Source organism: Tiliqua scincoides, chromosome 3 (genome assembly GCF_035046505.1).
Source record: "Tiliqua scincoides isolate rTilSci1 chromosome 3, rTilSci1.hap2, whole genome shotgun sequence".
NCBI lineage: Eukaryota > Metazoa > Chordata > Lepidosauria > Squamata > Scincidae > Tiliqua > Tiliqua scincoides.
In genome coordinates, this window is record NC_089823.1 from 60,020,014 (window position 1) to 60,092,102 (window position 72,089).

General features: G+C 43.8%; 1 protein-coding gene across 2 annotated transcripts; it reads right to left on the bottom strand.

The window, feature by feature from the left end:
• Window positions 1-5,707: 5,707 nt before the first annotated feature.
• EPCIP (exosomal polycystin 1 interacting protein) lies at window positions 5,708-14,677 on the bottom strand. 2 transcript variants are annotated; one of them, XM_066622188.1, is made up of 2 exons: window positions 14,651-14,677; window positions 5,708-6,469 (listed from the first exon to the last, which is right to left on the bottom strand). In XM_066622188.1, exon 2 carries the CDS (start codon window positions 6,408-6,410, stop codon window positions 5,730-5,732), a length of 681 nt encoding a protein of 226 aa, XP_066478285.1. In that variant the 5' UTR covers window positions 6,411-6,469; window positions 14,651-14,677; the 3' UTR covers window positions 5,708-5,729. The 2 variants fall into 2 exon arrangements, with proteins under 2 accessions (XP_066478285.1, XP_066478284.1); XM_066622187.1 differs by lacking the exon at window positions 14,651-14,677 and adding an exon at window positions 8,992-9,662.
• Between the last annotated feature and the right edge of the window lie 57,412 nt (window positions 14,678-72,089).

The window sequence follows — 72,089 nt, forward strand, 5'->3', positions numbered from 1 at the left end:
CGCAGACATTTCAGCTGGACTTTGGACTTTGCTCTCAGTCTGGAGAGGTTGAAGAGCTTTCCGTCAGATCTGGTCCGGAGATAGATGCCTTCTGTTGCAGTTCCAAAGGCCTGCTTCAGCATGACAGCGAAGAAAATCCCAAACAAGGTTGGTGCAAGAACACAGCCCTGCTTCACGCCACTTCGGATGTCAAAGGATTCTGATGTGGAGCCATTGAAGACAACAGTGCCCTTCATGTCCTTGTGGAAGGATCTGATGATGCTGAGGAGCCTGGGTGGACATCCGATCTTGGGGAGAATCTTGAAGAGGCCGTCCCTGCTGACAAGGTCGAAAGCCTTCGTGAGATCTATGAAGGCTATAAAGAGTGGCTGTCGTTGTTCCCTGCATTTTTCCTGCAGTTGTCTAAGGGAGAATACCATATCAGTGGTGGACCTGTTAGCTCGGAATCCGCACTGCGATTCTGGGTAGACGCTCTCTGCAAGTACCTGGAGCCTCTTTAGTGCAACTCAGGCAAACAACTTTCCTACAACGCTAAGGAGAGAGATGCCACGGTAGTTGTTGCAGTCACCCCTGTCACCTTTGTTCTTGTACAGCGTGATGATGTTTGCATCCCTCATGTCTCGAGGTACTCCACCTTCTCTACAGCAGAGACAGAGGATTTCATGCAGCTCAGTGACGATGATCTCTTTGCAGCACTTTAGGACTTCAGCAGGGATGCTGTCTTTTCCCGGTGCCTTGCCAAAGGCAAGGGAGTCCAGGGCAACGTGAAGTTCTTCTAGGGTTGGTTCACTGTCAAGCTCCTCCAACACAGGCAGACACTCAATGTTGTTCAGTGCTTCTTCGGTGACTACATTATCTCTGGAATATAGCTCAGAGTAGTGCTGCACCCAGCGTTCCATCTGCTGCGCCCGATCCTGGATGACCTTGCCTGTGGCAGACTTCAGAGGGGCAATTTTCTTCTGTGTTGGACCTAGGGCCTGCTTGATACCATCATACATCCCCTTGATGTTGCCCGTGTCAGCTGCTATCTGTATCTCGGAACAGAGCTGGAGCCAGTAATCATTAGCACATCTCCTGGCAGCCTGCTGGACTTTGCTGCGAGCAGCTCAGAGGACCTGCAGGTTGCACTCACTGGGACAGGCCTTGTATGCTGCTTGAGCTCTCCTCTTTTCCTCAAGAGTAAGGAAAAGCCTGTAGTAAGCCTATGACAAAACAAAATGTCAGCAGCAGCAGCACTACTGCAACCCTCCTGATGTTGGGTTGCCACCCACTTTTTAGTCATGACTTTTGCAATTTACAGCCCATCCCTAATGAAACTGCCCGCACTGTGATGCAGTGGTTCCAAAACGGCCATCACTGTATCCAGCACAGGAAATGAGGCTGCTGAAGGTGTCACTGAGCTAAGGGGACATTTGTCCCCTTGCCCAGGGAAAAATCCAACAGCCACTATGGGGCTTCATGGGCCTGCACCAACAAAATCGCTGGCACAGGCCAAGAAGCCTTGTGTTGGCAGATCAGGGCCAGGAGGGGGATAGGATCTGGGAGGAGCCTCTGTTGCCATCCTTGTCCCATTTCCCTCCCTGCCTTTGTTCCTCCCTGCCTCCACCCAGTGCGTAGCTAGAGGGAGTGCAAAGCACTAAGTTTTGCAGGGAACCTCCATTTTGCTCCCACTGCCTGGAATGGCTCTAAAAGGGAAGGGACTGCTTTCACACTAAGGTGAGGCTCCCTGCAAAATTTAACACTTTGCACCCCCTCTAGCTATGCCACTGCCTCCACTAGCCCACAGTGAGCCTACCTGCTCTGATGGGCACTGGTCTCCAACTGGCAACAGCACGCTATTGCAGCCATGTCCGCCGGTGCCACAATTCTCTGTGCTGCTACAATGTGCCTCATGGTGCGTTTGCTACAGTGCATGCCAGCACTGTCCTGCCAGCACTGGCCGGCTTAGGTTTAGGCCATTAGTGAATGGAGATGAGTAGGACTGCTGTATCCTGTATCAAAAGCACAAAGCAGGGCTGAAGGCATAATAAACACAAGCAGCTAAAATATCCTCAAGATGTACGTAAGACAGTAAATAGTATGTTTTACTTTGCTTTGAGGTTGTTAAATCATTTACCCAAAATCCTACATGCCATTAATTACTAATAAAACAATATTTTACCCATAAGCCAAAGAAAAACATTAGTTTGGGTACATGTTAAATCAAAAAAGCATTTTTTTTTTTCAAGCATCAAGATTTTCTTCATAACTATAATTCTTAGAATCTTGTTCTTTAAAAACCCCTGCAGTCAAGATTCAAACAAGAACATGTAAGTCATACATATTTGACAGCCATGGTGGGATGGGTCAGGCCGTCTTATTGTGTAAATCACTATAACATTGCTAGTACTTCAAACCCTATATTTAAAATAATCTGTAAAACTGGAAGTGACCATTGTTGGAGATACACCATTACAACCATTACAATTTGGTTGTAATCTGTAGTAACAATACTCTTATTAAAAATAATGGTAAAATCAATCCATATTAGCAAAGCAATATCCAGAGTATGTAGCCCCTATGGATGCAAATCAGAGTTTTGCTTGGATGTTTTAAAGGCTTTGTCCAGGACTAGAATAATTACTAGTCTTGAGTATTGAGTCTATCAGTTTCTAAAAAAAAACAAACACATAGTTCACAGCAGAGAAAACATTTGGGAGGAGTAAGTTAGCTTATGTAGTCTATGAAGCAGATATGGGGCACAATTTTAACCAACTTTTTAGCACTGACATAGCTGTGCCAATGTGGCGTGCACTGCATCCTACAGTGGGGAGGCAGTCAAGGTAAGGCCATGTTTGTTACCTTACCTTGGGGCTGCATTGTGGCTAGGCCAGTGCTGGAAAGTTGGTTAGGATTGTGCCCCTGGTCATATTGGCTTGGTTCAAATGTAATGGTAAACCAGAGTTATGCATATGATGCTAAATAGAAGAGTATCATTGTGTCTGAACCAAGCCATGCACAAGTTTCTTAGAGTCAGAAAAGGTGGAGAGGTATTTCAAATGGATATTCTTCATTACTGAAATAGAAGCTCACTGAAACAGAAATACAGAAACATGTTAAATGGAGTTCCATTCATATTTTGATATTTTAAATAAAGGAATGGCAGGAGCTCTGCTTCATCGCTGATGACAGCTCATGACTGCCTTGTTGATATTGTATTGGCAACCTTCAGTCTCAAAAGACTATGGTATCGCGCTCTGAAAGGTGGTTCTGGCACAGCGTCTAGTGTGGCTGAAAAGGCCAATCCGGGAGTGACAATCCCTTCCACACCGGGAGCAAGTGCAGTCTGTCCCTGGTCTGTCTCCCTGGCTATGGGCCTTCCTTCTTTGCCTCTTAGCCTCAGACTGTTGGCAAAGTGTCTCTTCAAACTGGGAAAGGCCATGCTGCACAGCCTGCCTCCAAGCGGGCCGCTCAGAGGCCAGGGTTTCCCACTTGTTGAGGTCCATCCCTAAGGCCTTCAGATCCCTCTTGCAGATGTCCTTGTATCGCAGCTGTGGTCTACCTGTAGGGCGCTTTCCTTGCACGAGTTCTCCATAGAGGAGATCCTTTGGGATCCGGCCATCATCCATTCTCACGACATGACCAAGCCAACGCAGGCGTCTCTGTTTCAGCAGTGAATACATGCTAGGGATTCCAGCACGTTCCAGGACTGTGTTGTTTGGAACTTTGTCCTGCCAGGTGATACCGAGGATGCGTCGGAGGCAGCGCATGTGGAAAGCGCTCAGTTTCCTCTCCTGTTGTGAGCGAAGAGTCCATGACTCGCTGCAGTACAGAAGTGTACTCAGGACGCAAGCTCTGTAGACCTGGATCTTGGTATGTTCCGTCAGCTTCTTGTTGGACCAGACTCTCTTTGTGAGTCTGGAAAACGTGGTAGCTGCTTTACCGATGCGCTTGTTTAGCTCGGTATCGAGAGAATGTGTGTCGGAGATCGTTGAGCCAAGGTACACAAAGTCATGGACAACCTCCAGTTCATGCTCAGAGATTGTAATGCAGGGAGGTGAGTCCACATCCTGAACCATGACCTGTGTTTTCTTCAGGCTGATTGTCAGTCCAAAATCTTGGCAGGCCTTGCTAAAACGATCCATGAGCTGCTGGAGATCTTTGGCAGAGTGGGTAGTGACAGCTGCATCGTCGGCAAAGAGGAAGTCACGCAGACATTTCAGCTGGACTTTGGATTTTGCTCTCAGTCTGGAGAGGTTGAAGAGCTTTCCGTCTGATCTGGTCCGGAGATAGATGCCTTCTGTTGCAGTTCCAAAGGCCTGCTTCAGCAGGACAGCGAAGAAAATCCCAAACAAGGTTGGTGCAAGAACACAGCCCTGCTTCACTCCGCTTCGGATGTCAAAAGGGTCTGATGTGGAGCCATCGAAGACAACAGTGCCCTTCATGTCCTTGTGGAAAGATCTGATGATGCTGAGGAGCCTGGGTGGACATCCAATCTTGGGGAGAATCTTGAAGAGGCCGTCTCTGCTGACCAGGTCGAAAGCCTTTGTGAGATCTATGAAGGCTATAAAGAGTGGCTGTCGTTGTTCCCTGCATTTCTCCTGCAGTTGTCTAAGGGAGAATACCATATCAGTGGTGGACCTGTTGGCTCGGAATCCACACTGCGATTCTGGATAGACGCTCTCTGCAAGTACCTGGAGCCTCTTTAGTACAACTCGGGCAAACAGCTTTCCTACAACGCTAAGGAGAGAGATGCCGCGGTAGTTGTTGCAGTCACCCCTGTCACCTTTGTTCTTGTACAGCGTGATGATGTTTGCATCCCTCATGTCTTGAGGTACTCCACCTTCTCTCCAGCAGAGACAGAGGATTTCATGCAGCTCAGTGACGATGATCTCTTTGCAGCATTTTAGGACTTCAGCAGGGATGCTGTCTTTTCCAGGTGCCTTGCCAAAGGCAAGGGAGTCCAGGGCCACGTGAAGTTCTTCTAGGGTTGGTTCACTGTCAAGCTCTTCCAGCACAGGCAGGCACTCAATGTTGTTCAGTGCTTCTTCGGTGACTACATTTTCTCTGGAATATAGCTCAGAGTAGTGCTGCACCCAGCGTTCCATCTGCTGCGCCCGATCCTGGATGACCTCGCCTGTGGCAGACTTCAGAGGGGCAATTTTCTTCTGTGTTGGACCTAGGGCCTGCTTGATACCATCATACATCCCCTTGATGTTGCCCGTGTCAGCTGCTATCTGTATCTCGGAACAGAGCTGGAGCCAGTAGTCGTTAGCACATCTCCTGGCAGTCTGTTGGACTTTGCTGCGAGCAGTTCGGAGGAGGTTGCGCTCACTGGGACAGGAAGTTTTTAAAATGGTTATTCCTCAGCCGTTCTGCTCAAACACTCTTTGGGTACACCTCAAGAGTTCCCTGAAACAACATGGATTATAGTGCGTCAGAATTCTACCCCAGGGCAAAACTAGATGTTACACTAAATGCATGGTTGTCCTCCCCACAACCTCTTTGACATTGTGCTCTTCTGTTTCCCCCTCTGCTGTTGTTGGCTGTGGCCAGTGATGTGCAGCAGGAGTGGGGAAAGGAGAAGGAGAAGAAAGATCTTAATACAGGGTTGTCTTTGTGGTGAAGGTGGCAGTGTCTGCTTTGGCACTGATCCTACAGGTTTCTGGGCAGCTTTCATATTTTAAACATCATCCTAAGTATGAAAGTAAAATACAGTATACTTGTTGATATAACCAAAGTACATTGACTCAGTAAATGAATGTTATAGTACAGGTTTTGTTATTTGTGCTGAAGAAAGTCTCTGAATGTGGCAGATGTGGAAAGTGGCCTGTAATATTGGAAATATTTTCCACACTGTATGATTTCAGTGGGGAGTAGCTGTTGAAAAGTGATGTATCCAATACAGCCACATGAGTGATCATGTGCCTGCCTTCACACGGTGTCTTGAATTTGTCATGAGCATCATGGTCACGGTTGCTGTAGATAGTTAAACTTTGTTCCTGCAACTGACCACTGAGTCCACTTTTTATCTGTAGTCTTTGCAGTCCCCAAATTGTCAGGTATTCTCCTGACAGAGGAACAGTGCCACAGAGTGAGAGCTTCAGGTCATATACTGCTGTGAAGTTCAACAGCATTCCCAGCATCAATGTTTCTGTGAACCAGATTGTCAGGTGGTGGTAGAATGTGTTGTCTATCGTATAGGGCAAGACAGTCTTGCAGTTGCAGATCAGGTTTGCCAGATTGTAATTACAGTCATTGTCACCAATATCATCGGGACACGAACAATTACGAAATGTGTTTTCCTTGGTGAAAATTAGCGTGTTATTCTTTTGTCCTTCTACCAAACTATCTGCACAGAAGCCAAAGAAGCCAACTAAAAAAAGACAGTGCTTGTAGGCTAATATTGCCGCCATTATTATAGGGTTCATATCTCCAGGAATCTTGCTTCTTTAAATCCGCGAATATTATCCACCATGTTGATTGCCACCTATAGACAATAAAAGTAGCATTGTTACCATAAAGTATACATTTTCAAAGCTGCTTTTCCCCCCCGCACATGTTCTACCTAATCTATTTTGAATTAGATTGCTTCTCTTCTAAGTAGGACCATATTAAGATTGGCGAGATTTGGTCCATATTTTAAGCCATTTCCACCCAATGTTGCACATATGCAACAGGAATCAAATGTGTACACCTGTGGGCTGGACAGAAATGGGTTTTTAAGCTGTGCTTTTGCCTCTACCAAATGAGTTCATAAACTCATACTATACTTTATGTTACCATAAAGTATACATTTTCAAAGCTGTTTTTTCCCCCCGCACATGTTCTACCTAATCTATTTTGAATTAGATTGCATCTCTTCTAAGTAGGACCATATTAAGATTGGCGAGATTTGGTCCATATTTTAAGCCATTTCCACCCAATGTTGCATATATGCAACAGGAATCAAATGTGTACACCTGCGGGCTGGACAGAAATGGGTTTTTAAGCTGTGCTTTTGCCTCTACCAAATGAGTTCAGCCCTCAGAGCAGCTGCGCGCCTATTCATACTGCCTCTCCCTGACAATCATTCAGTTCACAGCCTCCTATGCAGTTCATTCCTCTGCTGCACAGAGAATGCTCCACTCAACATACTGGCCAGGGTCCCAAGATTTAGATGGAACCATGGCCATTTATCAAGCCTTACCTTGTGAGGATGGAACCACGTACTGTGTTTGAAAGAATATTAAGAAACATTCAAGAGAAGGATTCCCACTGAGTGTATTCAGATAAGTACATCACAGCAGGGATCATTCTTTGGCCAGGAGTCTGTCCTGCAGCATGTTTAGCAGAACAATTAATCCAGTTCTGTTTAATTCTGGTTTGAATTATCAGAACAACAACAACAAAACAAAACAAAAATACTGGAGGAAGAGGAGAAAATGTTGTCCTAAAGCTGTCTCCTGTGAACCAGCACCTAGTGAAGTCTCATAAACTCTTTTGTTAAATTTAAAAGCAAGACAGATGTTTACTTCTTTTAAAACCTAATACTTAATTCACTTCATGAACATTTCTTCAACAACATACCAGAGATGCCAGCAGAAAGTGCAGTTAATCATAAACTTCAAAGATCACATTTGTCTCGACTATAACTCTCTTGAGGTCAATGAAGTTCCCTCATTAATAAATTGGGTCAAAAATCGGGTTTTAAGAGCCCAATCGCGTATTAATGAGCAGATCTAATTACTGTCCCATAACTTTTTTCCCTCTGTTTCATTTTAAGTTTTGTTTCTAGGCTCTAAATCAACATGAGCAAAACATATACAGTATTACAATTGTGCTATAAATAGACTAATATTTCACTCACACATTGCTAGGCATAGAACTTTTTTTATTTCCCAACTAACAGGCTGCATCCAGCGTTCCCAGATAAGGCTTTCAGAATGGCAGCAGGACCTGTGTAACACCAATTTTTAAATAAAAGGAACAATGGGCATTTCTGGTGGGGAATACAGGAGTCTATATTTCCTCAACAAAGTTTGTGACATGGAGAACTCAGGGCCCAATCCTAAGGAGTGTTAGCCAGCTTACTGCGGGCGCACGCTGTCGCAAACATGCTATAAGGTGGGGGTGTGGAGGGAGACAGGGAGGAGGAGTTCCAGGGTGGAGGGAGGGTGGGGAGGAGGCGTTCCAGGAGGAGGGAGTGGGGCAGGAGGGAGGTGGGAGTGTCCGTGTCAGGCTGGCCACCCAACAAGGAGGCTCTTGATTTTACGCCAACCTTCGGGTTGCTGTGGAATCAGGTAGCCCCACTGCGAGGTTACCCAATTTACCCGGGGTAAGGGGATGAAAGTCCCTTCTCCTGAGGAGGAGGCAGCAGCTGCTTGGAGTGTGCAGGATGCAGCAGTACCCATTTTCTGTGCTGCTGCAACCCCGTGCACCAGGCAGCTCAGGATTGGGCTGCCCATTTTCACTCATGTCTCATTATACATTACTCCCACTCACCTGGAAGAACAACTCTTACAGCAGGGCCAGTCCAAGACGTTTTGGTGCCTGGGCCAGAAAATGAAAATAGAGTACTGGCACTGAAGGCCTATAGGATTGGGCCCTGAGTCTGCTTAATGATTGGACCAGCCTTGCTAGTCAAGCAACAGGAATAAGACAAGGAAACATGCAGCTTTAGTTGTTACGGCACCCTCCTATAGAACAAGTGGCTAAAGAAACGTGAGGATAAAACCAGCTCCCATTTCTCCTTCTGCCTGTGACTAGCCTCTGAACGGAGTCAGGGAGATGGCAATAGGCAGCAGAGGAGCTGCTGTGACTGCCATGGCTAGGGGGTATAGTTTTTCTATTCTGGACTGGGGCTGTTGTGGTGCCACTAAAAAGCAGTCTGTGTTTGAGAAATCATACTTCTTTATACATCAGAATAGGTGATTTTTCTCCCTCCTTTAGGCAATGTCTAAATAGTAAAATCATACTGCAACAGAATTATTAAATACAATATAAAGTCTTATATTTATTTCCGGTACTCACCTGAGCTTTGCTTTGTTGTTAGCACATCTGCAGTGTCAATGCTGCTTCACGTATGACTTGGTTTTCAGTGCTTGAGCTGACTTATTCCGCAGCACTCTACTATATACTGCAGGATGAGTAACTTTCAGAAACGCTGGCTACTTGTATAGTTGTCTCTGCAATACAAATTAAGAGCCCTGTTCTTTGGTGTTCTAGCAAGTGACCTTCTAGAAGCGTTCTATTATAAGGTGCACACTCATCTCTGATACCACCTACACTGCAGAGATACTTGATCCATCAGTTATCTACATGGATATGTGTGTTACAAGAATCCTGCTCAGACTACTGGTTGCATCATTTGACATTTTTGAAAATAGTTTTCCTGTAGCAGCAGGCAAACTGTTCTTTGTAAGGGCAGAAAATGTATTTGACAACAACAATGAAATCTGTTATGATCAATCACAGGCTCTCTTATTCTTTCATGCTACTTGTGAATCATTATTAGGTGGGGGAATGAGAGAGCTCAGCCACATAGAAAACAATTATATGAACTTCAAAGCCATTCATCATTTTCTGTACTGTAATGTGTGCCTTTTTTGAGAGATGTAGCCTGTTCATCGCCTGTTAGGCTGCATTCTGATGTACACTCTCCTAGGAGTAAGCCCAGGGTGTCCAGATACAATGGAAGACATAGTGCCTATACCTTTAACAACTGTATAGACAAGGGAATTTTGACGGTAGCTTTTTAAACCCTTCCATGCTGAGTTGCACCTGCCAAGATCCCCTCTTCTATAGAAGGGTTAAAGGTATAGGCATTCTGTCCTCCATTGTATCTAGTCACCCTGAGTAAGCTCCATCGAGCAAAATGAAACTTACTTCTGAGTATACATGCCTAGGTTTGCACTGTTGCAGAACAATCCTATGCATGTCTACTCAGAAGTAAGCCCCATTGTGTTGAAAGGGGCTTACTCCCTGGAAGGTGTGTATAGGATTGCAGCATTAGAGAATTAAAATAGAATGCAGAGGCTGGGGAGGGCAGAAACCTGGGCAAGCTGCCACCAGAGCAACATCCATCACGGGAGGAGGGCAACTGCTGCAACTTCAGCATAGGATTGCATTGTTAAAGTGTACAAGGACCCAGTCCTCTCCAACTTTCCAGTGCTGCTGCTGTGCCACTGGGACATGTGCTGCATTGGGGGGGGGGAGCAGCCATAGAGGCTTCCTCAAGGTAAGAGAATGCTTGTTCCCTTACTTCAGGGCTGCACTGCAACTGATTAAACTGGAAAGTTTAATAGGATTTGACTCCAAGGCTTGTACATAATATTCATCCTCATGGGTGGTAAGAAACATGAAGCTGAATCTTCTGTATAGGATGGGATTCACATGGGAACTTGCTTTGTTTATCTACACTACAATAGCATAGTAGCATGTACACTGTTTATCTATAATAAATAACATTCCAACAGAAATAGATAGTAGCTCACGGATCCTTCAAAACAAAACAATAAACACTAAGAAGGCGGCTTGTTTTCTGTAAATAAATAAGTTCCTAGAATGTACTCTCAGGAGTTGCAAAAGCCTGCAATTACATCACAATGAGTTGGTACAGATGTTTCATCTCGCTTTTACTTCATCACACCAGCAAATGTGTTAAAAAACATAAATCTGAAAGGGCTTAATTTCAGAGCAAATAAGCTTGGCGTACACTTGGCATAACAGAGATCTTTCGGGCCTGTATTTACAAGGTACTGTATGCATCAGCTTGGTTCAGATATAATACCAAACCACAGTTTGATGCTACTTGAATGAGCTTGGAACAAGCCTGCCTCACCCTTCTTCCTCCCTTTGTCACCACAGTTACCTCTCTGCCTCCCTCCCTGGTTTGTGGCAAAACCATGGTTTGCTGTTAAAACTGGACATTTATGGTTTTCCATTGCTCTGCCAACCAACATTAAAATCAAAACCAAACCCTGGGTATAGGGCCTGTCCAAGATCTCCTGGTGCCTGAGGTGGCATGCCAGATGCCACCCGTCTTATCTAGCGGTGCGTCAACCTTAAGTTCTAGCCCACCACCCACTAGTTTCCTTCTCATGCCTACTCTATTCGCCAGTTCTCCTTTGAATCAAGGCAGTAGGCAGAGGAAGAGCAGCAGAGGTGGCTGGGTGGAGGCAGGCAGCAAGCTCTCTGCCAACCTCCTGCCTGAGATGCCCTTTTCACTCACCCTCATGAATAGCTCAGCCTTAGCAGGACAAGCATAAATTATATTTTGTCAGTTCAGGTACAAGGGCAAACTATGGTTTGCTGCAAAGCAGGATGATAGGCAGGGATGGCAGTGCAGAATGGGAGGAGATGGAGGAGAAAGCCTGTGAGCTTGAGACTCATTCCAGACTTGTTCACATAGTGCCAAACAGTGGTTTGGCTTTGCATCTCAACTAAGCCATCAAGGGAAAATCTTGATAGTTTGTAGAGAAAGCATTCTTGTTCTGCAATGTCATATCTGTGGATTTTCTTATTAAATGAAGTTAAAGTCAAATCAGACATCCAGGAAGGAAAATATTACAACCTTCAATAGCCTATAGCAGGGGTGTCCACAGTTTTTGGCAGGAGGGCCACATCATTTCTCTGACACTTTCAGAGGCCCGGGGGGAGGGGGAGGGGAGAATTAATTTACATTTAAAATTTGAATAAATTTACATAAGTTTACATAACTGAATATATTAAAGATGAACTTATATGCATGAATGAAGGTCTTGCAATAGCTCAAGGCCTATAAAAGGCCTTGTACAAAACAAGGCTGGCCTTTCCTTTGCTGCTGCCGCCACTACATCACAGACGTGAAACAGCAAGCAGTGGAGGGAGCCCTCATCCTACAGCTCACATGAGAGGTCAAACAGTTGCCCTCACGCTGAGAGCAGTTGCAATGGACCAGTGTGGGCTCCAGCAAGTCTCCAGAGGGCCAGAGGCTCATTGGAGACTGGGGGCTCCCTGAGGGCTGCATTGGGAGTCCTTAAGGTCTGCAAGTGGCCCTAGGGCCGGGGTTTGGGCACTCCTGGCCTATAGTATTAGAGCAGTGTTTCTTAAACTGTGAGTCAGGACCCACCAGGTGGGCTGTGAGCCAGTTTCAGGTGGGTTCCCATTAATTTCAATGTGTTTTTTAATTAATATATTAGTCTCGATGCTACCATGCTATGTGACTGCAGTTGGGGAAATGTTACAGATCTGTATTTTTAACAGGCTACTATGTATATATTTTTAATAATGATAGTCAATGGGGCTTACTCCTGAGTAACTGTGGATAGAATTGCAGCCTTTGGAATGTTTGGGAATTGTTTTTAAACAGATCTGCAACAGATACTGCTTGGGAGGTTAGGAGGGTTCCTCTGTATTCTAAATAAATTTTTAAATAAATAAATTTTTAAATTTTTTAACTAACGGTAAACTTTTAATTTGCATAGTTACGTAATTAATCAATTTGATTTGATTTTGTCACATGGGGTGTTAAAAAATTTTTCTGATGGATAATGTCACTTACTTCTGGCCATGACATCATTCCCAGGTTAATGAAATCACTTTGTGGACAAATTGTCATTCTGAAAAGTTGGTCTCCTGCTAAGTTTGAGAACCACTGCACAAGAGAATTCAAATGGTGATTGCTTGTTTGATGAATTGTTCCGTGCCCCCATGTAAAAAAATCTCCCGGTAAGCACATGATTTGTGCACTTGGCTCCTCGCTGGTGACAAATCCCAGTGATCTGAGCAAATCCAATAAAATAGTGTTTAAATACTGTATAAGTAAATGGACTCATGCTGATCCTGTAATAGGCAGTCTGTAAATCTATGCAAGTATTTTTAATTATACATTTCAGTATTGCCAGCTGAACTATTAAAATGAGAAAAGCTCTAGAGGAGGAACTTAACAAAAATTCCAAACCTCACAGGTCTCAGCTCCTGGAATTAGTTTCCTTTTAGATAAACTTGCAAATGCCAGTGGAATGATTGCATTGCCAATGTTTGTTTTATCCAAGCATGTGGTATCATAGCAGCCTGTCACTCCCACTAAATGTTCCTACTGATACTGGGAGAAAGCATTCTCCATAAGACTCAAAAAACATAGGAATTCAAAACGAACAGCAGGCAAATTAACATTAAAGCCAAGTATACAAGGCGAAGAATTCTTTCCAAAACAAATGGAAATGACAATATTTGCCAAACTGACCATTCATTTTCAGATTCTTACATGCTAAAGGAGCATGATTTACAAGAGTGCATCTTCAGTTAGTTCTTTAAATCTGTCTTTAAAAATTTGTTTTTAACTAGCTCATACAAACTGAAAGATATAAAATATAGTATATCTGAAAGCTTTACACAATATACCCTACGGTGCTGAATACAAAAGCACCCCCCCCCCTCGTTTTCAAATTACTGTATAACGTTTGTTCAGAAGCAATGTTTTCAATACCACCCTGAGCTCTGAGTCTCCACTCCATGTCTAAACTGCATTTCTTGTAGCTTTATCTAAATAAAGCATTATAGAAACCACATCTTTGGGTATTCTAAATGTTGTGATGTTCCATGGCCTGAACTCTGGATATCTCTGGCAATACTTGCTCCCTGATATTTAAGATCTGCCTGGCCGGAGGGGTGTGTGTGTGGTTCTATCGAGTTCCATCCTTTTCAGGGGTCTCTAAAGAAGCAGGACCTTCTCAGTCGCTGCTCAGGAATTTTGATATCTCCTTGTCTCTGCCTCTTAGGTATTCCACAGACAGATAAAAACTTTTTTTAATATATAAACTTGGTTTTGAGAGTTAGTCCTTACTGGTTTTTTGCTGTTTTTGATTGTCAGTTTATATGGATTGTGTGTGTTTTTTTAAAGAAAGTTTTGCTGTCACCTTGTTTTAATTCCTTTATATTTCTGTTATCTTAAATCAGGTCATGTTTTGTTCATAGAATTGGTGAAAATTTTATAAACTTTTTATAATACACAGGATCCTGTTACTTTAACTTTGGTCATACTTTTAACATTCCCATCCATATTAGATGTATGCAGAGTGATAAAACCGAAGGTTATGAAAATGATAATATTTAAAGCTCTATTATAACATTATTTTATTTTAATGAAGGCTATAGCATTCCAGAGCCCTATGGCTACATGATAATTACACTTGTGGTTGTATACCACAAACTACAATGAACTCTGTTTTACAAATGAAGCACACTCATACTGATTTTCTAAAAGCAGACTTAACAATAAAACAAAATACTGTCTTTCTTTGTCTTTTCTCCTGTTACATCAACACAGCCTCAGATAACTAGTCTGATTAACTTAAGGAAGGATTTGTAAGAACAGATGGAGATGCTTTTTTAATAAAATCATTGCCAAATTTGTACATTTTTCACAAAATAACTTTCTTTAAAGAGCTGTACAAACCCTGTGTACAGCATTCTGCGTGGAAAGAAGTCTCTGTCCTGAGGAGTTTACAAACTTATACCACTAGCAACACAGTATCCAAAAGACATTTGAGAGTCAAAAATGCATTTCCACTAGGGAAAGAAACTCAGTGACAGAGAAATGATGATGGTCTGGAAAACTGCTTGTGTCTCGGTCATGAGGAATTAAGTCCTGGTCTTTCTAAAACAGCAGTGTGCAACCATTTGTTTAGAAATAGAGAAGAGTACTTACACTTATAGCCTCCGAGCTGTTTTGTTGCCTTGCTCTTCAGTGAGCCAATTTTATCTCCCTACTTAGGGATGCTTTGCTTTCATTTGACAGCCTGGTTAATCAACAAGGCAGGAAGGAATGTGTGGTCTTGCACTTGCTGTTCTTGTGTGTTTCCTAGAGCCTAGCAGCCCAAGTTACCGTGACAACCAGGAGAGCCGGTTGAGGCCCACACCACTTCATTAATAACTTATTAGTTCCCCCTGCACCCCAGTTTGGTGGCTGCTGTTTGAAGATTTTGTGTTGGAGATAAGAGAAATTGTATAGGAATACAGGCATACCCATAGCTGTGAAATAGAACAGCGACGCTCTCTTAGGTGACTGCAGAGCCTGTGAGAGGGGGTGTAAAGGGGGTAATTTGTACCCGAGCCCAGGGTCAGAAAGGGGGCCCAGGAGCCAAAGGAGGGAGCCCAGAAATTTTCTGGGATCTTATATTTTCCTATCTCATCCGGACTCGCTGCTCACGAAGGATACTGAGTATGCAGCTGCTGCTACAGAAAGCCACATGTGCAGGCCAAGGAATGCATACATGATCTTCCTTGACACAGTGTCACATCTGGGAGGAAACTGGTCTGCTTTGGTGTGTAGATCCACTAACCACAAAGGAGTGTCTAGGAGCTCAGGGTCACAGCTGATGGGCTACAATCGCTGCAGAAGTTGGTTTTGGTGCACACAGGACTCTTTCCATCCTTGTGTGAGCCTAAATATGATGATGCTAATTTCCTGTAATTATTATATTTAAAATATTTCAGAGAGACTTAAGACTGGAGCTTGGTTTTCCATACTACTGCATCTAGCTGCCAACATTGCACAGGCAGGTAGACCTGAGCTCTGCATCAGAAAGCCCAGTAGACCTGGGCTCCACAGACCATTCCAGCCATCACCACCCTCCCCCTGCCCTGTGCGGCCACCTCCCCACCCTGCTCTACCCACCCTTGTCACCACCCTCCCCCGTTTCATCCCCTCCCCTATCCCCCTTTGGGAAGGGGCCCAAAGAAGCTTTGCACCTCCTGACAAAATGCTTCTCGGAGGCCCTGGGTGACTGCATAAGTGGAAAAGGATGTGGAGAGTTTCTTCTTTGTGTTGATACTTCTTCACATACGGAACAGCAGCAAGCAGGAGACAGATAACATCCAGCATGGGACATTGGGCATGGTGTAGCAATGGACAGGAAACATGTTTGCACCTGTGGCACATACCCTCCAGTGGCATGGATTTGCCAAGTACCATTATGACTTTTTGGTACCTGTACCTGCAAAATACGTCATTTTTGTGAAAATGATTCAATTACTTGCTTTCTATTTTTGTTGTCAAATATAGATGGTGAATAAAAGTTATTTCAAGTACATGACATTTATTTGCTCATTCTAAGGCTGGTGGGGTGGTTTTGCAGGACCAGTTCAACAATATTTAATGTAAGTCAGTGTAACAGCCCAATCCTGAGCTGCCTGGGGCATGCAGCTGTGGCAGCGCCAAAAATAGCTGCCGCCACATCCTGTGCACTTTGGGCAGCTGCCAACAGCTCCTTGGGAGAAGGGGACTTTTGTCCCCTTCCCCCGGGTAAAGCGAGTAGCCCTGGCTACTCAATTCACCGCCAACCAAATGTCAGCGATGAATCAAGAGCCTCTGTGTAGGGCTACGAACCCAGCATGGAGGCTCTGGATTTGGTGGAGCATCGCTCCACCGGTCCTGACTCCCTCTCTCCCCGCTCCCTCCCCTGGGACACCTCCTCCCCACCCTCTCCCTGCCTCCCGCCTCCCCCGTGACTCCTCCTCCTCCATCTCTGCCCACCTGCTCCCTTCCTAGAACATTTCCTCCCTGCTTCCCCCCACACCCCCGCTTACCTCTTTGCTGCTTAGTGGTCCACACAACTGCTGAGTGGCGGCAGTCAGGTGCCCACAGTGCGCACTGGCAGTGAGCCAGCGTGCCGAGCCCAGGATTGGGGTCTGAGACAGGGCCTCTAAAGATGCTTATTTCTTTTGCATATGTTAGGTACAATTTCTTCAATTTATTTGAATCTACTTTGAATTCATCCAAGGTTGTTAAGAAAATAAGATGCAATGTAAATGGGATGCTGAGTTTCAGTTAAGACAGTGCTATTCAAACTGGGGCGTCGTGATGCCCCAGCCTGAGGGCCCTGGTCTCTGCCTCCTTTAAGGGGCAGGGGCAGCCTAGAGGCGGGGGGAAGGCAGCGGCGCTCAGGGGGCTGCAGGGGCTTGGGTGCACTTACCCAAGCCTCCTGCAGCCTCCCTGGGGTGCGGGGAGCCCGGCGCGACTTCTGGCAGGGCTCCCCGCAGCAGGGGAAGTGGATGTGGAGCAATCGCGCTGCCCTTCCGCTTTAGCTTTTCTGCTTTTTCCACTTCCTTCCTAACCTAAAGTAGGTTAGGACTGCAGCCCCCTGCCTTCCCCCCGCTGCCTCCTCCCCCCGCCCCTGCAAAGATTTACTGGCTCTCAAACTCTCCCAGCGAGTTTCAGAACCACTGAGTTAAGACCATAACATTCTTCAGATTGAAGTAGAAAATAGCAGTGACTTCTTTCCTTTTCTATACTATACTGTTGTTTGTTTCAACAAACGAGTACAGCATAGGCATAATTAGAACAGGTATCCCTCGCTTTTTGACTGTTTTCTGATGATCCGCTCTTTCAACACATTTCAATTATACCCGTAAGTCATTCATTCAACACGTGTTCTGCTCTTTCAACCTCTCTCTGCTGTTCTAAAGGCTAAAATTGCCCTCCCCCATGTTGATCTGCATAATTTTAAAAAGTCAAAAAGTTTTCTTTTTCAACAATTGTCGTAAAATGCCACATTCACTTCTTTATTAAGTGGGAACTAATGACCTCATATTATTTATTTAACAACAAAATCCTAACCAGCTTTCCAGAACTGGCATAGCTGTGCCAAAGGGACTTGTGCTGCACCCTGCAGTTGTGTGGCACTCATGGAGGACTCCTCAAAGTAAGGGAATGTTTGTCCCTTACTTCAGAGCTTCATTGCCCTTATGTTGGTGATGGAAAGTAGGTTAGGATTGCGCCCTAAGATATTTATATCTCACTTTTGCATCCACAGCAGCTAACAATATTCATGATAAGAAATGTGGAAACAGCAACATCCCAAGACCGTTTTCACTGAAGTTGGTCATTACTATCGGACAACAATATGAAGGCTGGAGAGAGTGCCTTGGTATTAGCTATAGCTGGAGCTATCATGCCACCTAGTGCCTCAATACTGTTATAATAAAGTGAAATGTGTGGCGACAAGGTGCACCCTATCAGTGTTTCCACACCACTAGTTATATGTACATTATACTCTTTTGGCCAGATCAGCAGCCTGCTCTTGGAAAACAGCTCAGGAATGAAACAAAACCACAACCTCTTTTCTCACAGGTTTCCTACTCTTTTAACAACTGTGCATCAGGCAAAGTTCACCCAGTGAGGCTTCTCTTCTCAATGAGCTAAGAAAAGCCTCCACTTTGGAATGCTTGCCTTTGGGGCAGTTCTTACTGTCACAGAAACAACGTATCACAGTCTGGCCTGGTCTGCAACAGAATGGTGTCAGCAAAGCAAAAGGTGGCAACCCTACATAAAATCTTATTCTGTCTTTTTATGCTCTGAATTTTCATTTTGTTTAGTGAAGGGTTCTGTGAAACATAAAACCTTGTGCCTTCTTGCACTAGATACTCCTACAGAAAAGTCATTCCAGGGATTCTGCCACTCTTTCTTGAAGTGACCCAGAGGGCATAGTTCCATGAACAGTATTGGTGCCAGGTTGCTGGGGCCTTGCAGCAGTCACAGATTTTTCTGCAAAGCTCACCAAATAGGGCCTTCTCCCATTTGCCTGGTAGTACGTTAGGCACTGCCACAGATATTGAGGCTCAGGTTTTGGGCCAGGCAGGTAGGTCCTCTAATGGGCATGTCATTGGCCTTTGGAGCCTGGGGCCTCCAGCTGACAGCTATTGGGCTTAGCAGCTCCTTCATTGAAGGGTTGGGCCCCACACATTCTGGAAGTTGCTGACACCACAAGCAGCTGTTCATCAGACTCCCTGTCAGCCTCCAGCAATGTGCCAACCTCCCACAGTGGCTGCTGAGCTACCACAGTTCCTGCACTGGATCACCCATCTCACACTCTCACAGGCTGCTGCAACATCAAGAGGCAGGTTTTCCCCAAGTCTGGGAGACTTCAGATCTGCTCAACAAATGTCCAGAAGCCCAGTGGCGTAGCTAAGAGAGTCCAGGGGGTAGCAGTTGCACCGGGCATCAAGTTTTAGAGGGGCAACAAGTTGACCTTGACACTAGTGACCAAAATGGTGAAAATCGTGGCATGTATGAATGATACAATCATGTTATATATCATTGGAAAGGTAATTTAATACAGAATGCAATGAAACAAACTGCATTGCAATATCTTTATTCTATCAAAAGTTATGGCCAATTAACCAGAAAATGAAACACAACTGCCTTATGGAACATAAAGTGGATTTGCTTAACTTCAAACTGACCTATGAGACTGATTGTTCTGAGCGCCAATGAGATGTTACTATGATACAGCATGGAACCAATAACTTTTTACTTATTTACTTAATTAAATTTGATTTTGTCATGTGGGGGGGGGGCTACAAAATCTTCTTTGACCCCAGGTAGTAGATAGATGCCTTAGCTATGCCACTGACTGGGGGGAGGCAGCAGAGCAAGTGGGTGTTGAGCTGCTGGGGGGAGGAGGTGGGCTCCTCCCAATTTTCACTTTTTAAAAAGCCCGGGTGTGATGTCACTTCTGGTTGTGACATCACTTCCGAGACAACATTTTGAGCTTGGCACTGGGCTACATGATCATTAGTTACACCACTGCAGAAGCCATAGGCCAATAAAAGCTCCCCAACTCCCACCAGAGGAGAATAGGGTGGAACTATAAGGTATGTGTCTGGATCCACTCAGACTCTGTGTTAAGACCTCATCCAAAAGAGGAGGAGCAGCCTACTGTGAACCTGCGAAGCATTTTGCCCCTTTCCTGCTCATTTCATAGAAGGAGCTCCACATGACATACTAAGGGGAAATGAGGCATAAAGAGACCAGGAGGTCCAGAATTGATGTTAATATAGGGTTTTATTCAGGGGATATTTGCAGAAAGGAGGAAAGGGATCTTGCTTGCACCCAGGGCAGCTCTTTTTCTTTGCCATGGGACCAGAGATCAATTCCTCTGTCTGGATTCAAAGGGTGCTTCTCTTCTTATAGTTACAGGAGAATAAAAATCTAACAGAAACTAAAAGGTTGGAGGAATAAAAGGTCTTCATTGCCTACTGAAAAGTCATTCAAAGAGGGCCAGGTTAGCCTCATAAGGGAGAGAATTCCACAGTCTGGACACTGTAACAGAGAAGGTCCTACATGTCCTGTCCTACATGTCAACCATCCTAATCTCTGATGATTACAGCACACAAAGCAAGAATAAATACAGTGGGCTGGCAAGCTCATGTCGAAGGAGGTGGTCTTTCAAATACCCTCAGGTCCCAGCCCATTAGGTGTTGAGGGTTGATCTGTTTTGTCATCTAAATGTCCTAGCACAGGAAGCAAGAGAAGCTGGTTTGTGCTACATTATTGATAGCACTGTCTATTTAAGAAGAGAACATCTTGACTTACAGTGCTTTCAGCTGGAATTTTTCCTTTTACACTATGCTGCCATTTTGGGGGGTAGTTTTATTATCCTGGTTTCCCATGTTTTGAGGAAGAAATGAGTATTAAAGAATCCATTTACACTTGGAAAATGATGCTAGTAATGATATTATAGATACGGAGGTGCTAGTTAATATGGACTAAACACAACAAGCTGCCAAATATGCAAAGTAACCAAGCAGGGAAAAGAAAGGAAAATTTATATTCTTCTCTAATCCTTTCCAGGTACAGAGCCCCTCATTTATATCAGCTCTGTTTAATCCAGACAGCTGTTGAATCCACCCCAAATCCAGGAATCATTTCTTCACTTGTTTACTTCAATTAAAAAGATTTTGGATAAACAAAATTGAATGCAATCATGTATTATGGACAGAATTAATTGCTCAGTTAGAAAAATATTACCTTCCTGCCTCAGCTCTCCAAAACCTTCCCTTCCACATTGATAAAGTAGTTCAGGAAAAGGCAGGCAAACAGGCAGACTCACATTATCCTTTTGTTTTTAAGGGAGAAGAAAGGGCTAGGCAGAACAGGCAATTGTTTCAATTGTGTAACCAGCCCTCATATTAGAAACCAGCTATAGGCAAGCAATAAGGGACTGCCTCCTTCCATACAATCCAACCCATCCTCTCAGGTCATCAGCAGGGGTCCTAACTGTAGGCCCTAACTGTGGGCCCATCAGAGGGGGCTTCTAACTGTGCCACCACCAGTGGAGGTGAGGGGAATGGTGACAAGAAAGAGAGCCTTCTCGGTGGTGGTTCCTCGTCTGTGGAATTCCCTCCCCCTAGAATTGAGACCAGCTCCCTCTTTAGAGTCCTTTCAGGTTCTTAAGACCTTTTTATTCAGGGAAACCTTTTTATGCTGACACTGGGGGGTATGGCGCTTGTTAATGAACATATTTTAATCGGGATCCAAGTTTTATTGTGTTTCCTTGTTTTTAAATGTCTTATTGTGTAAATATATTTCAATGTTTTTAGTGTGGTTTCATTGTAAGCTAACTTGAGTGCCCTTTGTTGGGATAGAAAGGTGGATATAAATTCTACAAATAAATATTTAAGTGAAAGCTGGCAGGGAGAAAGTCCTAGAACTAAACTAGTTAATACATTGATATGAAACATGATCAGTCACACTAGAATTCCACCTTCCTATTAGTCCTAGACCTTTTATGTAAAAAATCAAGAAAGATTATATGGATGTGACTGATAGATCACATCTGACTGAATATGAGCTTACTGAAAATGCAAGGCAACCAATAAAATAATAAATCCATTTACAGTCCAGTCCAATGCAAATCCCCACGCAGCGATGCAGCAGCACCAGTGCGGTCTACGCTGCATTGGATTTTTGGCTGCTGGAGGCGTCCTCGGGATAAGGGAACATTTGTCCCTGTGAGACATCCTAAATGTCTGTTAGTGTTTCTCAGTTAGTCAGTCAGGGCGCAATCCTAACCCCTTATGTCAGTGCTTTCCAGCACTGGAGTAGCGGTACTAATGGGACATGTGCTGCATCCTGCAGTTGGGTGTCACTCATGGAGGCCTCCTCAAAGTAAGGAAATGTTTGTTCCCTTACCTCGGAGCTGCATTGCCCTTGTGTCAGTGCTGGAAAGCACTGACATAAGGGGTTAGGATTGCGCCCTCAGTCAGACAGACTCAACCAGGGATCTGGAAGTACATTTGAGACATCTGGACACCTGCTGCCTGGTAATGAGACCAGCAATGCGATGTGACAAACAGCGGTGGGAGGCTTGGCTCTGTGGGCAGAGCTCCAAAGCAAGCTTTTCTGCACTCGAAAAAGCCCTCCCATCCACCCTGAGCTTCTTAACTGGTGTTTGTTGCATCACATCTGGCCTCCCAACCTGGAAGTAATAGGCAATGATGTCATCATCAGGTACTTCCAGTGGTACTTCCAATAGGTGGACCTTGCAAAACGGTACAGCAGAGGACAAACTTTGAGAAACGCTGTTCTAGATTACTGGGAGTTACTTGTTACTGTGTGCACCTTTCCAATATTTTGCCACTAGGTGGCAGAAGTTCTCTCAAAATCTAGTTCACATTTTTGGCCCTTCTTCTATAATTTGTAGCAAGCTTGATTCCATTCAGTAAGGATGACCAGTTATATTAATATGCATATAGAATTATATTACAACAAGTTCAAGGTATACTATGTTGTTCAATAAAAGTAAAATGGGAGACATAAAATCATGTACTAACTTATAGGAGAGTATTTGTTATTACATATATCTTCCTACTGTTCTGTTACAATTCAGAAATCACACCATCTTCTCTCTATGCACAGAGGCATAAACATTACTACATAAGTGCAGTCTGCTATTCTATAGATGCCTGTTAAAAGATTGGGGGCCCAAAATCCTATCCAACTTTCCACCACCAATGCAGCTGCAAAGCATTGTTCCCATACTTTGAGGAGGCCTCTGTGGCTACCTCCTCAAGCGTGTATACCCCATAGGCACAGCAGCACCAGCACTGGAAAACTGGATAGGATTGGGCCCACAGTCACGCCCCTCCCAATATCTGCAGGGGATATATTCCTGCTGCTATCACAGAGAGCAGTGAACCCAATATTCACTGTTGCTCCACAGCAGCCCTCTAAACTGCTTTCTGTTCACATTTGCTTGTTAGCACTTGCACCTCATTGCACTAAGTGCTAACCAGCAAGCACAAACAGGAAGACCTTTGGAGGGCGGCAAATACTATCCCCTCCAGAGTCCAGCAGCAGAAATGGCAGAAGTGACTGAAGCAGGAAGCAGACAGCGACAGCAGGGCAAACAAAACAAAAACAGATGAGTCATGAGTACGATGGGAATTTGTGAACAGCGAATAACTGAAATCATGGAAAACGAGTCTGTGGGTACTACGGGCAGCTGTAATCAAAACTAATTAACATTGCTTTTTGGTCTTCTTCATTCACATATTCTGTTAGATCCATAGAGTCATTTCTTCCGACAGAAGACTCCTTTCTCCAGAAGAAGGGGTCTTGTAGATCCAATCCTCTGGGTGCAATTCAGCTCTTAAATAAAATACTGTAATGGCAAAACTCCCAGTACCATAATGATGCTTTGTTTGTTGTTTGTTTGTTTGTATCTCACCTTTCTTCTGAAGAAAGCAATCAAGGTGGCTTATTGTAGGCATTTCAAGAAACAATTAGCATTGATTTATTTGTATTTGTTTATTAATAACATTTTCTGATTACCACAAAAATGGCTGTAATGACCAAATATCATCTCTAGAGGGCACCATTTCACTTGCTTTGCTTTCTTCAAACTTGGCTATTGCAGCTACAGCAGCCTGAAGCGCCATTTTGTTAACTTTTCCTGAGAAAACTGAAAGTTCGAAAAATACTTTAATTTTAAGAAAGCCACACACATATCAGAAGCTAATCTAGGTCAATTGTTACATGCAGGAGATTAAAACGTAGATCTGATACAATATTTTTCATATATAAACACGTGGCAAGGCATTGAGTTAACCATAATTTTGGGAGGGTATTGTAGAATTAGTCTGGAGATATAGTTAGAAAAAGTGTATCCGCTTTTTTAAAATGGCTCTAAGAAGTCAGCGTCACATAAGAATGCAAGGAAAATTGCAACAACAACACTTTAGGAGGAATGTTTAGGAGGAACGTTGCTAAAATATCTGTTTTCAAAATATTTAGGCAATATGAATATGTGGCATTTGAGCCATGTTAATTTAATATTTTATCTGGAAGAAGAAAAAGGCATCTATTTGGAAACCTGCTGTATTTTTTTCTGTATAATAAAAGTAAAAACCATTGACCATCACTCAGCTGAAAAACAAACCCCAAGCGCTGCTTTATAGTGAACAAAGTGAAGGTAATTCTACAGTTTAAAAATTCAGTTACATCTGATTAGCTCTCGAGGGGAAAAGGTTGGTAAAAAAGTCACCAACTTGCCTTCAACACAGGAAAAGAGGAGAATATTATCCCATGTACAGTATCATTCAGTCAGCACTTCTACAGATATGCAGCTTCATGCAGTTATGCAACTGGCAACCCAATCCTAAACTGCATTGGTGCAGTGGGGTCACATGGCCCACACTGCATCTAATGTAGCTCAGGAGGCAGCTGGAGTTCTCCTTGGGATAAGGGGCTTTATTTCTCCTTAACCCATTAAAGCCTGCTCTGGTGGAGGCCTGCTCTGCAGATCACACCTTCTCCTGGGCCCATTCCATTCTGTCCTCCCTCACCAAAAAACGCCCCCTTTCCACCTCCAAAAGGCCCTTCTACCACCCTTCTGCCCTTCTGCCACCCTTTTCCACCTCCTGTTCCAACCTTACCTGTGCCATCTGATGCTGTGCCTGGATGCAGCACTAGCAGTCCAATGCAATTCAAACAAAACTGAGTTAATGCTCCAGCCTGCCCAGTGGGCTAGTTGGATCTGATATTTAGCTGGCAGATGTCCAAGCAGCCTGAACAGACTCATAAGGCTGCTAGGCCTGGGAGGGAGAATAGGATATGGCGGAGTCCTCCTCCGCCAATCCCGCCTCCCCCTGACATGATCTGCCCCCATTCCACCCTCTTCTCATCAAGAAACACCCCTTCCCACATTTGTTCCACCCTCCTTCCATCCCTCCATCATCCAGTGCTTCTCTTACCTCTGCTGAGGACCAGCCTTCTGGCTGCTACATTGGATGCATGGTCCCCGCCAGCTTTGCTCGTGTGTCACAACATGCTTTACAGCAAGTTTTCTACACCCTCAGCTGGTGCAGGGACCACAGTGCTGGCAGATCTGCAGGTTGGGATTGTGCTCTGAGTCTCTCAGAACTATTTTTAAAGTCAAGAATCTAAAAACACAGTATGATCACTGAATTGCTTTAATGTGTAAAGCAGAGTATACTGCTCAGTCTTAAGACTTGCAATGACGGCAAATAAAATGAATGTGTAGAAAGGGATCTTATTGGAAGTACCAATACAATGACTCGACATATGACATTACACTGATTTCAGGAAGAAATTATAATGAAAATACTTTGAAAGAGCACTTTAGAAATCTTCAGTGCATTTAAGCAAGTGTAATTCTTGTCATTTCTTTTAAAGCTAGCATTTGCCAGAGTTTAAAAAAATATGGAACATGGTTGGAAAAGAAGCTTTTCTATTATTGTCCTCATTTTTCCTGTTTTTAAAACCCTATAGGGGTAATTTCATTTAACAAATAGCAGCAAATTGTCTTACAGCTCATCAGCCAAACACTTGCCTGACAGAGGCACTGAAATCGATAGAAGTCACTTGTCAATAAAAATATTTTTTTAGGAAAATCAATGGTGTTAATATCTTATTGTTTCCCCCCATGTTTTCAAGCAAAAAAAGAGTAGCAAAGGTGGCATAGAGAAGCAGTAAGAAGCAATCACTCCTTCATTATTGCCATTAACAGAAGTTACAAAATAGACAATGACAGAAATTAAGTTTTTAATTTTTGTCTCTTTCTCAGCAATGTGAGAAACTCATAAAGTTTACCAGTAAATTTAAAAATGAAAGAGGAGACTAGAGAAAGATCAATGAACTGATATGAAATCAACATTAATCACAGATGCATCTCAATGTTGTGCTCATGGCAATACTATCATCCATTTGACTTGCTTCAGCAATGGCTTTTTCAAACATTTACTTACATTCTAAAGCTTTCTTAGAAGCTATCTGTAAAGTTAAAATTGAATGGGTTTTGAGACCAAGGCTCATTAAAAGCTCACATACTTGATGTTTCACCCATACCTGTGATGGGGATTCTCAAAGAGTAAGTTGATCTCTTACACTTGATCTTAAACCCCAGATAATTTTGATTTTAAAAATAACTTTTTCTTAACTTGCATTTCTTATTCAAGACAAATTTTTTAAAATTAATATCTTAACATTAACACTACAAATGTAATTGGTGTGGCACAATATGTAGTAGATATAATCTGTTCCATGCCCAGCAGTTAATTGAGTAACAGTCGATCCTATGTGTGTCAGACATAAGGCCCACTGTGTAAAATGAGGCTTGCTTCCATTAGGCTTACTCCCAACATTCTCCCAACATTACTCCCAGGTCAATATGTAATGGGTTTGCACCCTAAAATCCTTTAAATTGGTTGGCATCTTGAAGACAAAATGTCATTTTCATGTAGCCTCTAACTTTTCTGTTTTACAAACTTTTGTTACTTGCGTACTAGTAGAATATTCTTTATCTTGCAACATTTTATTGTTTTCTACTGGGCAGTACCTGGAAAAGGGTCACAAGTGGGTAGAAATGGATTTGTTATAATTCCATATTTATGCATTAAAAAACTGTGTAGGGAAACAGCAAGTAAATAGCATGTGTTGCATGTGTGTGTGATGTTGGAACAGTTCTATCTTAATGTGAGATGTGGGAACTGCAGTTGATTTCATACAGCACTGTCCAGGTGTTCCATCACGGGAACATATTTTTGACCCAATCCTATCTCCTAAAATTTTCTATCATGCAGCCATGACAATAGAGTGCAGGCTGCATGCAGTGGTGGGTGGTATCAGTGAGAGGAAAGTACAAATATCTTTTACTTTCCCCCCAGCAGACTGCCTGATTGCCACTGGATCTCCTTGAACCCACACCTGCTATTTTGCTGGCGTAAGTCTAAGGAGAGGAAGAGGGTGGGTCTGGCCTGGGAAAGAGGGAAAGGATCCAGTGTGAACAATTACTGCCATGATCCTGCCCCTCCCATGATCCTCCCTGCTTTCCCCTGAACTGCCCATGACCTGCCCCCTCTATCACCTTTCTTTCTCTGACCCAGGCCAGGTCCATTGGTGTTGGGCACATGGAGCTACCAGTCATTTGCGCCAGTGGTTCCAATGCGCTCCGCAGCAAAGCACCACTTGTGGTACTTCTAGTAGTAGTAGTAGTAGTAGTAGTAGTAGTAGTAGTAGTAGTAGTAACTTTATTGTCATTGTGCTACAGGACAATGAAATTTATGCACCTTTGAGATACAAGTATAAATATATACTACAATTCCAACAATCACACTCTACACACTCACCCATACATTCTATACGACAGACATCATAATATAAAAACAGTATAACAGACCATAATGCCCAGGAGCATGGTAACAACTATATTGCCTTATTCAATGTAATTATGACTGTGGGATAAAAACTGTTCAGGAATTGTGTGGTGCATGCTCTAATAGTTCTGTGTCATCTACCCGAAGGCAACTGTCAGCCTTTATGACAGCAGATCACAAGGAGGTAGGAGAAACCCAATAAGATTGGGCCATATGTTAAATCACCATGTGGTAAAGAAATAAACAACCCAGGAAGTAAGAATTTAAAAAGGAGATTCAAGGTACAATCCTATCATCACGATACATTGGCATTTCTCCATGTACACTGGTGCAACAATACCCCCCTGACCAGCCATGAGCAGACATGCCAGAGATGACTGTGTAATGTTAGAAAAATGTTGTGCTGTCATAACTCAGACATATCTCAGAAGCCGGTACAGTTTTGCCAGTGGAGAGTTCAAAAAGAGAGGCCATCAGAAGGAGATTTGATTGTGACATGGGAGGGATTTAGGAGGGATTGATTTATGCCATTTCCTACTCACTCTTCAGATGATGGACACTCCTCTGATGCTGGAAAAATGCTACACCAATGACAGAGCTGGTGTAGATAGGAGCAACCCCAAAAAGAACAATGGGGAAGGGAAAAATAGCAGATATTTGCACTTCTTGCCACCTCCTTGTCCTGCTCATGATTGCCATCCAATGCAACTGTTTTGAAGATAAAAGGAGATGCTTCTGGTTGGAAGCATACTTGTGGAGTGTGTGTTCCTGCACTTTGTAGCTTGGCCCTGGAATTGTCTTTGTAATCACCAGGAAATCCACTAACAGACAAAAGTCCAGAGATGTTTCAAATGAGACCCACGACCACTCTTTCTCTGACCACAAGGACACAGAAACTGTGAAATTGTATTTTTTAGTGTGTTAACTGTTGATGAGTGCCCAGCATTTATATCATTGATGGTAGCCAGGTCATGACACTCAGAAGTACTGTCAGACTTGCGTCATAGTCCTGTCACCCGAGGCAGCATGTCAGATGCTGCTCCTTAACTCAATGATGTGCCAGCCTCTGCTCCTTCCACTCTCCAATATTCTAGCTCAGCATCCTCCAGTAACCCTACACTTCTGCTCCCTCTCCCTCTTCCTTTTCCAATCCAGGTAGCAGAAGGAGAAAGAGGCATAGTGGAGGCCACTACAGGATGGGCACCCCCTGCCACAACCCCCCCCCCGATCTGCTGCCTAAGGTGACCATTTTAGTGGCCTCATGGATGAGCTGGCCCTGCTCCTAGTTCCATGGTTTTTTCCAATATCTCAGGACAGAAATCTCTGAAAGTTTTCTGAGCCCATTTATACCAACGTTTACAAAGCATGAATACAACAAAGTTGAGAAATGGCCCAAAGGTTGTCAGACTGTCAGAATATGCAAGAAAGTGTCTCCATTTGTGTATATAAGAACTGTTAACCTCTAGTGCAACTAAAGAGACTATTGCTGCTTAATGAGGCCATGAACATAGAATTCTTTCATTGATCAGTTGGAAGTCAGGAATGGGCAAATCCAGTGTGGCTTGACTCAAGTCAAGTCATGAGTCTCTACTCCCAGTGACTCAACTCCAAAACTAGTCATAACGGGGGTATTTTCCCAGTTGCCCAGAGCATTTTCGCAACTCGAAAAGAATCTCGAGTCATTCCCTTTAAAAACTCAGCCATGGGGAAAAAACAGGGCTACTGCTAGGGTGTGTGTATGTGTGGGGGAGTTCTCCTTAAACACTCCTCTGATATCCCCCTTCCATCTGTAAACAAGGCAGGAGGGAGTGGGATGGACTGCATGAGAGCGGGACAGAAGCGGCAAGAGGGAGGAGTGTCCTGCGCAGCAGCTGCAAGGCTGACCAGTATGACTCAATCCTTTGCAGCTCTACTCAGAGGTAGTTCCATTTTTGCCAATTGTTCAATGAAGCTCCCTCCTCCCAAATAACAACAGAGGCATGCATTTGGTAAGTGTACATAGGGACACAGGATAAATATTTCAAATACAACTAAAATCACTTCTCTCTTCTGAATCTGGTAATGGCTATCTGAAATACCTCAAAACTATCCTCTGCTATCTTGATAGAATCTTTAAATTCCTATTTAAAAAAAAATGTGGAATCTCTTATTTTAATTTAATTGAACACCTGAAGTGAACACCTTATGTTTAAAATAGCAATAGCATGAAATAGTTATGAAAAAAACCTCTCAAAAGAGCTCTACAAAAAGATAATGAAACAGAATAGCATACAGTCTGCTATTTTTGAATTTGAAAAAGATTCCGAAATTTGCAATGGTATGCGGTTTTGAAATGTTAAGTATGAGAAATAAATGCCTTGTCCTCTTCCTTTCCAGTACTAGATTTGAATTTATAATGGTTTGTTGCCATGGCGAAATCTATAATCCATTACTTCTTTGATGCAAATGTGTCCTTAAAAGAATATAAGGGAGAAAAATTTATACAGCGGTATTCATTTGTTGTGCTTTGATGCCTCTAGCTGAACAAGTGCTCTAGAAAATAAAATGGGTGTATTCACTGAAGGTACATAGTCACAAAGACATGTGAGAGGAGTGTCAGCTTTGGCCATGGAGGCTGAGGCCTAGAGTTGCAGATCCCAGCATTCTGACTGTTTCATCTCAATGACACTTGTGAAGTGAACCTTATGTGGAGTACGCTGAGGTGGAATATCCTTGTGAGGCTGACAAAAGAGGGCTGGATATGTCAAATGGAATCAAGCTTAAAGAGGCTGGAGACGCTGCTTATTGTCTTCAGCTCGTGCTATCAAATGTGGGATTAAAGAGGAAACGGCCTCCTGGCTCATTGGGCTCATTCAGAAGGAGCTTGTTCCGAAAATTATTGACAGGGGTGGCTTCTATTCAGAGCCACAGCTGACATCACCAGCCACACAAAGGGACTTTAGAGGGTTAATTAAAACCAGGTAATGGAAGGAATCAACAAGTACTGACACTGCGCAAATGCCACCGAGGATCGAAGGCAAGAAAAAAGACATATGGTGGGAAGGCCAACCTCCCTGCTGCCAGCTCCTCTGTTTCATTCAACTTGCAATTGTTATTTGGTTATTTTTCTATGCAAGTTCTGAACACCAGCAGTTGGTTTCCTGTTTGCTGTTGTCAAACATTAATATGGTTGATGATGAATGAGTACACAGCCTTCTTAGGCTGTCTGATCTCAGTACAAAATGTGAAAGTAAATCCTGACTTTCTGAAGCAGATTTAGCAGGGGTGGGGTGGCTGAAGTGGGAAAGGATGTCTCAGAAACTCTAGAGCACACAGGCGGAAGCTATCCTGTGTGGACAAAAGCTATGCCTATTACTCTTTGGATCCCTCAACCAAGGTAGGTAAACTCACACATAAAGGCTCCAAACAACAAGGGGTCTATAAGTTGAGTTTGACTCACAGACACGACAGGAACCCAGAAGGAAACCTAGACATGGTGTGGGACCTCTGTTTTTGGGACTCTCAACATGTTTCACCTTATAAAATTAGAACTAGGGTCCTCAATCCAGGTCAGGATCATAATGCACAGTAACACTTTCTCCCTGTACTGTTTTTCCACCGAAAAGCAACCCCAAAACTGCTGTTTACTTTGTTTGGAAAAAATCAGGGATACAGCTTGCAAATACATAACCTTCAGGACTGATTGGATACAACTGTGAGTAGTTCTGGGTTATGGCCAAGAGTCCTACAATGCAATCCTGTGGTTTTTCCACCATTGCATGCAACCATGTCAGAATGTGCTGTGTTGCATGCTATGGTGGGGGGATCAGGAGGCTTGAAAGAAGCAAGGGAAAATATCTCCTCTTACCTTCCCTCCCGATTGCCTCTGGGTCTCCTGCACTAGTTCTTTAGCTGGTGCGGGTCTGAGGAGAGAAAGGGGACATGTTGGAAGGTGAGGGAGGGGATAGCATCCAATGCAAGTCACCCATGCTGGGAGTCACCCCTCCTGCTTCTGACATGCCTCACACCCTCTCCCACTGCAACCTTGCCCCTTCCCCCTTTATGCTCCTGTGTCTGACTCACCATTGTCAACAGGTGCTCCTTTGTCCGCTGTCGTGCTCTGGGTCTCTGCAGCCTCTCTGGTGGTGGCCTGTAAGCGTACAGCTACACATACCCCTGATCGCCTTTTATGATGGCCAGAAAGTTAATTCTGCCATTGGAACATAAGTTCTGATAGCAAAGCCTATCAATAGGATTGATTGGCCACTAATAACTAAGAAAGTGATTGAAAAATCGGAAGTGGAGCGCAATCACTGCACTTTCACTTTTCAAGACCTGGGGAGCCCTGCAGACTCTCACGCAGGGTTCCCCGCACCCCAGGAAGGCTGCTGCAGGGACTGGTGAGTGCATCCCAGTCCCTGTAGCAGCCTGAGTGACGCGATCCTGGGGATCAGGTCGCTGCCTTAAGGGGAAAGTGGCCAGGGCTCACAGGCTGGGGCGTCACAACACCCCAGTTTGAAAAGCCCTGCTTAGTGTATTTCAGGCTGCAATCCTGTCCACACTTTCCTGGGAATAAATCTCAATGAACACAATGGGACTTACTTCTGAGTAGACATTCATAGGATTGGTCGGTCTCTCTCTCTCTCTCTCTCTCTCTCTCTCTCTCTCTCTCTCTCTCAATTTCATGGATAGCCAGTATAGTGTAGTCCAGAGGTTTTCAGACTGGGGTGTTGCGACGCCCCAGCCTTAGGGCCCTGGCCTCTTTGCCCTTAAGTGGAGGGGGCAACCAGGAGGCAGGGAGGAGGCAGAGACACTATTCCCAGGATCCCACTGCTCAGGGGGCTGTAGGAGCTTGGCTGCACTTACCACAGCCTCCTGCAGCCTCCTGGGGGTGCGGGGAGCCCTGCACGGCTGTCCACAGGGCTCCCGGAGTCTTCCAAAGTGAAAGTGGGGTGATCGCGCTCCACCTCCGCTAAACCGGAAGCGGAGTGCAATCGCTTCACTTTCACTTCTGACAGGACTGCAGGGACTGGGGTGCACTCACTAGTCCTTGCAGCAGCCGTCCCTGGGTGTGGGGAGCCCTGCGCAAGCCTCTGCAGGGCTCCCCAGGTCAGCAGTAATGAAAGTGAGTGATTGCGCTCCACTTCTGGTTTTGCGCACCCAGGGGCAGCTGCTGCAGGAACTGGTGAGTGCACCCCAGTCCCTATAGCCCCCTGAGCAGCGCTCCCCAGGCGGATCCCCTGGGGATCATGTCGCTGCCTCCCCCCTGCCCTCGCATGGACTTACTGTGGGTTTCAAACTCCAGGAGAGTTTGAAAACTGCAGGTGTAGTCATTAGAACCAGAACCAGGAGACCCAAGTTCAAATTCTTCCTTGGCCAGTAAGCTTGCTGAGTGACCCTGGGCCTATTGGCCCATTTGTGAGCCTAAGCTTAACTGCACAGAATTGTTGTAAGGATAAAATAGGGAGAAAGGGAGAGAAAAGAGCTACCTGCCCTTTCTATAGGATAAGATCAGGTTTTCATCTTAAAATATGCTTCTCTTCAGCCACCCAAATTTGTAGCTAGGAGAGTTTAAAAATTCTAAAAATCTGGGATTAAGGCAAGAGACCTATGGGTGTAATAGTTTTCTGGTCTTATGGTTCTGGAAAGCATCATTGTTGCTCATGTGGTTACAGGGGACCTTCCACTGGTGAAGGGGGAGGGACAGAAATGATGTCCTATGGACATAATCTCAGGTCACAGGAGGTTATTTTGACTGAAAGGAGAACCTAAAGCTGCTGGCATTAATTTTATAGATGATCACAGTTCTTCTACATGATTTCATATTTTGGGGACCCACAGCCCAATCCTATCCACACTTTCCTGGGAATAAGCCCCATTGACTCTACTGGGACTTACTTCTGAGTAGACATGCTTAGGATTGGGCTCTCAGACTCTTAATTTTTTTATTTTTTATTTTACTGACATTACTTAGGTAAAGTGGTGATTGGCAGTTCTGCATCTCCATAAAACACTGAGAAGATGAGAGGTCCAAGTTAGCCTGTTCAGCCAGTCCTTCAGCCTTGCCTTTTTCTTCATAGTGCTCCTTCTATTAACAGGCTGGTCTTTTTTTCTGCTTAATTTGTGAAATTGCAACATTAACTAAAGCAGTGAACCATTTGTTATGGATACACCTTTTTGTTGCTTCTGTCAGCAGGTAATTAGAAGCAAAGAGATATCTCTCTCCTATGTGTGCAGCATGAGTCAAATCAAAGACTCTGATGTTGTTCATTTAAAGAGGATTAGTCACAGTTCCAGGGAGATGTGGTAAAGACTAACGAAGTGAGTTCATATGGTTTCATGCATCTGCTAACAGTCAGTGGTTAAGAACCCTTCCCTGTTGTAAAAAGGGCATTTTATTCATTGGTTGCTATTAAATAGCCATTGCTTTAATCAGCCCTTCTTGGTGTTAAGACCTTCATCTTCGAAGAAGATGTTTCATTATTATCTTGATGGCTCATCCTGATACAAACATTCTTATGAACTAATCAGCAAAATATGATTTTACATCATTAACAATTTCTTTTTGAAAGAGCAAAACTATATCATGTAGGTTCTAGGCTCTGCTCGTCTCTATCTAAAATATACAAATTGAAATGAGTGTTATTTTCTGAAATGAATATACATATTATTTCTATTCCCAGGTGGTCTCCCATCCAAATAGTAATCAGAGCTGACCTTACTTAGCTTCCAAGATTGGGCATGTGCAGGGTAACAGTCTATGTCCCCTAGGGGCTGGGGGTAAGAATAGGCTCTCAGTTTGGCTGTACTTGTCCTAAGAGGCGACTAAACAGCCACCGGGTAGATGGGACTTGTTAGCCTGGGAAGGCAGCTCATCTGAGAGAAGGAAAACTCTGATCCTAAACCTCCACTGCCTTGTGGCTACATCCAGTTATGGATAAGGCTTCAGGAGTCAACCTCGAGGCAAAATCTGGAGCCAGAGTCCCTGAGGCAGTTCATGGCTGAACACAGTCACGTTCTGGCAACTCCTGCAACGCTGCTGGAACCAACCGTATTGGCCTCTGCCTTTCCATTGGACCATTCCAGCGATGTGGAGGGGGGGATTTGCTGCATGGGAAACAGTCTATCTTCCATATCTACTTTACCCAGGCTTCATGCACTGGAGCGGACACTCTGTTCCAGAACCACCATTCAGAGCGTGATACCATAGTCTTCCAAGACTGAAGGATGCCAACAACAATTAGTTCTATATTTTTATGCATTCTTGCAATATAGCTGGACACCTAGGGATGAATTCTGTGTGCCCTGGATAATCCCATTGGAGAGCAGGATTAAGGGGCTGTAAGGAACATCTGAGTACATGGAATGATTATTATGTAAAACATCATTCTACTGTGATTGCCTTGACAGCACAATTCTGTAGTATACGTACTGCTCAAGCAAAGCACTGTAGGAGAGAGTGTGAGTCCCACCAAAATAACTGAGATCTGCGCAAGAGTGCTCTGCAGTGTGGCTTGTTCTTCAAGGAGGCTTTACAATGGATTTTGCCTGATTCTTTTTTTAGAAAACAGATTATCTTTATTGTTAATCTACACCGCATTACCGGATGTTGATTAGCTGTCTGGAAAGTTTGCAAAGTACAAAATACAGTGCTGTGTCATCTTGGAAAAAGCTATATCCCTGAAATAAAGTCACTACCTTAGGGGAGATGTGTCAACTCTACACTCCACATAATAAACAAAAGCAGTTTTATTTCATAGAACCAAATCATGCATTAAGACTTCATGTGTGCTCACTCATACACTGAGGGTACAATCCTATGCATGTCTACTCAGAAGTAAGTCCCACTGTATTCATTGGGGCTTGCTCCCAGGAAAGTATGTATAGGATTGCAGCCTGAGTCACAGACACACTGGTCACTGATACACTACAAGTGACCTCATCAGGAGTGTGCTGGGGTCCAATTCCTATGCCAATCCTTTGGTGAGCCCCTGATACCCCCACCTCTCTTATTACCTTCCTATTTCCGGAACATTTCCCTGACTGCTAATCCTGTGGCAGTAGTGGAATGGAGGAAGATCTAATATGGGGTGCTTTCCCCATTTTACTGACATCTGTCAGCAATTTTAATGCAAGCTAAAAAAGAACTTTCAGGACAATGATGTTCACCTCATATTTGAGGTCAACTGCTGAGGTTTGTATTTCTGAGACAAGAAATATCTTTTCATAACATCACTCACCAGTGCTCACCAGTGTTCCTAGTAACAGGTCTGCACCACTGTACAGACCCCTTCCCTGGTTGCAAGGTAATGCAACAGCATCTCCAGATGCTGAGTGATGATGTCATATATCGTTACTGGAACACCAAGACAGCCATGTGGCCACATGGCTTGGAGGAAACACGGGTACTCACAGAAATAGCTTTGTGTATGCTGTCCCAAACAGGACTTTTACCCAAAAGACTGGATAGCTTAGAACCATTTTCTCTCTACTTTTCTCTTCCTTGCATATAAAAAAGGAAGAGCTTGGAAAGCTTGCAAAGCTTGGAAATCAAATGGAACAGGCAAAAAAAGAAATTAAGAATTTGAGGCCACAAAATAAAAAAAGAATAATTAGGGTTTCTGTAAAAACACTGATTTATCCAGGATCTGTTGCATGGACTATCGCAATCTAGATGCCTTACTGACAGTACTAAAAGGAAGTAGAAATTTCATGCTATCAGATATGAAGCATTATAATCTGAACTAGCTAGAAAGCCTAACATGTTACTGTAAGGGCACAATCCTAACCTTGGCCTAGGCACTCCTCAGGAGTCAGCTGGGCAGGCGCAGGGACATGCGCAGGGCCACAGAGGTTGCATCCAGCCTCCCCACTGACTTGGAGAGGAAGGGTTGCATCAGCCAAGCTTGGCCAATGCAGGGGTCTGGCGAGGGTGGGGAGGAGGTGGGAGGGAGTCGTTCCAGGGAGGGGGGAGGGCAGACGGAAGGCAGTCCTGGGAGTGGGCAGGCAGGGAGCAGGAGGTGGAGCTGGGACCTGGCTGTTATGCTGGATCCCAACCCCATTCCCCGAGCAGTGTGGAGTGGCTTGAAGTCGCTTTGTTCTCCTTGGACTTGTGCCACCTCCTGAGATGGTGCAAGTCTGAGGAGACCCATTGGGCTGTAGTGGCTTACCCAGGGGTAAGGGGAAGAGTTTCCCAATTTTGGCCCCAATCTTGCACTGGATACAGTGCAGGTATCCTGGCCTGCCTGTTCCAGGGCAAAATAAGATTACACTGTTTGTTATTAGTATCATACCAACTTTGAGGTACTTACTTATTTCATTGTATTGTGCTTGAATTCTCAGCATGTAGCAAAGCCAAGTCCTTTCTATTATCTCATATTTTCTAGAAGCATTATTATAAATTTTATTACAAAATTATAGGCTGCTATCTCAGGCAATGCCAGGACATCGAAGATCTGTTGCAACAATAGAGGAAAGATATCCTGTCACTCATCCTCCTGGCTTTAGTTCAGTGTGTGTAGATCTGCTCCTCATAGCAGGGGGAAGCTGGGGAATGATGGAAGGTCTGATTTCACAGAGAGATGAGAAAAGACCAGCCAATATAAAAGGAATCCTAGCAGAAACAGTGGACAAGAAAAAAGGTATGGCGGGCATAGGTACACAGCAGCAGCTTGTCAGATAGAGAGGACTAAGCTCACTGAAAGCAGGAGAGAGTTGGAATCCCATCAGTGGGCTGCTGCGTGAGAATGATATTGTGCTGTGATACTTTGTACTTGTTTATAAAGCTTTATAAGCTGCCTCGGACATTTGCTTCAGCCTAGGAAAGGCAGGATATAAATCTCTGAAAACAAAAAATAAAAAAATAAAATGCTTTATGAACAATGATGTTTGCAGAGGAAAGTATTTTTATCTGGAAGCTGATAGACTGTGAAACTGTGCAATGTGTGATGACCCAATGCTGAAATGTCCATGTGTGACATGTTAACATTTTGTGTGGGGTACCAAGAATGATAAAGGCACTTCTAAGGATTGCCTGTGCAGCTGGTTCACCTTTGAAGTCTATAAAATTATAGTGTACCAGATTTGATGTGTGCAGTACATTATGCAAGGCTGAATTAGTCTGGCCTTTCTGATATTGAAAAGTAGCGGAGGCAATGGAAAGCAATAGACCAGTAAAGATTCCTTAAAACGTTACTTTGTTTTAGTGTAAAAACAAAGATATTTTAGTGTAAAAGTTGGTAACCTAGCATTTTAATATAATTACAGTATGCTGTTTGTGGAAACACATTGTTCCCAAATAAATTTTTGTTTTTCCACCTAGTATTGGACAAAGTGGCAATTGCTTAACATTTTTCCAGCCTACATTCTTTGTAGACAAAGACAGGGTTTTGTGACTGAGTACTGTTAGAGTTTCCATCAGGGCAGATTGCTGTGAGCCCTGACTTCACTCTTTAAGGGTGGCATCAGGCTTTGACCAAACTGGGCACTGACCAAGGACACACCTGGCCAGGTTGATCCCCTAAACCTCTCAGTGCTGATGGTAGCAGTAGCACCAATGTGGGGGAGATACAATGCAGGGCTTTATTCAAGGACGTCCAGCAACCAGGTGGCTGCTTTGTCTCTCTCACTCAGACCTGGTGACATCATTCCTGTGTGGTCTCTTCCACTGGCCAGGAAAGGAGGAGTTACATAGTCGGATCCCTGCTCCAGGGACTAATGGCATCCCCTCTAAAGGGAGATGGTTGACTTCATGCAGCACAGGCAAAGAGGCAACATTTGTTATATGACTCTCCTTCCTCTGGAGGCCTATTTCACCCTATGACCACCAACATCCCAGCCCTATCATTAATTACATTGGTAGCATTGCACCGCTTCTGACCCAGTGATGTTTACTTGAATTCCAACTGAATGGGATACACATGCACCAGATGTGCTGAAGCACTGTAGGCTACCACAGGTAATTTTAGCCTTTTGAAACTTTTAAGTTCCCCTTCCATGTATGTAGATGTATTTTGTAGTTCTAATTCAGTTCTAACTCTCCAACTCTAGCTTTGGTAAAAGCCGCATTCTCAAATTCTGTTCAAACAACTTGGCTGATGATTTAACTGGGTCAAATGCTAAGGCAATTGCACAGTGTCAAGTATTGTCAGGCACATATCCAATTAAATGAGAAATATAAAGGTAAGTGTTTCAAAAGTCATGGGAAGAAAGAGCTCTGATGCATGTATTTCTACGCTTTTTGCATTTGCCAGAATAGTTCACTTGTCTACAATACAGAATGTGCTCTCAATTAACAGCTGCCCCTTCAACATGCTCTTTTTGCCATGCAAGCAGCATGAAAGCTTAATTAAATTTAATAGATGCCATCCTTGATTTGAAGCTATCTCTTATTTAAAGCTTCAAGGGCAGTAATTAATCACTGTCCAAGTCATGGAAGTGAAAACCATTTTAAAAAATATGATGGCTGCACATTCTGAAAATAGTTGAGAATGTATTTTGATATGGAGGAAAGCATGGGACATCCACCCCTTCCTAAATCTGTAATAGCACAACGCTATGCATATCTGCAACATATCTGTCAACAATGCTCAATGGAACTTAGGCTGGAATCCTATCTATACTTACCTGGAAGTAAGTCTCACTGACTATAATGGGACTTACTTCTGAGTAGGCAATCACAGGATTGGGCTGTTCATTTCACAAATGGGTGTATAGGGATTTCAGCTGTTGCTATATCAAATTTCACATCAGATGTAGGTTTGTTATTGTTTCAATATAACTAAAGGGAAAGATACAGTTGCATCTAATTTTTACAGGTGTTGATTTTCTGTCCAATTTTTGTCCAATTTTTATCTTCATGGAGAAGTTACACCAGCAGCTATGGATCTGATTTATTATGATTATGCAGAGTATGATCTGTCACTTTTCTACTCACAAACATTATTATGATTTAATTTTTAAATACGTAATGAATTATTGTCAACACCTCTGATCTCGCGAAGATTATTAGGTGGAAGTGCAACAGCTTGGGAAAGGGGAGGAGACAAAGAGAATGAATATGGATGCTGCTTTTTTACATAGTAAACTCATGGCCAGGTGGATACAAAGCCTGGGTGCTCTAAAATTGACCAGATGCCAACATTTTTTTGCATTACCACCAACACCCTTTTAGCAGAACAGCACTTGCCTGCTCGTGTGAGGCTTTATATTGTGCAGATGCCTTCCTGTCACAGACTTTCGAGCTTTTCCTCTTCCCAAGAGGAAAGCTTTTGCCTTTCAGCAGGGGTTTAACAACTGTTTACAAAGCTCTGTTTCTGCTTGGTCACAGTGATATAATTAACTCTCTATTTGCTTTGCTGGGTTAAGAGAAAAGGAGTCCAAGTGCATCACATCCAGTCCACACAAGGAGCTGTCCAGGCTGGCATTTTCTCCCATGCCATCAATGTGATTCCAGGGAAAGGGAAGGGAGGAGTCTTTCTCAGGATTTCTCCTTGCTGACAGCAATTAAAGCTGACTCTGTTAGACTTCATTTGTGGAGGTAAAAACCAAGTTCATTTGATGTACGTATTCATGTGTTTCATATATAACAAAGACTAGTCAATGTGCTCAATTTGCCAGCTAACTACTTGTGAAGTAGAGCCATATGGTTGCCTTAAAGTGTCCCTTTAGTGTTTAATTTGCGGGAATGATGTGCCATCATGTTGGCAAGTTGTATAATTGGTGAACAATGACTTGCACGGCCTACCCCTCATTTGAACATTACCACATTAATCCTTTTAATTATAGCAGCTGAATTATATTGCAAGATACATGGCACAAGTTGCAGTCCTTAGTATATTTACCAGGAAGCAAATCCCATTGGATTCAATAGGACACTACTTGGATGCAAGTCCTACTGAATTTGTTTCCAGGTAAATATAACCCAATCCTATACTCCAGATATGCTAGCATGTCCATATGTATGCTGATGCAATGACAGTCCTGCTGCCATAGAAGTTCACCTGCCAAACAATATGCTATGGATGCTGGTGTGACACTAAAGAAATGCTGCATCAACATAGCTCAGATGTTGTTGGATGCTGGCAGAGAGGCCAAAACAGAGAAGAAATTGGGACATAATGTAGGAGGGATGAGGAAGAGTTGGTGGACACCATATCCTAACCTCCTTTCAGACAATGAATATATCCCTGAGTTGGCATAGATAGAAGGAACTCCATAAAGAAAAATGGAGAGTTCAACAACAGCAGGAAAATGCATCTCCTGCCACCACCCAAGCCATATCTACTTTCCTATGACACAGAATTTGGTATCCATTTGCAGCACACCAATCCTAGTCCTAAAGCCTCTGCCAGTCAGACAACAGCTCAGATGCATTGTGGGGTTATACCCCTCTGTTCTCTCAAAGGAGAACTTGGGCAATAAGAACCATGGTGAAAGGGTACTTGGCACACAAAGGCAGCACTTTGCACAAACAACCTCCTGCCCCTCACAACATGCATGGCAAACTATTTTGTTTACACTTATCCTCTCAGAACTGTTATTGCAGGTAGTCTGCCTTATGCGGACTCCACACACTAATGGAACCTACACTACACCACCTCAACAAGGGAAGCAAGGACAGTGTCCCCCCACAGGTAGCCAAAAGGAGGAGGAAATCTTGTGCTGCAATGTATTGATGTCTCATCTCATCTCATGTCTCTACCCCCCTCCATTCTGACCCTCCAGGTTTATCAGATGTGTCTTTGCTATCAACTATGTTGCCTTTCTTTTGCACAGCTAATGGTTGGGAGTGTCTGCTCCCTGTCGGGGAATTCCAGGGACTCCAAACAATACTACTGCTGGTCAAACACTTGTAAGAACTTCTTTGGTTTTTCAGGACTGCACCATTGCTACAGTTGCATATTGGTCCTCTGAAAAGTTCCACTACAGTCTGCCCCACCAGGAAAGGTAATGTTCCCAGCCACTATGCTCTGGCCCCCTACAGGTCACCACACTCTGATGGCACCACTCCACCTCAGAAACCCCATGCATGCATCCCAAGACAGAGAACAGCTGTAGCTAATGCTGTTATCACTTGTTACTCTATGTTCCTCGTGCTTCCCATAGGGAGCTGTCCAGCCTTCTTCCTGATATGATAGTTTTCAAAGAGCAAAGATTTTCAAAGGGGAAAAAAGGTACAGTTTTCTAATCCCAGAAGGCCACGTAATGTACTATTTGGCCCTCACATTTATATATGTATATATGTTAGTTGCAGAGATAATGTAATGTCAGGTTTCCAAATCCATAACCTAACCAAAGTACAGTCCTATACCTGCCTACTCGGAAATAAGCCTGCTTTTAATTGGAATTACTCCTAGGTAAATTGCAGTTTTAGATTAGGAAAGAATTACCATAGATTAGGAACTCACTACAATAAAGTTAGATTAGATTAAAGTGGATGTTTCTGCAAGAAAATTTAGAATAAGTGAAGGAAAAAAGATTTTGCTGATGTTCATTATATTTAAATGCTTGCACTATTTTCTGTTTCCACCTTTTGTATCATTTATACATGGCTGAATTTATGATCTGTATCTCAGAAGCTTCTGGCAATGGCATTATTGACCTCGAGCAACTAATTGTGCAATTATCTTTCAACTTTGGGACAAAGTACCTGCCACTGAACTTCTGCTCACAACTCTTTCAATGTGAGTGGATAAAAGAGTAGAGTTTCCAGTCTCCCTCATATTAATAAGCTTTACACTTTGACTACAAGACTGTAACCTTTAAACTAAAGTGTTTATAACCTTTAAACCAGTAGTTGTCAAACTTTTTAGCAAGGGGACCAAATTTTTACAGTGAAACTCTTTTGGGACCCACCTAAGAACATAAGAACATAAGAACAGCCCCACTGGATCAAGCCATAGGCCCATCTAGTCCAGCTTCCTGTATCTCACAGAGGCCCACCAAATGCCCCAGGGAGCACACCTGATAACAAGAGACCTGCATCCTGGTGCCCTCCCTTGCATCTGACATAGCCCATTTCTAAAATCAGGAGGTTGCACATACATATCATGGTTTGTAACCCGTAATGGATTTTTCCTCCAGAAACCTGTCCAATTCCCTTTTAAAGGCATCCAAGTCAGATGCCAAATTAGGCTCAAGTGAGCCATCTCTTCAGTCCATGTCCATGCAAAGTCCCATCAAGGTCAAATGAAGCTCAGGTATCCATCAGAGTCTCCATTGGCCTTGATTGATTACAGCTGTGGAGCCAGCCCTGCCCTGCCCTTCCCAGAGCTGTCAAAACATGAAATCGATGTCAACACCACATCATCCACCCGATTATCTTCTGATCTCCCATTACAATGGCCTCAAGGCTTCAGGGGTTTAGTTATGTGATCCAGCCTTCATCTGCTGTCACTGATGGACTTAGAAAAAAAACGCACCAGAAAAAAGATGCTCAAACATCTATATTTACACAAGCTTGCAAACTGCAGAAGCTGAGCTCTTTGCAGGGCAGTTAGCAGCTATCTGATTTTGTTGCAGTACGCAGCTGACACCGCAGCTCCAGAGACTCAAGGTCAGGCAAGTACAATAAGGAGACACATGGCAGTTTCACCACCAGATGTTCCTTTACTTGCAGTATGTACAATATTTACAGTTCAAAGGCAGCTTTAGCAAGCAAACAGCACAGATAGCTCTCTTTCTCGACACTCTGATCACGATCCACACCAACGTAGCTTCCCGCAGACACTCCACATAACATCTCCCACATAGCAGCTTGCACAGACTGCAGTATATATCGGCACTGGCCAATGAGAGGCGGGCTACAGTCTGGTGATCCTATGACTCACCACCTGGTGACACATTGGGTGACAAGGTATTGCATCAGCCGTTCCCATGATGCTACACTGTATGCAGACATCAGGGCCTTGCTCTATCCAGCCTGTAAATTCTCTACAGGCCTGGGGTATATAGCATAACAGATTTTTTAATTGTCTTGGGACTTGACGCATTTAGTTATCTGATCTTTCCAGCACCAGTATTTTCATTTTCTGCAGGATCCGCCAGAAATAGTGTCACGACCCAGCAAGTGGGTCCTAACCCACAGTTTGAGAAATGCTGCTTTAAACGATTATATTTGACTAGACCAGTGGTTCCCAAACTCTCTGGGAGAGCTTGGGCCGCAGTAAGTCCTTGCTGGGGAGCGAACAGGTGGTGCTGGTGCTCATGTGACCCACTTCCAGTTTTTGTAACAAAACCAGAAGTGCATCGCAGGAGAATTTTTCAGCAATTTTAAGGTGCTGGGAGGCTTGCAGAAGGTCCCCCACCCTCCAGAGGGCATCTGTGTGCCTCTTGAGTCTGAAAATAGCCCTGGTGTCCCCAGTGCTGGCATAATTGCAGGAGTGCTGGTGTTGCTGTCATGGTCACCCTGCCTCTTAAGGAGACAGGGTGAGAGCTTCTCAGGCTGGGGCATCACAACATCCCAGTTTGAGAACCTCTGGACTAGACTGTCTTCCAGTATGGATTTTGGTTTTATCCCTCCCCCCCTTCCAATGTCTTGAACACTCTCCAGAGTTGGTCTGGGGAGTCCTCCTAAATGAGATGGCTCTCCTGTTCTTCAAGGTTAGAATCAACATTTAGAACTTGTGCTTTCTCAATAGCAGTTATATGCCCATGGAGTAAGTAACTGGAGAAGAGATGGAAGTATATGCCAATTTCCTGGTTATCCCTTTTCTCCATGCTTGTTTCAACTATTAAAGGGAACATGGGGGTGTTGTTTATTTATTCATTATTTACTATTATGATTTTAACCTGCTTGCCTGCCAATGAATTCAGAGACACCTACATGGTGCCTCCATTCTCATTCAATCCTCGCATCAATCAGTGACTGGTCCAAAGTCAGCAGGTTGGTTTCATGAATAAGGGCCCAATCATACAACTTTCCAGCACTAATGCAGTCATGCCAATGGGGCATGTACTGCATCCTGTGGTAGGAGAAGCAGTCACAGAGACCTCCTCAGGATAAGGGAATGTTTGTTCCCTTACCTTGGGTCTGCATAGCAGATGCATTGGTGCTGGGAAGTTGAATAGGATTGAATCCTAAGTGAAGAACTGAACCTGGGTTACACCAGTCAAAGTCAAATGCTCTGTCCACTGTATCAGACTTGTTCACATTCTGTCTCTGCCCTTAGACTTCTCCTGCCTCCAACCCTCTCATAGGTTAGAAACATAAGAAGCTTCCTTGTACTGAGTTGATCCATCTAGCTAAGTATTGTCAACAAGTCAGCCCTCCAGGTTTCAGAGAGGGAGAGATGCCACAGATTGAACCTGAGACCTTAAGCAGGAAAAGTGCCGTTCTGCCATCAAGCTACAGCCTCTCTCCTAAATTCTCTTCCCTACAAGTTCTGAATGCTTCTATGTTCTTTTCATGGGATAAATTTTATTTTATTTATTTTTTCACATTTTTATACTGCCCATCCTCCACAGAGCTCAGGGCAGTGTACACAGCGCTCCCCTCCTTTTGTCCCCACAACAGCCCTGTGAGGTAGGTGAGGCTGAGAGAAAGCAACTGGCCCAAGATCACCTAGGAAGCTTCATGGCTGAGGGGAGATTCGAACCTGGATCTCCCAGACCTAAGTCCACCTCCCAAACCACTACATCACCCTGGCTCTCAATCCATGTATTAATTTTGCTGAAGGTCCCAGGTTCAATCTGTGATTCATGCCCTGGTTCAGTCTGTGGCATCAAGATCAGATTATTGTAACACACTCTGTGTGGGGCTGCCCCGAAGATGGTTCAGAAGTTACAGCTTAGTACAGAATGCAGCAGCTCGTGCAGCTGGTAGTTTGACTCTGTCGCACTACTTCTCTGGCAGCTGCACTGGCTGCCAGTTCGTTTCCAGGCCCAGTTCAAGATGCTGGTTTTGACCTTTAAAGCCCTAAACGGCTTGGGACCCTACAAATATTTGAGAGACCACCTTCTTCCGTACAATCTAGTCTGTACTCTGAGGTCATCAGAGGGGGCAATGTTGGTTGTGCCACCATTGAGAGAGGTTAGGGGGATGGCAGCCAGAAACAGGGCCTTCTCAGTGGTGGCGCCTGTGTTATGGAATTCCCTCTCCCTTGAGTTGAGGACAACTTCCTCTTTAATAACCTTCCTGAAGACATTTTTATTTATGAAAGCCTTTGAGACCCTATAATGGCTACTTTAATAAATTTATTTAATGGTTTTATTGGTGTGTTTTGTTGCTGGCTGCTTTGTATTTCATATTGTCTGTTTTTATTGTTTTAATGTTTTTATCTGCATTTTATTATTTTTGTATTATACTTTCTATTGATTGTTACCTGCCTTGGCTGCCCTTTGGGGGAGAAAGGTGGATTACAAATCCAATTAATAATAATAATAATAATAATAATAATAATAATAATAATAATAATAAAATCTCTCCCTGTCTGTAACCTGGAGAGTTGACTGTTGCACCTTTTTAGACTGTGAGCCCTTTGGGAACAGCAGACTGTTTATTGATTTTTTTTTTACCTACCTCTGGTTCGGGGTTCACCCTCTGCACCATTGTTTGCATTGTGCACTCTGTTAGTGTGGCTGCATCGTTATCAGTGGTGAGGGATAGAATTGAGCTGTAAAAATATGTTTACCTTTTTATCATTTGTAAGTGGGACATATTTAAAAGTTGCTTTTGTACCCCTATTAACTACATTCATGAAGGCCTACAAAAAAGCATGACAGACAAACTGATGGATGAGACAAAAACATCCCCTGCTTTTTGTGAGCATTTTCAGCAGTATCAAAAAGTTCCCCCACTTTGGGGTGGTTTGTTAGTGATCATTTCAGAAGTATTTAAAAGTGTGGCCTAGCTAAGCAACCTGGCCCTCACTGACAAATGACTTGGGTTGCAATCCTACACACCTGGGAGCAAGTCCCATTAAAATCAGTCAGGCTTACTTCTGAGTAGGCATGCCTATGGTTTTGCTGTTAGCTTGCCTTCAGTGATATTGTTGCATAACCAATAACTATATAGTGTTGAGAGATCATCCTGGTCATGCATAATTCCCAACAGGCTGAAATTGCTTGTATGACTAATCAGGAAGAAACAGGCACAGTAATTAGAGGGACAAAATGAATAATATAGAAGCTGCTGCACAAGCAGGAAACTATGGCAGCAAATAGGATTAAAAAATGTGAACACTCTCATAGTTCAGGTTTTTTAGAACATGTTTCTGCCCCCCTCCTGAAAATACCTTTGACCCAAGAACCAAAACACACAAATTTTAGGACAGCTCTACTCAAATGAACTTTTACTGTCTGAAAGAGCTCTGAGGCAAACATTAGTGATGCTATCAGATTTCTGCTTTGCTCAATAATTTAACATATCAGCCTGCTATATATTTTAAATGTGAACAGCTTTAACTCTAGATTCAATAAAGCTCATTTTTTTAAATGGGAAATGTTATCACAGGTCTATTAACTAGTGAAATCTGATGGAGGTGTTTAAGCACTGCAGCTGTTTTTATCAGTATTCAGAATACCTTAAACGACTGGCTCCGATTGTACATTAATTCTATTAATTCCTCTGCAGCTGTCAGAGGAAAGGCTGATTTATTCCACAAACAAGAGAACCAAAAGCATTCTTCAGGTGACTGGAAGGTGCACTTCCCTATATCATATAACTCCATTTTTAACAGTCTTACTTGGTGGCTTGTGGAAGGAATTGGCCTAAACCAAACCATTTTGTGTGTGTGTGTGTGTCGTTTTATTCCGTTTGTAAACAGTTTGAAGGCTGACCCATTTGTACTTACAAATCTTTGGCATTAAGAGACTGGGGACTCTAAATCCACATGCACACAAGCAGTAACTGTTTGTATGCCAAGCTGTTTGTAAGCCTGACTTGACAGCACAGGGCTATTCATTCTTTTGTCAACTGTCAGTCTAAAAATGTTAACCTGCATGAGTCTTGGGGTATGGGAGCGCTAAATCTTCCTTCTGCAACTGTATAATGAACAGACTGTTTCATTAGGAGGACAATTCACTCGACAAATCCAGCCCAAACAACTTATTTCACAATTTGTGAGCAGAATTAAATTTAGGGGGAGTTGTCTGGGGGGGAAGGGGGAAGAGGCGGGAGTAGGTGAGTGGCACACAATGTACTGAGGGATCAGTGTATTAGGACAAGTGCTCCAGTCAATTTCATCGGCAGTTGTGGGCCTGCCTCTCGCAGGACTTGCAGCATGCAGATCAGCGGATTAGGGGGACCACGGCATCAGGTCAAGTGTCTCAACGGTAGCTGATAAACACCCCAAACCTGACAACAGATTTTTCTTTCTTCCTGCAGTACTTGTTAAGTGTCAGAGCAAATCTTTTGAATGGTGCTGGAGTTTACTTAGAGGCCTTTTCTTCAAGAAGACACTCTATGCAGTTTCTGAAGCCTATTTCAGACGCTCTCTGGAATAAATTTGCTCTGCATCTTGCACAAAAAAGTCCCACAACCCATTTCTTTCCTTCCCTCAACTTAAATATACTCTTTGTCTCAAGGTGTGTGAACTAGAAAAAGAATCTCCAAGCTGAAAGCTGCTGAGACTGAGTCCCTATGGATTACAACTTCATAGAAATGGGGCACTTTGAAAACGGGGAAAAAAGCCATTTTGTTCATGATGAAATCCTTTTTCTTTTCTTTTTCTTTTTAAGTTTCAAATGAGTTTCTTTAAATAAATACAAATGTATCTACTAGTCTAATAAGAAGGACATATTTTGTAGGATAGCAAATAAAAACAAATGTAAGGGCAAAAAACCATGTATTTAATGATCAATAAAAATTAATGTGACCACAATGTATCTTTCTTTCTAATTGCATGTTTCTTAACAAAAAGTTGGCCCTGAGAGTGAAAGCATTTTCAGAGATGCCTAAATTATCTTATTGATACTAAAATGGTATCATCTGTGACTGCAACTGTCACTTTACTACACTGGAAACTGTCTTAAACTCAAGTTACTTATTAAAATATAGATTTCATGAGTGATCAGCTATATATATATATATGTATCCTCAAATCTGACACTGAAAGTTAAAAATAATAGAGTATAAATAAAAGATGACTAACCATATTATACCTTTAGGTTTGTTCTCTTGACCATGCCAACTTATCTCTTTTGTTGCCTATTTTCAGCGCAATCCAGTCCACATTTTCCTGGGAGTAAGCCCCATTGATTCTAATGGGACTTACTTCTGAGTAGACATGCATAGGATTGGTCTGTCAAACATTTATGAATTTTATATTATTCCCAAAAAGATTTCTACCATTTTTGGGGGAACTACTTTTCAGTTAAAGTTTTTAGGGTTCCAGTCTATTTTTTTTAATGTTTTCTTTTCTGGTAAACTATCCCTTAGCCACTTTCGGCTTTTATTTCCCTAGTTATTTTAATCTCATATCATGATCTATTTAGCCCCTTCATTTATTTGTTCTATCTATATTTGTCTTCAGAGTTGGTTCTGTCTATCTAACTAGAGCTTGTTAGATCTGCCTAGAAAGAGCCCAATCCTGTGGTCGGCGGCACGACTCCGTGCCGCCCACCACAGTTGCAAAAGCCGGCTCACTACCGGGCTCCCTCCGGTGCTAGCAAGACCGCTGGGCTGTGGAACAAGAGGCAGGGGCATGGACTGGGGTGTGGGGGAGGCGTTCCGGGGAGGCTGGCGGGGCGGGCAGGAGGCGTGCCGAGGGGTGGGTGGGAGGAGGATCCACAGAGCCCAGCTGTGCAGGATCCAGGGCGCTCGTGCAGGGCTGCGCACCCTACACGTGCACCTTTACTCTACCGCCGACCTTTAGGTCAGCGGTAAAGTGATTAGCCCCATTGTGGGGCTGCTTACCTTACTCGGGGGAAGGGGACAAATGTCCCCTTCTCCAGAGGAGCTTCCTGCGGTAGTGCGGAAGGCACAGGATTCGGTGGCAGCCCTTCTCGGTGCCTGGGTGCTCCAGGCAGCTCAGGATTGGGCTGAAAGATAGTTATTGTTACATGTTTTCCACTTACCGAAGCAGTGAGAAATCCTAGGGTAGCACTTCAAGTTTTGGTTTTCTTTGGATGAGAGAACTTTAGAGATCTGTGGTGCCTTCGGAACTATAGTTTAATGTCCAAATTGTAAAGCAGCCTAGTGGGAGCAATGGGCTCCTACAGCTAGCAGTCAAACAAACCTGAACCTGCATCAGATTCCCCTAAAATGCTAATACTTGAACTTCTGCAGGCCCACTCCTCAACTGCTTCTACCCCAGGTCAAAGGCTCCATGTTCTCTGCCTTTCCCAATATTTCCCTCCAAGCAGCAAAACTGCAATAGCACCACTTTCCTGCTCATCCCACTAATAAATGGGAGTCATCTCATGGGAAAGAAATTTCCAATCATATGTTTCCATTGAGAAATTATCTCTGGCTATTAACAAGCAAATACATTTACACAGGATGATCAACTAACAGCCATAACACTATGTGTAGGGATACATGTGCAAGTCCAGGGCTTTCTTCAAGGCTCCAAGTGCATTTATCTCTAGTATATCTGACTCTTGCAAGCATCTGCTTGTCCTATGTGTCTGCTTTCCAGCTAAAACAGAAACCCAGTGTGTAAACCTGACCATTGCCCATCGTGCTTAGTATCAGCTACTGTGATAGATGTGCAGAGATCTTTCCCAGCTCTGCTATTTAAGATTCTTTTAACTGGAATAGTTAAATTGTGTGGGGAAAGTCCCTGCACATACACGTTCTGTTATCTGTATGTCTTTTCTTCTTTGTCAAATACAGGGCGCAATCCTAACTGGCAGTTATGCTGGCATAGGAGCCCCTGGAGGGTTGCGAACGTGCAGTAAAGCACGTTTGCACCTCCGTGGGAGGAAGCTGCATCGGTGCATCCAGATGCACTGATGTACGGAGGCCGACAAAAGCCTTTGCGGCGGCTTCCCCCACCACTTGTGCTGGCGCATCCACGCCAACACAAGCAGCGAAGGTAGGCGTGGGGGGACAGGGAGGAGGCGGGAGGGGGCATTTCTGGGTGGGGGTGGGCGGATGATGGGCGGCCCTGGGTGTGGGCGGGCGCATGGGGAGCCGGGGGCGGGGCTGGGACCTGGCGGTTATGCTGGATCCCAACCCCTGTCCCTGGGGAGAACGGAGTGGCTTCGAGCCACTCTGCTCTCCTCGGACTTGCACCCACCTCCACAGGTGGCACAGGTCTGAGGAGACCCATTGGGGCATGCAGCCCTTACCCAGGAGTAAGGGGAAGAGCTTCCCCTTGGCCCTGGCTGAGCTGCTGCAGCCAACGAAACTGCGTTGGATGCAGCGCAAGCCTCCTGTCTTGCCTGCTCCAATGCAGGTTTGGATTGCACCCACAGTGAGTTACACCAGAGGTTCTCACACATTTAGCACCAGGATCTGCTTTTTAGAATGAGAATCTGTCAGGACCCACCTGGAAGTGACATCATCAAGCAGGAAATTTTTTAACAATCCTAGGCTGCAATCCTACCCACACTTACCCAGGAGTAAGTCCCATTGACTATCATTGTTAAAAGAATATACATAGTAGCTTGTTAAAAGTACAGGTCTGTAACATTTCCCCAAATGCAGTCACATCCCATGGTAGCATCAAGTCTAATATATTAAAAATAAAATATTTAAATTGAATTGGGACCCACCTGAAATTGGCTCACAACCCACCTAGTGGGTCCCAGCCCACAGTTTGAGAAACACTGAGTTACACTATTCCAAACTGCTTATTACAAGCAAAATTCTTTGCATCTCACATATAAGGACTGAACGCACATTCAGATGAACATGAGTGGAGAGCAAAACTGCACCTACTATCTCCTATATGTATATGCCATAACTTGTGAAAGGACATGTGAAGTGTACCTGCATAGTCCTTGTATATATGATTAAGGATCCTTTCTTGCAAGAGTATCTGATCATGCATTTAACAATAATGAGCACAGGCTATTTCAAAGGTTATGCTGAATGCATGTAGGGGCAGGAGTAGGGCCAGTAGACATGAGTGAGTGTGCATTCAATGTAGGATATGATCAGTCATCCAGTTCCATATCATTTCAAGGTTACATAAACTGCTCTCACATATCCCAATCCAAATTAGCTAGGTAGATGTATTTGTTTGTGTTGCACTATGATAACACCATTGCACTGTGCTGTGATGTGGATGACACAAGTGTTGGTATGCTCTATCTTCCAAGTTGTTCTACCAAATGAATAGAATTGGACTGCAAATTATCCAGACATCTAATGACTCAAACTTCTGGGTGCCCTAAGAATATTTAAGCAGCAGATGCAGGCAAAGTTTTGCCTGGCTGCCATTCTGATTAAACAGCCTCGGGCATGATAAAGAAATTCATGTAATGCTAAAATTACAGGCGTCCCAAGATCAAGGTATTGCTGCCAAACTAAGGATGTTGTTTTCCTCTTATTTATACAACTGCTTGGTTTAGAAACAATATCTGCATGGATTAGAAAAATATGTTCTCTCTAAATTATACCTGTGTAAAGCATCCATCATTTTAAATCCCATCTTTAGGATTACCAGATATTAAAAACTTTAAAAAATAAAAGCCATCAAATTTACAGCCTGGCTGACAGTGGTGGTAACAGGCCAAAAAGAAAGACTATGTGCCCAGAATGGCTAAGTAACTGATAAATAGGCTTAATTTATTTAAAACTGCATCACAAACAGATTAAACAGCATGTTTTGTATCATCTACATTTCTGAATACCTGCAGTATATTTGTAAACATGGCAATCCAACATTTTACTGAGTGCTACATTCAAATTCAAATTAACATAAATGAGGATTTAACAGCTGATTGCACAGCGTGAATGATAGTAACTAATTTTTTAAGTTGTAAAGTTGTACAGATAATGGTGCTGATGTGATCAGTAAGGAAAAAAGTTGCTTTGCAAATAAATTCAATAAAATTTGTTTTATTTCATTTTATTTTAAACTATAGCTGCTTGAATCCTGGCAGTCATGACAGATACTTGATTACAATGTGGGCAAAATGGGCAGTCAAAATGGGAAAGGAAGGAGATGCTGAAGAATCTGAGCCAGTTTAAGGGGCGGTGTGAAACCTTTTCCATGCAGGCCTTCACCTCTTTTATAGCCCTGATCAATGGGGCTCCGTGGCTATTGAATGCTGTTCCTCTTCGAGAAAGCAATTGTTCAGAGGTGTGGCTCATTTCAGGCATTTAATCTCCATTGAATGGGGGCTGTGTTACCCATTTTGTTTTTGGTCCAGGGATCCTAGGCAGCTGGTCAGTGGAAAGCAACAATGACCATGAGTGTGGAATGGGGCGGGGGGCAGGAGTGCTCTTCTGCAGATGCCTGCATCCCCACCATTGACCTTGGTTCTTTCCCTTCACAGGGTGCCTTGTCCTCCCAGCAGGAGCCTAGCTTTTCTAGCTGCTGTCATTGTATAGGAGGGAGAGGCTACCTGAAGTTTTTTGTCCCAGCCTAATAACATTTAGACCCGAAAGGCACGCACAACAAGGGAGGATGGCTGGGGCCAATATGTGCAAGGCTGTTAGAAGCAAAACAAAAACAAAAACGCTAATTTTCCTACAGGGGTTTCAGTCATCATTAGCCTCTAAATACATGCAGGTTGGATTCACTTATGCAAGCCCATGTGCTCAGCCATATGCTGGCCTGAGTTGCCATTCTTTCCGCTAAATGCCTTGCCTCCTGCATTTCTTTGCCATTGGACAGAAGCAAAAAGTGACAAATTGTTGACAGCACCTTCACCTTGCCTGAAATGGGTCACGAGCAGCTTGACTGCAGGCTAGTCTGTCAGGTCCTAGGCCCCATTTCTGATGCCTAAAAGCGGGGGGGGGGGGGGGAGACTGTTAATTACAGTTCATAAAGCAATTGTGCTGCCAAAGCATGTGTACAATCAAGATCAAAATAAAGTGGACACAGCTTGGAGGGATAATTGATAACACCAGCCTCAGCCATGGATTGTGGCCAAAAAATAATATGATCGAAGTGATGTGCAACTTTTAGGCAGTTTCTGTGTAAATCAGAATGATTCCTAAACCTTTTGGCCATAAAAAGAAAAGCATAGACACATGTATCTGGTGAAAGCCCACCACTCAAGAGGCTGTCTTGTTTGGTTTCCGAAGCTGATGCCCAGTCCATCTTGCTACCTATTCCAGCCATAAGACATTTCTTCTTCATTCTGATCTCTGTGGTGCTGTGGGTTTCACAGTACAACTTCGCTTGATGTTTATGATGGGGAACAATGGCAGATTTTGATTCTTTAGCTTTTGCCTTGGAATGATTTTCACCTGAGGGTAAAATAAAACATTTCTTTACACACATAACTGGGGTGAGTGACTAGTTTTTATTTGGAAAACAGGGGTCAGAATGCCCCTCCCTCACCTCACAGGCAGCTAGCTACACTCAGTAAACTAAGCTCATGTTAGGTGTATTTATTTATGCATTCATTTATATTTTAAAACATTTATATTCGACTTTCCCCCTTGTTTCAAAGGCGGCTAACAATCATGCAAAAGCACAAAATATAATTTAAAAATAACTCCAAAAACTACTAGCAGAAACAGCCAACGTAAGAGGATCAATAAACAGAGGAAACTAAAATGAAAAAGCAAGACAAAGCAAAAAGGTCTTTAACCCCCTCGTTGAGGGAGCCTAGCCCCAGCTGATGGAGGCACACATAGAAAGGCTCCCCAGAGGATCTTAGGGGATGGGCTGTCTCAGACAGGAGGACATAGATCCTTAGGGTTGCCATATGTTGAAAGCTGGGGTAGCATAGTAGCTAAGAGACTGATAGGACAATCCTATGTGTATCAGCAATAACTTCCATTAAGTTCACTTGAACTTACTTCCATGTAGGTTTGTATAGGATTGCAGGTACAGCTGTGTATCAGGACTTCCCTAGTTTGTACCTTGCTGCTGCCTCGAACTTGCTACATGGCCTTACGCAAGCTGTTCCCCATTTGCAATATGGGTATAACAATACTTAATTGACAGGGTTATTGTAAGGCTTATATCAAGAGAATATATACACAGTAATGTGCATGCTCAGAGAGTGCTGTACAAGTACTAAGTATTTATTTCATTGATGTTTGTCCTGCCTTGTCCTTCCAATAAAAAGAAAGCTCAAGTTGACTTACATAAAAACATAAAATAAAACAAATATACGTGAACTATAAATGAATAAAATCAAAGAACTTTTAAGAAAAAACTAAATTAAAAAACATGGTAAACAGTCAGGTCTTTAACAGACAACAAAAAAGCAAACAGCCTGAGAGCAAAAATGATTCTCTGTCTAGGCAGTGGTGGCGAACCTATGGCACGCGTGCCAGAGAGGGCACGCAGAACCGTCTCTGCAGGTATGCTCGCCATCGCCCCAGCAACCAGGCGGGAGCCTGTAAGATCGCCACCCAGGGAGGCGAGGAAGGCTGAGAGGCCCTCTACCCAGCAGCCCAATGGGAGCACTTCCTCCCTCCCCTGTTTGGGGTAAGGCAGGCAGCTCACATGCTGCGTGTGGGTGGGCACAGCCAAGCTGCTGCTGCGGACTTTGGGAAGCCAGCCCTGCACGTGGTGCTGGTCCTGAAGTATGTCTCATTAAAGTCACTGGGGTTTGCTCCCCAGGCTAGGATTGCAGCCTGAGAGCCCACTTCTGTGGGTGGGGCTTTTTTAAAAAAAAAATATTTTCTTGTTTGAGAAAATGAGCAGTGGCCAGGTCTTGTAGCCACCCCCTCCCTGACAATATTTCTTTACCCAGCATGTAATTAGTCTGTGGAACTCTTTGCCACAGGAAGCAGTGATGACAACTTGCCTAGATGCCTTTAAGAAGGGATTGGACAAATTTCTAGAGGAAATGTTCATTACAGATTACAAGTAATAGTAGGTAAAAGATGTTAACGTATGAGTTTTTTCTAAACTAAAACCTCAGTATTCAGGTTAAATTGCTGTGCTGACACTTTGCGATAAATAAGTGGATTTTGGGTTGCAGTTTGGGCACTCGGTCTCTAAAAGGTTCACTGTCACTGGTCTAGGGCAAGAGAGTTAGCCTGGTGGCCTCCATAGTGAAGCTCCTCACTTGCACTGATTAAAGTTCTGAAACTTGTGACACACGTCATCACCAATCCAACTGAATGAGTGGGAGGTTCATAGAGGAGGAGATGGTCCTTTCGGTAGCCTAGTCCCAAGCCACAAATAGTGACTAGTGGTATACATGGTGAGTAGTGTGCATTTGGCCTGCTGGCCAACACAAGTTGGACAGACCATTTCATTTCAAAGAATAAAATGGCCTCAATTAGCCAACACCATAGGATTTAAGCAGTTTGATCTGTGGGATCAGAAAGTCTAAATTTCTCTAATTCTAGATGTAGCCTATTGAGCTAGAGGCCAGTTTTGTACTACTACCTATGTAGCTCATGATAAAAACTGAGTGCCAGTATGTAGACTAGGGGTGTCCAAAGTTTTTGGCAGGAGGGCCACATCATCTCTCTGACACTGTGTCGGGGGCCAGGGAAAAAAAAGAATTAATTTACATTTTAAATTTGAATAAATTTACATAAGTTTACATAAATGAATATATTAAAGATGAATTTATATGAATGAATGAAGGTCTTGTAATAGCTCAAGGCCTATAAAAGGTCTTGCACAAAGCAAGGCTGGCCTTTCCTTTGCTGTTGCTACTGCATCACAGACATGAAACAGCAAGCAGTGGAGGGAGCCCTCATCCCACAGCTCACACGAGCGGTCAAACAGTTGCCCTCAGTCTGCGAGCAGTTGCGTCAGGTCAGTGCAGCCTCCAACTAATCTCTGGAGGGCCAGAGGCTCATTGGAGACTGGGGGCTCCCTGAAGGCCACATTGAGAGGCCTCGAGGGCCACATGTGGCCCCAGGGCCGGGGTTTGGGTACCCCTGATATAGACCTTTACATAAAATTGCTAATGTTAGTATTCTTTCAGTTTCCTCATTGTTTCTAATTTATAGCCTTATTAACGGGTTATGGCCTTATTGTATTTTCTTGCAAGCCAGATGCATGTAATGATGTCAATTTGTGGGAGCCCTCCAAGATTTTTTGTTTTTTTGCTATAATCTAATCTTCATTTGCATGTCTTCACATGGTTTTTATTTATTTTTCATGGAAATATGCCAAGGATTAAAAAAAAAATTAACAAGCTTTGGGGGCTATGAAATCAGATATTTTGGACAACATTAATTGACAATGAAGGAATGACACCAACATGGAAGCAATTTGTGCAACAGAAAAATTCTACAGGGCCTACATTTGGATACACCAAGGATATACTCAAGACATTACAACCCCCAACTTTCAGACACTCACTTTAAATAGCATTCAAATGAGGCAGTCCAAGAAGACACATATTACTCATGTTACTGAAAAATTGAATATATTTTGGTATGCAGATTATGATGTAAATGGTTAAAAAATTGAGTATATTTTGATACATTTCGAATGACATACATTTTTTTGAAAGGAGAAAGACTGGCTGGAGTACTAGGGAAGGATAGTTAAGGGGGAAATAAGGAAGATGAATTTTACCAAAGGCTCATTGACTTCCTATTCTATCCACGTTCTGCCCTGGTGGTTCAAGCCTGGAGGTTCAAATGCACACATGGGAAACTTTTCATGTTTATTTGACCATTGGAGCATGTAAGTTGCAGGAAAGGATTCCTGAGCATGCATAGGAGCCATGGGCAAGACTAGAAAGGGAGACTGACCTCTAAATGGCTCCAGTGAGATTTGCTGCGCCCCAGCTTTCTCTGCAACTTCTGTGTCACCATCCCCTATTCCAGGGATCTCAAGCTCATTTCATGTAGTAGGCCAAATAGCCTTCATGAAGCCTGCTGAGGGGTGGAAGTGACATAATTAAGCAGGAAGTCGTGTCATTAAGCAGATGATGGCCAGAAAAAAAGCATTTTGTTCTAACTCTAGAAACTCATTAGCTGTAAATGACAAAAGAAAAAATGTGCAAATTTGGATAATATTTTCAAGATATGGGAGAGCCCAATTATTTCATGGGTCATCCTTTCAGCAGAGCTGCCTCTGCCGCAGCATCACTTCGCATTTCAACAGAAGCAGCAGTACACAGTATCACAAGGGCAGCCCATGTGATCATTGGGCTCTCCCAGCACCTCAGCGACATCTCCCTCTGTCATCCCTCTTGGTCTGTCCCTTCCTCTGTAGTGTTCCCCACCTTCTGAGATTTCCTTCCATCTCTCCCTCCTAAAGCCTCAACACAAACGGTGCTGCTGAAAGGGTGGCATTTGGAGAGCCCAATAATCATGGATAAACCTGGATAAAGAGCTTTCAGGGGCCACATTTGGCCCACAGGCCTTATGTTTGATGCACTTGCCATATGCTCTCAACTTGGTAGTTGTTATGCATGCTCCATGAACATGAGAACAGCCATTCTCAGTGGGAGACATATTGCCCCCAGGGAGCCCTGGCACATTTGAAGGAGGCTACAGACAGAAAATCGTAAGGAGATTTTATGTTCATGTTGTATCATTGTTTGTCAGGGGCCCTGGAACCTAAGAAAAGCCTCTAAGAGGTCATAACCAAAAAAAGATTGAGAATGGATGCTCTAGACTAGAGCAGTGGTTCTCCAACTTCCCAGGAGTTTTACTTCTGGGGCAAGTCTTTGCGGGAGAGGGAGAATGGCAGAAACACAATCTCCAGGATCGCATCACTGGGGGTGGAAGGGGGGGGTGCTTTTAATTACTGGTGGCTACGGGATGTTTCAGGAAGTACAGGCAGCCCTCTGCAGCCCTCCACAGGGTTCCCTGATGCTTAGAACATTGAAAAAAGCAGGCACAAAGCACTTCCTCTTTGCATTCGCAGAAGGGGCAATGCAGAAGTGGCAAAAATATGTAAGCAAGTATGCACACACAAGAAGCTGAGTTGCTGAGTCACAGGCCCAAAATGACAAGTCATTGTGACTCATGTTTATACAAGTCATGACTTTTCTGTTCAGAGCCCAGAGTTGCAAGTCAGTGCTTGAGTTCTCATGAGTCTAAGAAATCATCTGTTTTTGCAACTCAAGTTGAGCCTGCGAGTCATGAGTCCCCATCCCTGTTTCCCTCTGCGTTCCTCCTTCTCCTTCCACTCCCCAGATTGGAAAACAGAGAGGGACAGAGTGGAAAAGGAATGTGAAGGGGAGGAGAGTGCTGAGCTAGAACATTGGTGAGTGGAAGGAGCAGAAGCTGGCACATCATTGGACAAGGAGAGGCAACATTTGGCTTGCTGCCCTGGTCATCAGGAGTCACACTGCATAGGCTATGTTGAAACAATTCAGTAACAGGTTCTGCTCATCTTCTGGGTGCATACATAGACTCCTGCTCCACTCCAGAAGAGTCACCTCAGCATATACAGATTTAAATTTTTATGAACATAGAATTAGATCTATATTGGGCATATAATATATGGTTTTTCTCCCTCAAGCACAGAGGAAAGCTTGTCAGAGCACTACTTCAATGTGTCAATCACTATGGCATGCTCTGAGAGATCGCTGCTGATCACCTTATCCAATGAGGGAAATGTGGGCAAAGAAGGGCAGGTTTCCTGGTTGGCAATCCTCTGCTGGATCAGGAGCCATGTGCATAAGTGCATTTTTGTGCATTCATGTTGTGTTAAGGCCAATGTTTAAAACTGTGTGTAAATTAACATTCTTTCTTTGCCTAACACAGCTACAGTAATTTAACAAGTCATTTATTTCATTTTCTCTTTTTTTCTGGAATTACATCAGTACAATACATATCATGCCTCATATTTTTTTTTTCAAATGTTAAAAATCGCCCATATTTTTCCAACTGTGTCTTCAACACTTATGTCTGTGTACACATTGTTTTAAGGTGTTTCAGACAAACAGCAGGACATTCACTGAAGGAGCACCATACATTATGATTTTACTTGGGCTTAGAGGTGTTTGAAAACAATCTTATTTATTTTACTCAGAAGTAAGCCCACTGTGTTCAGTAAGATTGTCAGCCCAATCCTATGCATGTCTACTCAGATGTAAGTCTCATTACACTCAATGGGGCTTACTCCCAGGCAAAGTGTGGATAGCTTTGCAGCCTTAGGCAGCCCTCTACTTATGCTATATGAAATCCTTGACAATTTTATGAAAATCCTGAACTATAACATTTCATCCCAGCTTTTTAAACTGGAGGCAATGTGTAAATACTATCATTATGCATTCATTTCCATCCTCCAAGTTATGCATTTTAATCAGAAGGGGCCATATGTTCCCATGGACTATTCCTTGATAAGCATTGTAACTTACTACAAAAACTGCTTTGAAATCCTGCATACAAGCCAACACCTCCTACTTGGTATGGTGCCACATCAACTTGCAACACAGACAGAAGCTCACAGAGGAGACCCTTCACAGTTCCTTGAAAAGCAAAAATGGAAAGGTGGCTAAGGAAAATTGGTAATAAGAGATAGGGATAAGAGAAAAACCCGTCAGTTCTTTACATTAGTCAACAGAGTCGGAAAGAATAATTGGTTACAGAACTCACAGGCTAATTATTACAATATGGAAGTAGAGACTGCAGATTGTAGCAGCTGAAGAGACCACTGCAACGTGAAACACATTTGCTTGGAAGTTCTTTATGTGAGGATAATCACTTCAGAAAACTTTGGTACAATGTGGAGTTTTTTGCCTGAGTTCAGGGCAGGGGACTAGCTGGCTTTCCAGGCCTTTTCAACATCCTCCTCTGCTTTTAGCATTCTACCAAATAGTTATGCTGCATTTAAAATAGAGGCGATCGCTAATAGGACAGCATAATGAGAATATAGCCAAGTATGAGCTGTGATTTCAGCACCAGGGACCTACACTCCTTTTGCTGGAAACAGTTTACAGAGCACACCCAGATATTGTCAGACAAAATGAAGGCCTGATGTGTCAGCTCTGCTTGGTATGAGAGCGTTATAGGCAGAGTTGCCTTTCCACGTGAATCACTCTGTGGGGCTGAAGGACATTGCACGTTCAGGTGACATCACCATTTCCTCCCTCTCCCCATGTTCTGATTAATGAGGGTTTATTGAATTTACTTAAGATAGAAACACAAGACACGAGAAGGGGAGTTGTGTGAGTTTGTCCCACTGCTGCCCACTAAAAGAATTTAGTGATGCCTTAAAGGTTAACACATTTCTTGTGGTATCAATGTTCTTAGGTCAAGCCTTGCTTTTTTTTAGATGTACCTAACAAACTACCTCACAGGGCATGCAAATACATGTAACTCTTCCTTAATGGCTCTTTTTGAAGAGGAAATGCAGGGGGTCATTAGGAGTGGAGAACAGATAGGCAAGAAGCTGTACTCAAACCATTTCCAGTCTGTTGTTTCTTCACTCCAGTTCATTTCCAATGGAACCAGTGGTATTGCACTGACAGTGCAATCCTATGCATGCCTACTCAGAAGTAAGTCCCACTGAGGAACAGCCCAATCCTACCCAATTTACCCCCCCCCACTGATGCAGAAGCACCAACAGAGTGTGCACTATATCCGTGGGGGGGGGCAGTCAGGTAGGTCCCCTCAGGAAACGTGAACCTGTGTTCACTTACCCTGGGGAAAGCCTCTGCCACCACCATGACTCTCTTCCAACCTATGCCTGCTGTTTAGCAGGTATAAGTCCACAGTGTGTAATGGCAGTGGTAAGGGAGAGGGATGAGGTTAGGATATTGGCGCACATGGCTGCTGCTTCCACCCCAGTTCACCTCCCTACCTGTCCTATCAGGGAAAATCATGTTCCCCTCAATGCCCCAGTCCAACCCTGCTGCCATCACACTTACCTGTGCTGGTCCAGTGGCGGACATCCTGCACTGCCACTGGTTGTGGTAGCACACTCAAAACAGTCGCTGGCACATGCACTGCCAAAACCCATTTTATGACAGGGGAACTCTGTTGTGTTGTTGTAAGTCTCCATGTGAGCCAGCCCAATCCCAGCTAGAACTGGGCCTTAAATCCCACTTTTAAAATGCAGTGGGGCATCCTAACACCCATTACCTTGTGAGCCATCCACAAAGATTCTCACAACCTATTAAAGATCTATCATGCCCCAATAGTAGCGCCTATATTTCTGTACAATGGCTGCCCAAATTACAGAAGTCCAAGTTATTTACAGTTGGCTATATCAGTGCTCTTGTGCAGGTGCAGTGTGTCATTTGACAGCACTTTCACTGATACAATAGCACTGGACCAGCAAGAGCTGAATGTATAGAGCTATGTACATTTCAACTTCGGTACAGACTCTTGGAACCTAACTGGTAGCATTACGGAAGCTATAAACTTCACTCTGGCAGCACAAAGAGGCACATGCTTCTAGAGTGCCAGTGGGAAGGATGGAGACTTCCTCTGCACATTGGCAGATCCCCTGGACCCACTGAGGAGGGTGGAGAAGGCATGGTGGGCTGGGAGGAGGGTGGAACAGGGTTGTGGGCAGATGGAAAGTGGAGGCGATAGGTGCAAGGAATGGACAGATCAGATCCGGGAAGGGAGCAAATTTGGTGGCAGCAGCCACCGTTGAATCTTATTGCCCTTTCCCAGACTTGATCCTGGAATGTGGGTTCACAAAGACCTGAGGCAGCGAATTTGCTAGTGCAGGTCTGAGTAGATCCAAACATGCTGCAGATGCTCACCCCCAGGTAAGGGAATTAATGTTCCCTTCCCCAGAGGAGACCTTCACATCTGTCCCCCCCCCCCCACAGGATGCAGTGGTAGCTGCATTGGTGGTGTGAGAAAGAGTAAGGTTGGGTTGTTAGTGTATGCTTAGAAAGACACTTGTGTATGAATATGAGGAGCATATTTGATAACTGAAAATTTGCACAACAGGGTTTCAGGAAGAAGGAATGTGCAAGATCTCAGCTTCAGAAGTTGGAGAGTTGACTTGCTAATAGCCAAGGTGGATGGCACAGGGCTAAATGGACATACCAAGCTGATACATTGTTGACACATTGACCTGTAATTCACGATTTATGGATCACTGGTTTAGTAAACACATTTTTAAATGTATTTTTTTTTAATCTTAGACTTGCTTCCCAGATGACTTTTTGGAGACACAGAGTCATGCAATCATGTCATGACACATATCGTTCTCTGGATCCTGATCTGTGGTGCCTTTTCTTCTCAGCTAAAGCAATTGTGTGCATTCATGCTTTCACACAGTAACACTGGAACGGGCTCTCGGCTAAGACAGGTTTTCCAGATGATCAAACAATTCCTAGCTACTCTTTTTGTCTGGTGTATTCCATCCATACAGTGTAAATTGCACAACAGATAATCCTCATATCAAGGCAGGTGCAGGCATATCCATGAAGCCAATTGTTTCAGGAGGCCAATTAGCAGGAGGCACCCACCTCCACCTGTTCACACGCCTGTCTCCTCCTCCTATTCTCTGAATTGAAAAAGGAAGAGAGGATGGAGCAAAAGAGGTAGCGTAGAGGGTAGGAGTGTGGTGAGCTGGAGCATCTCCAACATTTTCATCCAGTGGTTCCCAAATTTTTTTGATTGGTGGCTCCCTTGACCTACTGGGCCATTGCCCGTGGCTCTCCATAGGGCTACAATCTTAGACATTGTAAAGGGCAGCGGGTTTTTCTCCAGGATTCTGCAGCTTCCCTGGCTGGTTTTTGCAGCTCTGCAGGGGACCGCTGCTCACAGTTTGGGAACTGTTGTTCTAGTCAAGTGGTTACCAAACTGGTGGGTCATGACCCAACAGCCAGCAAAGCACATAGGTTTAGCCCTGAGTCTCTCAAACTGGGGCATCACAATGCCTCTGCCTGACAGACTCAGCCTCTGGCCTCTTAAGGGGCAGGGGAAGGGAGAAGACAGCAGTGCAATCCCCAGGATCATGTCACTAATGGCGGTGAAGGGGGTGTTTCTTATTCACAGGGGGTGCTGCAAGGTCCAGGAGTTGTGGGGAGCCCTGAGCAGCCCTCCACAGGGCTCCCCGAGTCTTAGAATACTGAAAATAAGCTACCACAAACCACTTCCTGCTTCATGATAACTTTTTCTCAGTATTCGAAGACTCACAGAGCCCTGCAGAGTGCTGCACAGGACTCCCTGAAACTCCTGGACCTTGCAACAGCCCCCTGTGAGTAAGGAACACCCCCCCCATTAGCTATGTGATCCTAGGGATCGTGTCACTGCCCTCACCCCCCCCCAAAGACCTTGGGAGTTTTACTTCCAAGAAGTTTGAGAACCTCTGGTGGCCTCTTAAGGGAAGGGGGCAGGGGGGTTGCCGCAATGTAATCCTCAGGATCACACTGCTGCTGGAGAAAGAGATGGGGTTCTGGCTTACCTGAAGCCAGTGATGGGTCCAGGGGTGTGGGGAGCGCCACAGACAGCTCCGCAGGGCTCCCAAAGCCTGGAAAATAATTTTTAAAAATGATCGGAAGCTACTTTCAGTTTCCAATCACAAAACTGGAAGTGACTTCCAATCACGGTTTTAAAATTTTTTTTCAAGACTTGGGGAGCCCTGAAGAGGTGCTGCTGGTTGGACCCCGTTGCTGGCTTCAAGTAAGCCAGAAACCCCCCCCTTTCCCCCACAACAGCACAATCCTAGGGGTTATGTCGGTGCAATTGCCCCCCCCCCAAGCACCTAGGTGGTTCCCTCCTCCTAAGGAGGACTTTGGGAACCACTGCTCTCTAGTTTATCATTCTAACCTACTCTTCTGCTCCATCTCCCTCTTCCCTTTCCAATCCAGGGAGTAGGAGGAGCAGAGATTGGCACATCACCAAAAGGGGGGGCAGTATTTGGGGTGCTACCTCAGGCACTAGGAAATCTTGGGCTGTCCCTGCCTCATATTCTATGGAGAAGGCCCTGAACTACAAATGCTGCGGAGAACAGTGAGTGGTAAGAGCTACAGGTAGGTAGCGTTGATGTTGAATGAGGGGGAAACTGTGCTGCTGTTCACACATGCTCCTTAACCAAATCCACCTCTGCTATTCACTGTTCTTATCTAAAAAAGAAAGGAGAACAAAAATAAAGGAAAAGGTGTGGCTGGCATGGGTAAGAAAGTTTGTGTTTTGGTAGGCATGTATGGGCACCCATGGCCATTGGATGCCTGTCACATAATGCTTCCGCAATCTATGCAAAAGATTCTCTTCCTTCTCCTACTGAACAGCAATCTTCATGCTGATGGGGGGGGGGGGAGTGTTAGCTAAAGATGGCTCAGCACTCTAGAAAACTTCTGTGTGAAATAAGATCTCCCATCAAGTTGAGAGAGAGAGAGAGAGAGAGAGAGAGAGAGAGAGAGAGAGAGAGAGAGAGCGCACACCACATGCCCCTGTGTCTTTTTGTAAAGTAAATGTGGATGGTACGGAGTTATTGTAGCTTTGGACTTTAAGCCACCCCATCTGGTGGTGGTATCTGCCTATGACAGAAGGTCCACCTCTTGCTGTTAGGAAAAAACAAAAAAAAAAAAAAAACACTCCCAAACAAGTATTTTGATTAGACTTGCATGCACTTAAGCCATTCCTTTGAACCTTTACAATTTGGAACAGTGCTCACTGATGGTGAATGTTCTCATCTGGATTCAACAAGTGGGACAATCTAATGCACTTAAATCCCTTAACTGGAAATTTCTTGCCTTTCATTTGTTTAGCCACAGTAGAGAAAAGACTAGTCACAAAACTTTCCTCTGTGCTTTAGAAAGTTTTCCCCTTTGAAGTCGCAACAACAATAATACTGTAATAGAAGCAAAGTCTGCTCTTCATACCCAGAACATATTTTCTTCTGAAGAAACTCATCAGAATTGCCATGCCAAAGCCAGGCAGGCAAACTGGGATGGCTTCCATTCTCAGCTCTGTGTTGAACTTTTTTCTTGGGCAGCCATAAATACTGAGATACCAAAGAGTTAATTTGTGTTTTTAAACCTCCTTCCCAATATCCTCTCTCATTCCTGCATAAAACCCCCATGTCCAGACATCAAATCAGTAAACCCTGTTGCCTGTCAGAGAATACAATGTCAGGCCATTAGTATGTTAATAAGTCCGGAGGGTGACAGGTGGCCTACTAGACAGCTCAATTAAGCTGCTCATTAAACACACGCTAACGAACAGCCAAGGCAGGGCCTGAACAGCACCATTCTGTAATGACATGATGTCAGAGCGAACAAATGAGGAAAAATAACAAAAACATTACAGCAGTGACAGACGCCACTAATAAGGACCCCTTGCACTACATCAGCCCTCAAATCAATGAGCAACAGGGATCAAAAACCTCGACCCAACATTCTCAGGGGATTCGATGCAGCAAGATTTGGGGTCACATTTTTTAAAAATAGAAAACTAGAAATTATGACAGAATATTATGAACTAACAGTTCAGGTGTGTGGGGGGGCACAAGAGAAAGAGATCGTTCCTTCTTAAGACAGTCACCAAATATGAAAAAGATGTCCTTTCAGGACTGGGGGGAAAAATCTTATTTAATGGGATCATTGCTGAAATGTGATTTTTACCACATCTTTTGCACTCTTGAACCTACAGGTGTGACCTGTTCACTTTACCTGCTCTACCTACTCACTCAGCAGAGGTCACACCAGCATTTAAAGAGTTGCTGAGTGCAGATTGCTGCCTATTATTTTTTAAGAGGGGTGGGGGACTTCTAGCAGCTGGTAAATAATTCATTTTCACGTAAGAGGCTTCCTATGTGTTAAATTCAAGGATCCAACTAGTACTGATCCTCATGTTGCTAAACTAATAGGCTGCTTGACCATTATAAGATCATGACCTTAGCTGTTATACCAGATGCAGAGCTGTGTTAAGTTAGCAATTGGTACCCCAATATGCCTCCATGAAGATTGACCTCAGGATTCACACTAAGAACTGCAATGCACTGATTTCAACTTATATGGTACATTTTAAATGATAATTTGCATGGGCATTTTTCAAAATTATTTGCATTTATCTCCTACCTTTCACCATCTGGACCCCAGATGATTCCCAAGAGCATAAAAGAAAATAAAAGCATGAAAAAAAACAGAGAAGAAATTTTCTTCTGTGTCAGGCACTTTTATCACATAGGTCAGCAGTGTCAACACTGACTGGCCTCCATTCTCCAGCATTTCAGACAGGGGTCTTTCTAGCCCTACCTGGGGAAACCAGGAACTGAATGCAGGACTTTCTGTGTGCAAAGCACGTGCTCTGCCACTAAGCCATGGCCCCATCTCCTGCAGGGTGAGGGATCTCCATCCCCTTGCAATTAAGTTGTCAGCTGCATTCTAAAGCTAAGAGAGGTAGCAACTTCAATAATGAGTTGAGTTCAGGTATTCATATGCACCCTGGTTCAACAGGTCTTGGCTCTCTTTTCAATGGCAAGGTTTGGTCCTAATGGGGAACATTATGTACCCATTTGTATATCTTTCTTTGACTGACTTCAGGCATAATGTGAAACCATGGTTTGCTTCCATGATTAGTTAACCATGGTTAGCTAAATCATACTTAAGAACCTACACCATGCTTTGAGCTTTCAGATGTGCATCAGGCAAAACCATGGTTTAAAGCCATTTGTCTGGTTTTGTTTCCATCTGCTTAGGACTCAGTTTCAAAAGTTTGAGTTCATTCTCATCTTCAAAGTGCAGCAGACTTTTGAGATAGAATGGTGCCTTAACTGTGGCTAATCAATGTTCTATGGATTCAGATATAATGAAAATCACAGTGCAAGCTGTGGATTGTAGATCAACTACAAACTTTTTTTTTAGATCCTGTTTGTCAGCCCCAGCTAAACGATGGCTTGTAGGAGGGCTCAGATTCAGAATAACACAATATCATGGTTTAACACTAACCATGATTTTGCATTATGTTTGAACCTACCTATCTGAGAGATAGATAAACGACTCTGAGCATATGCAGATAATATTTCCACCACTGTTGAATAACTGCACTTATATGGGACACATACACAATTCCAGAGTAGAAGGCATAATGTGCAGGCAATCTGAGGCATCAATAACTCTTGGATTAGAAATTAGTCACCAAGTAGTCACCAAGTCACCAATAATAAATAATCATCTGATAAAATACTTAAACCCTCAGCAAAGTCCTATGATACAGAACTTGCTAAATTTCAGACCAAATTGAGCCAAAATAACCTGTCTAAGCTGGTTACCGGCTGCCAGTACCTTGCCATCATAACAACATTTCTACTAATGTAAAGTGCATTAAAAACCTATCAAAACAGAACTTGGCTTGCACAGATACAAGTGACCAAGTTTATAAAAAGTTATAGGCAAATTCATGAAAAATGACAATATCAACCAGATATTACTAAGATCTCAGGTCAACAAATCCTCATGTGCAGAATATTTCTAAACTTTAAAATGTTTAGTATTCTAATCGGTAGGAATGGGTCGAATGTGAGGCCTGGTCAGGTGGCTGCTTTGAGCAGCAGGTGGGGGGAAGTAAAGTGCAACCCATGTCCGCCTGCCACCTCTCCCATGCCCTGAATAGCCCATTTTGAAGAAGCAGCCAGGAAAAGGAGGAGGAGAAGGTGGAGCAGTAGCAAAGGAAACAGGGCATTCTGGGATTGCTCTGCCACTACTTCCTTGTCTACCTGTTCTTTTCCAAACAGGCCAGATGGGCAAGGGGTTGTCAACAGGGGATTGGGGCATGCATATGCACAAAATGAGGGAGATTTTGGCCCTCTGCTGACTTAGACCAAGATCTATAAAATTTTGCATCATGTGTTTTCCATAGTAGCCAACCAGATGTCTCCAGGAAGCCCACCATGGAAAGACAACATTCTGCCCCTCTCCCAGTGTTGTTCTCCAACAATTGATATTCAGAGGTACACTGAACCTGGAAGTTGCATATATTTGTCATGACTGGTAGCAATTGACAGACTTGTCCTCCATGAAATTTTCTAATCCTTTTCTAAAACAATCTAAGCTAGTGGACATCACCACATCTCATGATAACAAATTCCAAATTTGTTCCCTTACTCAGGGATAAGCATTTGAGGTGAAGAAAAGTGGACCTGCACCAGGTCAAGGAAGGGGGTTTGGATGTGACAGCCTTCTCACCCCTATCGCCACTCTATTCCACACTCCCTTGCTCCTTATTCCTTCCCCCAATGACTTATCTGGGTCAGTGTGCCAGTCTTGCGCCATTGCCATGCACAAGGCTGCTGCAGCCTTCCCTCTGTTGCGCCGTAAGTGCACAGATTTGCACACTACTGGAGACTTGTTTTATGACTGCCATAAGGCAGTCTCCACTGGTGGAATGCTTATTCCTTCAGTGGTTTGGCTCTATAGGATTGGGCCATCAATCATGTCTCCCCTTACCTTGCAAACCTATACATGCCTACTGAAAAGTAAGTCCCACTGTGTTCAATAGGACTTGATTCCAGGAAAGTGTCATAGGATGGGATGGCAGTTTTATGGCCCAACCTACTGGGTCCTTATGGTGCTAGATCTCAGAATCTGACAGCATAAAGCCAGGGATGTTGATGCAAAAGCTGTGCTGCTGTTGTGCATTTCAGTGCTACCAGTGCAAATGCCCAGAGACCCGATGTATGTGACACCTGCTCCCAGGCACTCTGCTGGAGCAAACAGATTGGTGGTGGGAGATGTTTGGGGCTGGGAGCAGGCCAAGAAGAGGGAGGGAAGGAGGGGAGTATCTTGGAAGCAGCAGTGGACACTGAGATTCTACCCTGCCCTGAAACACCGCCTTAGACCTACAAAAGCAAAAGAGTTGGCATAGGTTTGAGGAGACCCACTGGAGATCAGACAGCAAATGGGGAGGTAAGCAAAAGTTTTACTTACCACTCTGGGACCATCTGACCACCTGCCCCCATAACATGCAGTGTGTACACCAGCAGCAGCATTGCATGCTATAGGCTGGTAAGGGAAATTGCAAGGGAATTGGCTGTTAAGACCCAATCCTAGCCAACTTTCCAGCACTGATGCAGCCATGCCAATGGGGCTTGTATTGCATCCTGTGGTGGAGGGGCAGTCAGTGAGACCTCCTCAAGGTAAGGCAATATTTGTTCTCTTACCTCAGGGCTGCAAAGTGGCTGCATCAGCACTGGAAAGTTGGATAGGATTGGGCCCATAGTCTCCTAAATTATAAACATCCAACATTGTAGGTTTCTCTCATAAGGAAGGTGCTTCAATCCCCTGAAGGTTGCTATCTTCTTCACCTTTTGCATCAATACTATTTCCTTTTTGAGATGTGATGACCACAAAGTATTTCAAATGTGACTCTACCATAAATTTGTAATATGTTATATTACATATAATATGTGTTATATTATGGGGTGTTATAATATGGAATTTGCCTTCTTTATAGCTGCCATACACTTTCATCATTGCTCTTAAATGTTCTGAGGGAAATGCATAACGGAACAACATATACAGTGGTCTATATATAACATAACATAGATGAGTTATTGATGATTAAGCAGGATAGAAATTTTGCGGTTATCAAAAATGAAACCAAAATCTCTATCCTGGTTAATCATCAATAACTCACCCGCGTATATATAGACCAGTGTATATGTTGTCCTGTTATGCACTTCCCTCAAAACATTTAGGAGGGCACCTATTCCGGTGACCATTTTTTCCTTGTAGAATGCCTATGGTATGAAATCACAGGAAGCAGGGTGTCATTTTCTGGCATATTCTAGGACAGGGGTGTCCAAACTTTTTGGCAGGAGGGCCACATCATCCCTCTGTCACTGTGTCAGGGGTCGGGGGGGGGGAAGAAATTAATTTACATTTCAAATTTGAATAAATTTAAATAAATGAATATATTAGAGATAGAGCTTATATGAATGAATGAATGAAGGTCTTGCAATAGCTCAAGGCCTATAAAAGGCCTTTCACAAAGCAAGGCCGGCCTTTCCTTCACTGCCTCTGCTGCATCACACACATGAAACAGCAAACAGTGGAGGGTGCCCTTGACCTGCAGCTCACGCAAGAGGTTGAACAGTCACCCTCATGCTGAGAGCAATTGCGTCAGGTCAGCAAGGGCTTCAGCAAGTATCCAGAGGGCCAGATGCTCATTGGAGACTGGGGCAGGAGTCCCCGAGGGCCACAGGTGACCCCCAGGCCGAGGTTTGTTTCCCTGTTCTAGGGAAACAAAATAGTCGCTGGGAATACTGCTGGCGCTTCAAGTGTAGCTGAAACTGTTGTTCACAGAGATGGGTTGAAAAAGAAAAGGAAACCATCACCAGTATCACCATCAAAGGTAAACTCCTCTCCCCATTGAAGGAGGTGATTAATTTTTAAGTGTTTGCAAGTTATTTGCTGCACCATGACAAGAGGTTTGGATTGCGTGGGTATTTTCTTCTGCAAGCCTATAGCAGTAACTCTGAAATGCCCCTTCTGCCCTTATGCAGAAGGGCATATTTGGATCCAACCTACTACCAGTCCAATCCTATTGGGCCTTGCATTCTGCGCATTCTGCTGGTAGTGACTGCAAAACAATGGCCATCAAGTGCGCTAGGTAGTGCACTGCTGGAGCACTTGCAGTAAGCCTTCCCATGCATGTTGACAGAATGTCAGCTGCCCGCCAAGGAATATAAGGTGACAGGGAAATGGGGAAGGGATGGAGGAGTGTGGAATGGGGGCAGGGAGGGGCAAAACTGGGTGCGGAGGGGGAGGAATGGGAGGCTGTGGGAGGGGTGGATCCATTAGCGATGGCGCGTGCTGGATCCTATCCCCTGAGGCAGCAGTCTCCCTGCCTCTTTTCTCTCCTACTGGTGTAGGTTCACAGCCAATGCCTGTAGAATAGAGATACTTATAAAATTTATTATAGACTATATCTCTGGTAAACTGGAAAGTAATCATAATGTGTACTTAAAAAGTACATGTGAGTTAATAAACCAAATGGATCTAAGTGCATTTTAATATAAATTGCATACATGTAAGCCTACAGGTAAATAAAATGTGTAGATTACCTTTGAAAAGTAAATAATTTCAAAACTACTTGTTTTTGTGACTGTGAAATAATTCAGTAAAAATGTTGATATTTTTGTTTATTTAAAAAAAATTCAAATTCAAAATGCCCATTGCAATGTGTTATTGTGTGTATTTGACAAGCCTAGAGTAGATTACTCTAGCATGGGTGTCCCTTAGGCATGGGGCCCAATTGGGAGCAATTGGTACAACTGACTTAAAGCTGGCCCTGCATATACTGGCAATTAATGTTGTATTTATTTTAGTTGGTTAGTCAGTGAAATAACTAATAAAGGCTGTGGAATGACTTTCAATGCAGGCCAATGCACATCTACTCAGAAGTATTTTCACTTTATTTTTCACATTTTTATACCACTCTTTCTCCAGGAAGCTCAAGATGCCGTACATAGTTCCTCCTCTTCTTTGTCCTCACAACAACCCTGTGAGGAAAGTGAGGCTGAGAGATAGTAATAGTATGCACCATTAAGTGCAATAGAACTTGCTCCCAGATGTATGCAGAGGTCCCCAAGCTGTGAGTCCATGGCCCACCAGTGGGTCACAATCCAGTTTTGATGGTTTGTAAAACTGACAGGGTAGATTAGGTTATGTTAAACAACCTGCTATTTGCAGGGAGGGGGCACTGCTACCCAATCACCATTATTGCCACAGAGGTTTGAGCGGCTGGTAAAGTGAAACATTTTTTTTAGGTGGGTTCCGATGCTAAAATGTTTGGGAACCTATATAGGAACATTGTATAGGACTGCAGCTCATACACACTAACCTGG

Excerpts from the sequence above, each read along its gene's own strand:
- EPCIP (XM_066622188.1), bottom strand. The coding sequence starts at position 6,410 with ATGAACCCTATAATAATGGCGGCAATATTAGCCTACAAGCACTGTCTT.